The sequence below is a fragment of the Mustela erminea genome, chromosome 13, assembly GCF_009829155.1.
Source record: "Mustela erminea isolate mMusErm1 chromosome 13, mMusErm1.Pri, whole genome shotgun sequence".
NCBI classification, from domain to species: Eukaryota; Metazoa; Chordata; class Mammalia; order Carnivora; family Mustelidae; genus Mustela; species Mustela erminea.
The window spans coordinates 70317338-70376949 of NC_045626.1; the positions used below are offsets into that span (position 1 = coordinate 70317338).

The following is a 59612-nucleotide window of genomic DNA, read 5'->3' on the forward strand; positions in this document are numbered from 1 at the left end:
CCTTGAAGGTTCCACTTAACTCTCTCTTGGACCACTTGGTTTAGGGAAGCCCGCTGCTATGTAGTAAAGATACCCAAGCAGTGTCTAGAGAAGTCTATGGTCAACAACCAGCACTCACTTGTCAGGTGTGTGAACAGCCTACTTGGAAGTAGATCCCATAGCCCCAGTCAAGCCTTCAGATGACCACAGTGCAAGCTAACACACATACATATTTAACAAATACATATTAGTTTATTTATTTATTTAAATAACCCCTATACCCAAGGTGGGGCCCAAACTCACAAATCCAAGGCCAAGAGGCCATGCTCTTCCAGCTGAGCCAGCCAGCTGCCCCAACAAGCTGACATCTTGTAGGCTGACACTGCACCTTTGTGGGAGATGCTGAGCCAGAACCACCAGCCCAGTTAACTACTCAATTCTGAATTATTTCTGACCCATTTGGAACCATGTGTGATAATAATTGCTTATTATTATCACACATGGGAGGGGGTTTTACAAGGGCATAAATATCAAGATGCTAGATTTTGGGGGTGATTTATTCCACAGTAATTAGAAATGGTCTAATTCCTTATTTGTAGAATTGTTGCCCAACATCTACCTGGTTTGCTGCCCAGAATGCCCAGTCCGTGGGTCAGGGACCCACTCCCATCAACTGCTCAGTTAACCAGCTCTGCATGTCACTGAATGTCACAAAGAGAAACCCTGTGCACCACTCCTTCAAGCAAGGTAAATGGAGTTAGTTAAGCAAGGAAAAGATTCTGGGATGAAGTGGGCATGTGTTATGAAGAGAGGGATGGGCGCCTGGGTGGCTCAGTGGGTTAAGGCCTCTGCCTTCGGCTCGGGTCATGATCTCAGGGTCCTGGGATTGAGCCCCACATCGGGCTCTCTGCTCAGCAGGGAGCCTCCTTCCGTCTCTCTCTCTCTCTCTCTCTCTCTGCCTGCCTCTCGGCCTACTTGTGATCTCTGTCTGTCAAATAAATAAAATCTTAAAAAAAAAAAAAAAAGAGAGAGAGAGAGAAGGATAGGCCCACAATTGGGATGACCAAATCTCCTGGTTTTCCTGGGATGGAGGGGTTTCCTAAATGGAGGTCTTCCAGTGCAAAAACTGGGAAAGTCTAGGGTAAACTGGAATCAGTTGGTCATCCTAGCTGGGGTTGGGGTTGGGGTCTCGAAGCTGTACTTCCAGTCAGCTCCCACACTGTGGTTCATAGGATGTGGGGAAGAAGATCTATCTCCCATCTCTCCTGGTCTGGGGTGGGAGATGCTCCTGGAACCACCTACTGTTCTCTTCTTGCCTCACTTAAGTGGATGGAGATGGGGAAACCCTCTTGGAAATGTCAGACCAGTGTGAGGAGGCTACAGGTCAGTCCTCCTTCTCGCCAGCAGATGTGGCCAGAAACATCTGGAATTTGGTGAAGACTCACCCTAGACCAGGAGGGCCAGCCCCTTCCTGTCCACGGGTTCTGGCTTCCCATGGTTTCATTACCAAATGCCCTCTACCGCTTGGCCAATGTAGTCTGTAGTCTCCCTTGGCATAATTCAGTCATAGGTCACCAAGGCTGCCCCCTCCATCATTTGAGAGCTATTCTTTGTACTCGGTGATAAGTTGGCTCCACATAATCTCTACCCTTTGATTATATATGATTGTGCTAAACATTTCTAACCTGTTTCAGCCTGGCACCCTTTTCACATACTATGCTCACATTGCTCTCTCTGCCCACGTTTCCCCTTGCCCTGCTCCCTTCTCCTGCAAACTCTCTCCACTTATCCTTTCAACCATAGGTTCAAAGTCAGCCTCCTGGGAGGCCCGTTGGGACTCCATTTCTGCCTCTCCAGGTCTACCACACTCAGAGCCTAAGGGAAGGAAAAGTTCTACCACATGACGCAAGTGACATCCCATTTGTTTCACCTCCATCTACCCATCTGGGCTTTTCCTGAGTGACTGGGACTGGGGAGCTTCTGATCACACCAGCTTCCAGAAGGGGAAGTTTATTTCCTTTTGGTCCTTTGGATAAACCCAAAGAGCCAAGGGGCACAGCTATGTCCTAGTTCTTCGTCTTTGTTTTCGTTTTGTTTTTTTAATTCTTTTTTTTTTAAAAGATTTTATTTATTTGACAGAGAGAGAGAGAAAGCACGTGCACAAGCCAGGGGAGCAGCAGGCAGAGGCAGAGGGAGAAGCAGGCTCTCTGCTGAGCAAGATGCGCGATGGGGGCACCATCCCAGGATCCTGGGATCATGACCTGAGTCTATGGCAAACACTTAACCAACTGAGCCACGCAGGTGCCCCTCGTGCTCTTCTTTGGTAACACAGAGAGAAGGCCTCAGACTCACAGCCTTTTGCCCTAGCTATAAGGCAGTGGTCACAGTGCTGTGTCCACAACGTAATTTCGATGGTTCTGCCTTTTTATGACAGGTTTTCCATTTATCATGAGATTATAGTTTCCTTTTTAAATAAATCACAGATATATGTTCTTTTAGAAAGCAGAGGGAAAAAATTACAGTGCAAGCCTCACTTCCTTATAGAAGTCATTACTGACCCTCAAGTGTATATAGGATGATCTCCCTTTTCCTCTTCCCCACCCATTGTTAAGTCCTCACAGCCTCCCATATTTCTCCCTAGTCTGCACTGTAACTGACAAAATACTTTTGTATATATTTTTCACTTATTTAGTAAATATTTAATGTATATCAGGCAGGAGAAGTGAGGGGAGAGCAGCCTAAGGCATCTGTCCTGAAGGGGCTCAAAGTCAGTGATTTTGTCTCCCTTACCAGATCTCGAGTCCCAAAAGGGCTGGGGGCTTGTTTGTCCTGTCCATCTTTAGTGTCTCAGAGCCTAACACAGAGCAAGGCTGACTCAGTATTTGCTGAAGGAGTAACAAAATTAATGCCTGCCCTCCACCCCCCTTGCCGAGTGTATGAGAAGGGGGCCACCGGTCAGCGGTCAGTGGGTGGATATTCTTTCAGGGGTATGTATGCAAGTATCCATGCATGCACCCAGGAACCTGGGCCCCTCGTGGGGTCTGCAAACTCCCTGCTCTTGCTGAGATCTGTGACCTGGGGGATTGTGGACTGAGAAAGGATTAGTTTGGAAGGCAGGCAAAAGAGCCAGGACAAGGCCAGGAGAAGGCATGGGGCCCAAGATGCCCAGGTAGAGATGGTAAAACGGGATGAAGATAGAAAAGGAAATGAAGAAAGTACTAGTGGCCCAGAGCCTAGTCCAACTGTATTCAATTGTTAAGGGTTTGTTCTTCTTCTTCTTTTTTTTTTTTTAGATTTTTTAATCTATTTATGAGAGACAGAGAGAGAGACAGAGAAAGAGGGAGAAGCAGGCTCCCTCCCGAGCAGGGAATCCAATGCAGGACTCGACCCCAGAACCCCGGTATGAGGACCTGGGCCAAAGGCAGGCGCTTAACCATCTGCGCCATCCAGGTGCCCAAGGGTTTGTTCCTTTGATAATGTGCTAAATACTGCCCGTGGATCCTTCCTCCCCAGAAAAACGCACAACTTCAGGGGACCTACTGACTGACCCTCTGTTACTAATCTTGAGTGCCCAATTAAGAACCTGCAGTATCAATGTTCGACGCTTCTATTTTACCGAGGTGAACACTGGGGCCCAGAGTGGATAAAGGCCTTCGTCAAGGTGACAGAGCAAGTCAGTACCAGAGCTGCAGGGACTCTGAGGACAGGAAACTGTCTTCAGCCCAGCCGTTGTGGAGTTGGGGGATGTCCCGCGGCAACGCCCACCTGACTGCTTGCGGATGGAGGCGGGCTAGCTGGGTGGGGCGGGGATTAATCACGCCCCGCCCTACCGCCGGGTTCGGGGGCGGGACCTTTCTCCAACCTGCGCCGCTCCAACATGGCTCCGCGGCTGTGCAGCATCTCTGCGGCGGCGCGGCGGCTGCTGGGGGGCCCGAGGCCGGGCGCCGGGGACTTTGCGGCTGCTGCGCGGTGAGAGCCGGGCGGAGGGTGGGGGAACGGCGCGCGCGCGAGTTGGGTGCAGGGGCGGGGGCCAGGGTCTGGGTTTGGGGGATGGGCAGGCTCGGGCTTGGAATCTATGGGTTAGAGGCGGGGGCAAGATATAGGCCTGGGGAGGAGCTCTCGGCAGGGAATGGGAAGGATGGGTAAGATAAGCGCAGGGTCTTTGTCCTAGTGGGTACTTGGCTCTGGGTACAGAATGAAAGATGGGGTGAATGGGAGGGGCATTTCCTGGGCCCTGGAGAGTAGGAACCGGGCAGAGGGCAGGAGTGGCTCCTTCTTTAGGCCTTTGGGATGATTGTGAAATAGCATCCACTGGGGACTTCTAGGAGAGGCAGCTCCAGCTTCGGGAAGTTCTCGGAGGAAGAGATATGGGGAGCAGTGGGGAACCCCCAAAGGCCATGGTTGCACAGACCCTTTGCTCCCCAATCCTGAACAGTACAAGTGGGGCAAAGGAGGCCTGGAAAGGGATGAGAGTTGCCCAAGGTCACTCCCTCTGGTGTCTCGAGGTGGCACTGGGTCTGGACACAGGTCTCCTAACAGCCAGTGCTCTTTCCACCACAACTGGTGGCCTCCTGGGAGGAGGAGGCTGGCTTGACCATGCCCTCAGCCTGGGCTTTTTTGGGGACTGAGGCAGGGCTTGACATCCCTCACCGGGCCTGGGTGGTCCCTCCCTCCTCTGTCTCCAGGACCCTGTACTTTCCCCATCTCCTCATCACCCTGTAGACACACTTGCCTATCTCCCCGAGTGGCGTGTCACATCACTTTTCTGTTAATCCAGCCCCTAGCACGGGGTTCAAGACAGTATGCTCAAGAACATATTGCTAATGAAGTGAAGACACCTGTCTCCCCACCTGTGGAAAGGAAGCAGGGGGCTCTCCTGTCCAGCAGCCCAGCCAGGCATGAAGCTGCAGAGTTCTGTTAGGCCTTGCCATGGGATCTCAGAGCGTTGTGCAGTGTGGCTTTTGGGCTGTTGGGAAAGAGGAGCCAGATCCACCCCTACTCTGACTGCCCAATAACTGGGGAGAACCTTCCTAGCATGAAAAGAGCCTGGAGTTTGTCTGGCATGGGCAAATTTAACTCAGCCTGTTAGTGTGGTGACCTTGGGCAAGTCATTTGGCCTCTTGAAGTATCAGCTTCCTCATTTGTAAAACAGGAGTGATAAAATGGTATGTATGTCATAGAGCTGTTGAGGGCTAAAAAGCCACATCACATATGTGAGGCTTCTAGCTCCTGGTGAACATGCAACAGATGTTGCCCTTGTTCAGACAATTTCTGCATGAACCCCTTATGACAGCAGGGCTGAAACAGGCTTGGGGAGATCATCTTCTATGAGGCTTTTGTTTTCCAGATGAGAAAATTGAGGCTGGGGACAGGACCTCACTTCCCCAGGGTAAAAGAATCAGTAGGTGGTAGAGCCATTTGTGTGGCAAGTGTCCAGAGGCTGCAAAAGGAGCATGGGATATAGAGGCCACCTGAAACTCCTCACTTAATTCACTTGGATGAAGCGCTGAACCGCCGTAAACCTTGGTTTCCTTTTCTGTAAAGGGGGGATGATAATCCCAGCTGGGAGTTTCTGCGGGATTGCTGTGAAGGCACTTGCGTTGATACTTACAAAATCATTCAAAAACTGCATCTGAGTTACTTATGCCCTGATCTCAGTTTGGGTACCTGGGAACATCCCCTCCTGCTGACCTTTAGCTGGTCCCATATCTCCCTGGAGTCACTAGAGGGTCAAGCAGCAGCCTTTCAGGCTCTGAGGTTTGGGGGCTGCTGGGATGGAGACAGAGTGTGGGCTTTGAAGTCAGATGGATGTGGATTGGAATCCTCTTGGCCATTAATTAACCATCTTTGAATAAGGCATGGAAAACTTCATTCTTCTCAAAAACATACTGTGGGGGGGTGCCTGGGTAGCTCAGTGGGTTAAAGCCTCCACCTTCGGCTCAGGTCATGATCTCGGGGTCCTGGGATCGAGCCCCGCTTGGGGCTCTCTGCTCGGTGGGGAGCCTGCTTCCTCTCTCTCTGCCTGCCTCTCTGCCTACTTGTGATCTCTGTCAAATAAATAAATAAATCTTAAACAAACAAACAAATATACTGTGAGGATTAGTTCTTAGCACATAGTAATTGTTCAATAAATAGAGTTGCTACTCTTCTTTTTTTTTAAGATTATTTATTTATTTATTTATTTGTCAGATTGAGAGAGAGAGAGAGAGACATTGAGAGCACGCACAGGCAGACAGAATGGCAGGCAGAGGCAGAGGAAGAAGCAGGCTCCCTGCCGAGCAAGGAGCCCAATGTGGGACTCGATCCTAGGACGCTGGGATCATGACCTGAGCTGAAGGCAGCTGCTTAACCAACTGAGCCACCCAGGCGTCCCAGAGTTGCTACTCTTGCACCAGTAATCCTGTTGATAGAACTATAGTTATTTTATTTTTATTATTATTAAGTAAGCTCTATGCCCAGCATGGGACTTGAACTCAGGGCCCTGAGATCAAAAGTCCCATGCTCCACTGACTGAGCCAGCGGGGCACTCCAGAACTTCAGTTCTTTCAGTTCTCCTGGTGTGTCTTCTCAATATACACTTCTGCAACAGTAAGCAGAAACATGGTGCCTTCCTGCAGTCAGCCATCTCTAAACAGAAGTGTATTTCAGATTGTGCCTAGAGCTGAGTTTCCTAGCATATAAATCTAGAGAACTTTCTGGAGCAATTTCATGTTGAGGGGGGCAGGGCATCAGACCGTTGATCCCTGTCGAGAGTGCAACTGTGACATCTACTGAAAAGTTCTCATCCGGGACAAACATTTGTTGAGCAATTCCCATGCCAAAAGCACTGTGCTGTGTACCATGGCAGGGGTCTGGGGGAAGACATTAACTAGTGACTTCTGGTGTGCCTGGGGAGATTAGACAGATGAAAACGATAAAAAGGCTGATGGGGAAATGTGAGGGGTGTTTTGTGGAAGGGGCTAAACTGGTCCATGTGGGGCAGCTCCTTCCCATAGATTGGGCAAAGCTGCATGGTGTTTTTCTAGGCCTAATGAGATACCAGAATCTTTGGCATTCCTGACATGACATGGAAAAAAAAAGAGGAAAGAAATTGGGGACTGCTCGAGATCAGTGATTCTTAAACTCAAGCAGGAATCAGAGTCCCTTGGTGGGCTTGTTAAAACCCAGATTGTTAGGCCCGCCCCCAGAGTTTCTGTTGCCATAGGTCTAGGATGGGGCCTGAGAATTCTTCAGGTGACATTAATGCTGTGGGTTTCAGAACCACCAGGATAGTGAATCCTGGCTCTGTGGAAAGCTTGCCAAAGTACACAAGAGCTGGAATTCCAGGTGGAGACATCCAGCCTTCGTTTTGTTTTTTGTTTTTTGTTTTTTATTTTATTTTATTTATTTATTTGACACACAGAGAGAGATCATAAGTAGGCAGAGAGAGAGGGGGAAGCAGGCTCCCCGCCGAGCAGAGAGCCCGATGCAGGGCTCTATCTCAGGACCTCGAGACCATGACCAGAGCCCAAGTTAGAGGCTTAACCCTCTGAGCTACCCAGGTGCCCCCAGCCTTCGTTTTGTACACAATGGGGAGCCACAGAAGACTTTTGAGCCAAGCAGTAATAACGTTACCGAATTGTGCTTTACAAAGACAGGTGGGCAGATTAGGAAAAGTGGGGAAAGAGTAGGAGCTTGGGGATCTGTGAGAAGTTTGGTAGGAACCGTGATACTAGCTGCACTGCCATGTCAGGCCCTTTCTCTAGAGGACCTATCCTAATGCCCCTATTTTACAGAGAAGGAATATGAAGCTCAAAGAGAGGAAGCTGTGCTGAGATTAGAACATGGATTCATCCAGAATTTGTTCTCTTAAGCACTAATTCTGCTCCTGATGGTGGGGTGGGGGCGCGTAAGGGGTCCTGAGCCCTGCATCCACGCTCTGAGCCACCCTTTCTCTACTTACTTACCTTCCAGTTTTTATTGTCTTTAAGCAGCTTTCTGTCTTAGCTTCCCCGCTTCCCCCGCCCCGCCGTCTTCATTTATTTCCCACATGCAGACTGAGCATGCGCCAGCTGTCCAGCACTGTTCCAGGCACTGGGTTACGTGGGGCAGACAAGATCCCTGTCCCTGTGGGGCTGCTTCTAATGGGCAGACGATAAACCAGGCACATAATAAAAGGAAAAAACCAAGGTATAATGTGTTAGAAGGAACTATGGAAAAATAGAGCACAGGGTGAGAGGGGTTGGGGAGTTCAAGGGAAGGAGGATGTTGTGATTTCACCGAGAAAGTGAAATTTGGATTCTTGAGAATGTGAGCCTATGAACACTGCCTTAGAGTTCAGACCCTGACCTGGGATCCTGGACAGGTCCCATCTTGGGTTTTACCTGGAGAAAAGATCTTTAGAGATAGGCTACTCCAGTATGCTCATTTCACACACGGGGAAAGAGGCCTGTAGGCATGACAGATTAGGGAGTGGGGAGAAGAGATGGGAGCCCATCAGAGCTCTGGGATCCCCTGCCATTCCCCCGGAGTGGAGAACATTCTAGCCCCCCCACTCTTTCTCCAGGGGCTGGCCTCCTGGCTGTTTATCTTGGTCAGTACTGATGTTAATAAATTACTCAAAGCCCAGTCCTGGAGCAAAGGTCTTGGCTGACAGTAAGTAGGAGCCACTGTTTTCCCTGCCACCACCCCTTCCAAGGGAAGCATCCCCCCCTACTTTCAAACCAAAGGTCAGATCTCTCTGCTGGTGGCTTTGTTGAAATACCTGGTTCTTCCCCGTATGTGCCTGATGCCCCCCACCCTGGTCAGTGCTCAAACTCAAGTTGGGGGCTGATTTAGGAGGAAAGAACTCTGGGTGGGTTCTTGCCTCAGCTCTGCCCCTGATTTACTATGTGACCTTGGGCAAGTTCCTTAAACCTCCTATTTTCAAGAGAAAATATCAAAAATGGCAATACTAATAGTTATCAACACTGTGTCAACACTACATAGACAGAGCATGTCTGAAAAGCTCATCACGGATCCCTGACAGAGGATGTCCTCAGCTGAAGTACCGAGAGCAAAGCTCCCTTACTCTGGTAGCCAGATTTCGCAGAACCACACTGATGATCAGAAGATAATCATCTTTTTGGTTTTTGTTCGTGAAACAGATACATGCACAGTGACAGAACACCTATGAATTCAGAAGCACTTAAAGTGTTTTTTTTTTTTTTTTTAGCTTTACAAAGAACTATAGTGAATAAATAAAAATTTAACCATCTCCCTTTCCCCTTTCCAAGGTAAGCAATATTAGGTTTGGGACAAATCTTCACTCATTTTTCTCCATGTTCATACAACTGTTTTACTACTTTAAGATACTTTTTTTTATTTCATCAGTCTCAGTGGCTGCTCCATATTTTGAGGAAAAAAATAATACTTTGATTTGCAAGACAATTCTTTTTATTTTAGTCATAGAAAAGGATTGAAAAAGGAGAGGACTTGCGGGCCCTTAAGGTTCCCACTGCCAGGCTCCCTGGCTGGAAATCATCTAGCAGGAGACTGGTCTTCAGGCCTAACTACAAATTCTATCACTGCTGCTAAGCAAGAAGATTTAGAGCCTCTGGCAGTCTAAAAATAAGCCCTGCCCCTGCTGGGACCTTGTGTGGGAAGTATAATTCTAGCTGGCAGGACGTGCAACAGGTCCCCTGCTCTGAACAAAATTTTTTTTCTTTTCTTTTGTTTTCTTTTCTTTCTCTTCTTTCTCTTTCTCTTTCCCTTCCTTCCTCCCCCCCTTCCCTCCCTCCCTCTCTCCCTCTTTCTCTCTTTCTTTCAAAGCACCTTAGCCAGGTTCGCAGGGTAGACATTTGTCAATTAAGTATGGCCTGGATGAATGAATGAATCTTGCCGTGGAATGCCTTTTTACCCCCTCTATCTGCTGTTATCTGCCAAATCAACCCTGGAGATTCGGAGACTGGTCAGATCACCTCCTCTGGAGAGTTTGCCTAGATTGCCAAAGGCTTGCTGACCTAGGCTCTCCCAGATCCCTCTGGCTACAATTATGTTTCAAAGCCTGCTTCTTGCAGTGGACTGTGACTTCCTCAAGGACAAAGTTTATTTTTCTTTGGCTTTCCATTTGTGGAGGCTGGGAAGGGGTCACAGGCCAAGTGAAGTGTGAGCTCTGGAGAGGACAGTGAGTATAGGCTTCTGCCAGAGGGAACAGAAATTACAAATAAAGCACTGAGGAAGAGAGTCTGGTATGTTCGGGGAGGAGCAGATCTGGATAGTAGAGTACACAGGTTGGGCGGAGGGGACAGCAAGGAAGGCTGGTAAGATCAGATGGGCTGTTAGGGATTTTGAAAATCTGGCAAGGTGGGTTTGGGGTTGAGCCTCTTGTCAGAGGGCCGCAAATATGTGCCCCAGGTGGAGAGGATGTGGCAGATAAAGGGAGACTGGAGAGAGGTGGGAGGTAGGGCTGCTTTTTCTGGCCTCCTGAGGCCCTTGCAAAGCTTTAAGAAGCAAATTGGGCAACCATGATCTTGAAAAGGGACCACTCTGCTTGGCTGGCTCCAGTGATGTTTTTGTTTTGTTTTGTTTTTTAAAGTTTTTTTAAAAAAGATTTTTATTTATTTATTTGGCAGACAGATTACAAGTAGGCGGAGGAGATAGGCAGAAAGAGAGGAGGAAGCAGGCTCCCCGTCGAGCAGAGAGCCTGATGTGGGTCTCGATCCCAGGACCCTGGGACCATGACCCAAGCTGAAGGCAAAGGCTTTAACCCACTGAGCCACCCAGGCGCCCCTGTTTTTTAAAGATTTTATTTTATTTATTTGAAGAGAGAAAGACAGCAAGAGAGGGAACATAGCAGGGGGAGGAGGAGAGGAAGAAGCAGACTCCCCACTGAGCAGGGATGGAATCAGGCAGGATCTGAGCCAAAGGTAGCCGCTTAACGACTAAGCCACCCAGGCGCCCTCCAATGATGTTTTACACCCTGGAGCCGCCACTGGATTCCATGGCCCAGTTCCTAGAGATGTAGGTCATCCGGCTATCTGAGGGATGGGGAGCAGGATATCTGAGCAGGTGGAAGAGCCAGGGCTATCCCCACCTCTTTTTGTCCTCTGCCCTGCAGCTTCTATTCCAAGGACAATGAAAGTAGCTGGTTCCGCTCCCTCTTTGTGCACAAGGTGGATCCCCGGAAGGATGCCCACTCCACCCTGCTATCCAAGAAGGAGACCAGCAACCTCTACAAGATCCAGTGTGAGTGGCTGCTGAGGCAGTCCGCCCTCCCAGAACCTCCAGCGGGCATGTGAGGCTTCCGCTGGGACACAGAAGGGCTGGGACGTCCTGAGCTCTCCTGGGAGTCCTGCCCCTTGGGGGACAACCTCCCATCCCACCTCCCCACAGGAACACAAGCCCCTTGCTTCACCTCCCACTCTCTTTCCTCTGTTGCAGTTCACAATGTGAAGCCTGAGTGTCTGGATGCCTACAACAGCCTGACGTGAGCACCCTCCTCCGTGTGCTGGTCCCACCCCCTGCTTGGGCGTGAGCCTCCGTCCCAGCCCCATTCTCCTTGCAGAAATCTAGGAGACATAGATTTCAGAGCCAAAAGTCCTAAGAATGAATTGTCCAGTCTCTGCATCTTAGAGATGGGGAGACTGAGGCCCAGCCCTGAGGGCCTGAGTTGGAACCCTTATCTCAGGGGCCCTGGTGGCTGGTGCGAGCCCTTCCCACCGTCTCTGTCACCCTCCCCCCACTCCAGGGAGGCTGTGCTGCCCAAGCTGCACCTGGATGAGGACTATCCCTGCTCGCTCGTGGGCAACTGGAACACATGGTACGGGGAGCAGGACCAGGCAGGTGAGGTGCCCACCTTCCCAATGCCATTGCCACCCAGCCCAGGTCTCTGGCACCCCTCATGCCTGGCCACCCTCCTCTCCCTCTCCACAGCGCCCTCCAGAGGAATCTTTCTAAATGCAATCCTCATCAGCTCACTCCACTGCTCTTTCTTCTCAAGGGCCTAGGTGCCCTGCCTGTAACTGTTCCCTGTTGGTCCTCAGTATGAGGTTTATCCCTTTTCCACCAACCAGCATTCATGGTCTTGGTAGACTTCCATCCATACAGTATTGTTGCTGTTTCCCTTGGGAAAGAGGTCTTTAAGCTCTAGGGTCAGACCATATTGCAGGTAGGAAAATCAAGGCACAGATGGAATCAGAAGGTAGGTAAGGGACAGGCCAGGGAGGGAAGGAAGAGAAGTCTGGGCTTCCAAACTGCTGGTGAGCCAGCTGCCCTCAGCTCTAGCCTGCCTGACTCACCCTTTGGAGACCTTCCTCCCTCAGCCCCAGCCAGGCTCCCAGGGATGGCAAGATTGTTTCCTTTCTTCTCTTCCCCCTTGGTTATTGGAAGGAATAGTAGTTTATGGGACTGCCATAGCAAAGTTCCAACTGCTGGGTGGCTTAAAACAACAGAAATCAATTCTTTCAAGTTCTGGAGCCCAGGAGTCTGAAATCTAGGTGTTGGCAGGGTTTTGTTCTCTCCAAAGGCTCTAGGAGAGAATCTTTTCTTGCCTTTTCCAGCTTCTGGCAGTTGCTGGAAATGTTTGGCTTTCCTGGGTTTGTCGAGGCATCCCTCCCATCTCTGACTGTTGTCACAGAGCGTTCTCCCTGTGTGCCTCTGTCTTTACATGGTGTCCTGGTGTCTGTGTCCAAATCACTGTCTTCATATGAGGACACCAGTCACTGAATTTCGGGCCCACCCAGTAGGATGGCATCTTAGCATGATCGCATCCATGAAGACTCTGTTTCCTATTCTGAGGTTCTGGGTAGGCATGAACTTCGGGGGAAGGGGCCACCATTTGACCTAGCAGCATAGAGAATTCAAACAACACAAAGAATTTTCAATGAAAAACAGGCCTCCCTCCTTCCCATGAGCCCCCAGGCCTCAGTTGTCTTCCCCAGAGGCATCTCATGTTACAGTCTTTTGGGATTCCATTGAGAGATGGTGCATAGCTTAGCATCACTGAATATGTCCCCTTACCCCTAGACAGATGTGCTAGCGCACTATGCATCCTTTTGTGGTCCTTGTTTTGTTTTGAATTCACTGTTTTAGAATGTTCCATCTTAGCCTATCAGATCTACTGGCCCCAACTCCCTTTTTTTTAAGATTTTATTTATTTGACAGAGAGAGAGATCACAAGTAGGTGGAGAGGCAGGCAGAGAGAGAGGAGGAAGTAGGCTCCCTGCTGAGCAGAGAGCCTGATGCGGGGCTTGATCCTAGGACCCTGAGATCATGACCTGAGCCGAAGGCAGAGGCTTTAACCCACTGAGCCACCCAGGTGCCCCTCTACTCACCGTTTATCCAACCTATCCATCCTAAGCCTCATGGTCAGGTTCATGCGTGCTCTTGTACTTTGGGTACAAGGACACATCTGATTCTCTTGTGCTATTTAAGGAAGGTTGGGTGGAAATGTTATTCCCAATTTTAAGATGAGGACGTCGAGCCTGGAGGGGGTCAAAGGCCACCTGGCAGACCTGGAGCTCAAACTCAGGCCTCCTGGGTTTGTGTCTGGGGTTGTCCCCTGCCCAGCGCCATCCCCCACCAGGGCAAAGGGAACTCAAGAGAGTCCTGGGGCTAAGGAGACCTAGCTGGAGACTGCCCCATTTCATATGCCCTTAGCTGGCCTTGGGGTATGCAGGGAAGAGTCCCGGCAGCCCTCTGACCTGTACCTCCTGTTTTCTCCCCCACGTAACAGTACACCTGTGGCGATTCTCAGGTGGCTACCCAGCCCTCATGGACTGCATGAACAAGCTCAAAAGCAACAAGGTATGTTGGCCTCTGCTCCACAAACCTCTCTGAACACTGGCTCTGGCTCAGCCCTGTGCCGGGGGCTGCCAGCACTACCCCATGGGGACAGCTGCTTGGGAGGGGGTGCTCTTCATGGTCATCATGGCCAGACTGCCGTGCCCACAGGAGTACCTAGAGTTCCGAAAGGAGCGGAGCCAGATGCTGCTGTCCAGGAGAAACCAGATGCTCCTTGAGTTCAGCTTCTGGAACGAGCCACAGCCCAGAGCAGGCCCCAACATCTATGAGCTGAGGACATACAAGCTCAAGGTGCCTCCCCCCACTGGATCCCTGCCTGCCTCCCGCTTTCCCTGCTGTGGTACCTTGACCTGGGGAGGGGGGGTCCTGTGCCCAGCACCTAGACTGGGGCTTCTGGCCTCTCCCTCCCTATGCACTCACACTTATGTGCACACATGCACACCCAGGTGTGAGCCAGGGCCCCTGAATGAGGGCAAGTGGCCCCTGGGGCTGGGGAGACAGGACAGTTTGCCATCTCCACCTAGCTTGACATTTGAAATCTGAGATGGGGGCTCATTTCCATTCTTTGCTCTGGTTCTCTTTCAGCCAGGAACCATGATTGAGTGGGGGAACAACTGGTGAGTGGGAGTGCCAGGGGTTGGGGGACCCTGCCTACCTGCCCTGCCCAGTTCCCTGGCATGCCGCCTTTCCCAGGGCCACATGGCAGGGAGCCTGGCATCCTTTGCCCCTCATGGATCCAGAAGAAGGATCCAGCCAGGAGGTGAGGACCTCCTAGAGGATTGTGAGGCCTCCCCTAGTGGCGGAATATCCAGCCCCTGGTTGTACCTTTGTCACCCCCTTCCTTGATCATCTCTGAGAGCTGAGGGTCCTACCTCTGGCTCCTCCTTTCGGGAGGAGTGTGGCTGAGAAATCAGCCGAGGGACACCTCAGAGGGCCTTTTGCACTGGCCCCAGCCTCTGTTTGACACTCTTCTTGCCATCCCTAGGGCTCGGGCCATCAAGTACCGGCAAGAGAACCAGGAGGCAGTGGGCGGCTTCTTCTCGCAAATAGGAGAGCTCTACGTTGTGCATCATCTCTGGGGTAGGCTGAGGACCCTCCAGGGGCCCTCTGCTAGCCCTTTTCCCCACTGTCACTCTGTATAGACAATGCAAATACATTAGTGCCCTTCTGGAGTTTGTGTTCTAGTAGGGAGAGATACCACCTCAGGCATAAACTAGCACAGAAACATAATTTCCAATTACTACAATTACTAAAAAGACAGGGGAAAAATGATAAAGAAATACATGGGAATGGTTTGGATAGACAAAGACAGCCTCTCTGAGGAGGTAAAATGTTAACTAAGCTAAAGGATGAGAAGGAGCCAGCTTGTGAATTGCCAGGGAAGGGCATTCTAAGTAGAGGGGACATGTGCGAAGGCCCTGAGGTGGGGAAAAGGCCTTTGAAGAGTTCAGAGGAGGCCAGTGTGGAGAGAGTTAAGAGCGTGAGGATATAGGGACATACCAGATCAGGATGGGCCTTGCAGGCTGTGGGGATGCGTTGGGATTTATCCTAAGTGCAACAGGAGACTGATGTAGCATTTTAAGCAGCATGACATGACCTGATTTGTCAAGCAGGATTCCTCTGCTTGCCATGTGCTTTGCCAAGAATGCTTTGTAGGGGAGCAAGAGAGGAAGTGGGGCATCAGGAGATGGTTAAACTTTTTCAGGCAGATGAGTTTGGGAGGATGGTGGCCTGGCCTAATGTGGTGGCAGTGAGGATGCTGAAAAGGCCACAGATAGATTCATTAGTCTGGAGGTGGAACCAGTGGGCCTTGTGGATGAGTTGTTTATGTGGGGCGAGGCAGGGAGAAAACTCTAGATTCTTTTTTTTTTTTTTTTTTTTAATTTATTTGACAGAGAGAGAGATCACAAGTAGGCAGAGAGAGGAGAAGGCAGGCTCCCTGCTGAGCAGAGAACCCAATGCGGGGCTTGATCCCAGGAACCTGAACTGAGATCATGACCTGAGCCAAAGGCAGATGCTTAGCCATCGGAGCCACCCAGGTGCCCCAGAACTCCAGATTCTTGCTTGAGCAGCTGTGTGTCTTTTACTGAGACCCTAGGTGGACCAGGTTGAAGGGGTCAAGAGTGTAATTTTGGCCCCCGGAAATGTTGCATTTGAGATGCTGACACATCCAAGTGGAGACGTGAAGTGGGCACTGGATACATGGGTACAGAGCAGAAGAAGAGTTCTGGGCTGGAAATAGAAAGTTGGGAGTTGATAACAAATGTACTGATGGAATGAGATTGTCGAAGCAGACAGTGTTGGCTAACAGTTCGAGACTGGGAAGAGACAGAGGGACAGGGTTTGGGGTAATGATAGGAGGGCCCTGTGCTAGGTATAAGATCAGATCCTCTATTTCCCCGGAATGAGCCAATGCGTTTCCCACAGCCTATAAAGACCTGCAGTCTCGGGAAGAGACTCGAAATGCTGCCTGGAGGAAGAGGGGCTGGGACGAAAATGTCTACTACACAGGTGAGTGCTTCCTCTGACGGGTCAGTCTAGCCCTTGGAGGTCATCTGCCCAGAGCCTAATCTGAGGATAGAATCCCCTCTGCAAGGGGATCAAGCCACACTTGATTACCTCCAGTGACGGGGAACTTACTCTGAAGACAATGAGTGGGTTTCTTTTTTTTTTTTAAAGATTTTATTTATTTATTTGACAGAGAGAGAGAGAGATCACAAGTAGGCAGAGAGGCAGGCAGAGAGAGGGGGAAGCAGGCTCACTGCTGAGCAGAGAGCCAGATGTGGGGCTCGATCCCAGAGCCCTGAGATCATGACCCGAGCCGAAGGCAGAGGCTTAACCCACTGAGCCACCCAGGCGCACCAATGAGTGGGTTTCTATCTGGTGGCACGCTCCACATGATCTAGGCAGTGGGTCTAGGAAGGTGCTCGCAGTGATGAAAACACAGGTAGTCCCCAGGCACTGTGACCTCAAGCATGGTTCTTCACCATACCAAGGCTGTTTCTTCATCTGTAAGATGGTGACAGTGGTAGCGCCTCCCTCAGAGAGCTGAAGGGAAGATTCTAGGAGCTAAGTTAGGAAAAGTGCTTCACCCGGACCGGCACAGAGGAAGTACACAGCGCATTTTTTTGAGAAGTTTTCGTTGTCTTGTGTTTGCCACCTTGCTGGGACCCCTGAGAACTGCTTGGAGTCAGTGGGTGTTGACTGCAGTGGGTGGGTGGCTAGAGGACACAGAATGAACAGGAGCTCCTTGAGGAGCTTACAGTTAAGTGTCTGCACTTACCAGCTGGTGTGGGGGAGAATGCTTCCTGAAGGAGTTAGTGGGAGCCTCACTCTTGAAAGTGTGATGTTGAACGATCGTATCAGGATCTCCTGGAAGCTTATTAGAAATGCCGACTCTCAACTCCCACCCCATTTGCTGAATCAGAATCTGCACTTTAACAAGAGCTGTGGGTAATTTGTATGTGTGGTAATGTTTGAATAGCTCTGAGCAAGAGTAAAGAGTCTGACCTCCTGGGTGACCTTGGGCTGACCTCCTGTGGGCTGCAGCCTCCCCATATGTAAAGTGAATAATTTGAACTAAATCAGTATTTTTCAAATCTTAGCCCCTTGAAGGACACCCTCTTAGCTTTTGTCCTACCGATATACTAGGGCTATAATTATTTTCTTGATATTTTTCTTTAAATCCTCCTACTTTCTTCTCCACCTAGCTTTGTCCTAAGCAATATTATCTGTGAAATCACTTTTTGCTATGATACTTATTCTTTCACATCATAGAAACATAAATAGATAATAATGAATATTAAAAAATGTTGTATCTCAGCGACACCCAAGTCCCCTCTTATCCCACAGTTGGCTGCTCTCCATTCTAGGAGGGCAGAGGGGCTTTCCCCACCTCAGCATCCCAGGCCTACTCCTTCAATGTCCACTTTTGGGATTCGCTTGCTGCTGCACCCTCTGTGACCTCTGCCTCTCTTTCCACAGTCCCACTGGTGCGACACATGGAGTCTCGGATCATGATCCCATTGAAGATCTCGCCTCTCCAGTGATGCTGCCTCTGCCTCCTTCCCCTTCTCCCTCAGGGCAGCCATGGACAGCAGAGCTCCCAGTCCTGCTGTCTTGGTTTTCTCTTGGATTTGGGAGGACTCTGGGGGTTTTTGCTCAGCTCAGACAAGGGGAAGCTAAAGGATGACAGGGTTCTGAGGACTTGCAGCTCTGCCCAGACCCTTCCCACCTTCCCTGTTCACCCCTTCCCCTGTGCTGGAAGCAGTGTTTAGTTTCTCTGAATGAAGAACAGCAACCTTTTATGTCTTCCTACATTCCCCCCTAAGATTCCTCATCTCAAAGCCACCAGTTCCCATTTATCACCATGGAAGCCCTCTGTTTAGCTTTAGTTGTGCAAAAGGTAGGATGTTGAGTGGTTAGGGAGGAGATGGGAAGGGAGGTCAGATCAGGCCTGGCTCTCTGGAATTCCCTGGTCTCCACTGGACCACTCACTTGCTGAGTAGTCTGAGCCAAGGCCCTCCTGTCAGGGAAAAGCCTAAAACTGCCTCAAAAAGAAAAGGGGAAAACTGTCAAGGTAGCACAGCTGGGGTGAGGTCCGACATATTCCACTCAGACTGGGAAAAGGGATGGGACCTGGAAAGGATCTGGGTCACGGAATAGGACATGAACCTAGAAGGTAGAATTCAGAACTTGATTTGAACTGCAGAATTTGGAATCTGGAATCAGGAATACAGAACAGAGGTTATAGAAGACCACCCGGGAAGGGGTTCCTAATACAAGACAGTTGGAATGGCTCATCTCTTTCTCCCTACGTGAGACTGAGAACTTGACTGTTTCAGCCCTTTTGTGTAGAGAGAATCTCCTGCACTTTCTTTTTCATTCCTGCAGGCAAAGTAAAAGGCCAGGGCCTATATTCCCCTCACCCAGCATTCTTTTTCTCTCTTCATATTCTATCAGCCGAACCCCCATTCTACTGTGCCACTGGGTATCTGGAGTGGGATAGTGACTTTGGGAGGCTCCTCGGTGATCCTTACACCTCATGAACCTCTAGGTTGCTTGATTCTGTCTCCCTTTCAGGAAAACTTGTGCTGGAGTCACCGATGGAACCAATTAAATATTTACTATAAACTATGATGTTTTTTCTTCATCTGCAAGGAACTTAGGTGCTAGAGGCAGAGCCAGTTTCCTAGTTCCACCTGGCTAATTTACCTCCCCTGCCCTGTATTGTGTTCCCTGAGCCACAATGACAGAGGGGTACCTCCCCTGCCCTGTATTGTGTTCCCTGAGCCACAATGACAGAGGGCCTCCCCCTAAGGCAGAAGGCATTCGGGACAACAGTGTTTCTACCTCCAGATAAGCAGAATTTACATGAAAAGTCCTGAACTCTGTAGAATTCGTGCCAGGGGTAGAAAACACTTGAGGCTGTCAAATGCTGCATTAGAATTGTGACTCTGCCCTAGGCAAATGGGGAAACCACTGATGCATCCGTGGGAAGAAAAAAAACAAGTGTAAGAGAATTGAATACCTTCCCTGACTTGCTACCCTCAGTAGTGTGGGATGTCTGGATGAATATGACAGTGGTTAAATATACAGATTATAAAGGCAAATCCACAGGGTTTCGAGTCTTGGCACTACTACGCCCTCGTGTTATCTTGGGCATACGACACTCATTCAACTAATAGTAGGCAGAGCGCCTACTAGCTGCTGGACGTTGCTTTAGGAGCTGAGAAAGGAGTAAACAAGGCAAAGAATCGGTCCCTGAAGCCTCAGTTGCCTGGTTTTAGAGGGCAGCGCGAGGATGCTGGCCGCTGATTCCCGCCCTGAAAACCTCAGATCTGCGACAGCCGGACGCAGCTTTCACCACGCGCCAGCGGCGGTCCCGGACCTTTGTGCTTCGCTTCCGGCCTCCGCGCCTCGCTTCCGGCCAGCCGCTCTTTCCTTCCGCTTCTCTATGGTGTGCGAGAAGACGTCTCTCAGCCGCCGGAAGTGGCTGTCTTGCGGCGGCGGGTTCGGGGCTCGCATCGGTGAGGAGGGTGCTGCGCAGCGTGCTGGTCGGAGGAGCGGTGCTGGGCCCTCCGGCACTGAGGTGCAGACCTCCCGGAGGGCGTCTCCGGGCTGGGGACCGACCCGATTCTCCGTGCTCATTCTCCGGGGTCTCCAGCCGCTGAGCGCGGTGCGCTCAGTCTCTGCAGGTGAAAATACTCGCTGCTGCAGCAGCGTCGGGCTCCACAGGGTAGCCTCTAGGTGACGATGTCTATGTCGAAGGTGGTGGTGATGATAGCTCACATTTATTGTGTGCTTGCGTGTGCCAGGCTGTTTTTACTAGGTTTCCGAAGTCAGGATTTCCCACAATCCAGCTTTTCGCGTCCCAACGTTGTGGGTTTTGTACAATTTACCGTTTAAGACTTTGCTAAAGGTTTTTAATCGAGTCACCTTTTACATTTTATTTATTTATTTTTAAAGATTTTATTTATTTATTTGACAGACAGAGATCACAAGCAGGCAGAGAGGCAGGCAGAGAGAGAGGAGGAAGCAGGCTCCCTGCTGAGCAGAGAGCCCGATGTGGGGCTCGATCCCAGGACTCTGAGATCATGACCTGAGCCGAAGGCAGCGGCTTAACCCACTGAGCCACCCAGGCGCCCCACCTTTTACATTTTAAACATGAGTTTCCTTTAGGAGAAAATTTTAAGTCTCTCCCCTAAATGGAGATTTGTTCTATATAGGAGATAATGATAAAAACTAATGTATTTAACATGAAAACATTTTAAATTCTGGCTAGATTTCATTGTCTAAGGCTCTCAGAGTCCTTTTGTTAACAAAGGATCATTGTTGTTCACGGGTGTTAAAGACAAGCTAGGGAAATGAGATATTCTCCTTGAAGCAATCAGAAGTTTCTAAAAATAATTGGTAAGGGATGAACTTTCTCTTAGGTGTTCAACATTATTTCAGATTACCCATGTACCACCTAAAGCCCCAGTCATCTTCATCACCTTCCCCGGTGGAGTGCCTCCTGTGTCAATGACCATGGCAACCCCGGAGGTAGGGACTGTTATTCGCATTGGATCTGTGAGGAAGCCTGCCCAGAGAACAGTGAAGCAACTATGAGTCCCAGGACTCATAGCAGTAAAATAGAGTGGAGACTCCCAACTCTGGGCTTCTCTGACTCACTACTGTGAGACATTGGTTCCTTCAGTAAGCGTTTGTGACTGATTTTGGGGGGTTAGATTGTGCTGCCTACCTCGGGGCTGTGGTGACAACCAGGAGAGGTAGCAGAGGGAGGATGCTTTGTGACCCCAGTCCCATGAAGTGTAGGTTCTATTCTTTTGAGTTTTAGGGCCAACCAGAGAGTTGATGGCATTGCCCAGTGAGATGGCAGCAAGACACACTGGTGTCACAATAATGTAGTAGTCAAGAGCACTGATGTGTCAGATGGACCCAAGCTTAAGCATACCAGCTGTGTGACCTTCAACACCTCGTTCGCCTTGTTTGTTTGTTTGTTTGTTTTTTGAGATTTTATTTATTTATTTGACAGAGATCACAAGTAGGCAGAGAGGCAGGCAGAGAGAGAGAGGAAGGGAAGCAGGCTTCCTGCTGAGCAGAGAGCCCGCTGCGGGGCTCCATCCCAGGACCGTGGGATTGTGACCTGAGCCGGAGGCAGAGGCTTTAACCCACTGAATCACCCAGGCACCCCTACTCGTTCTTCTTTCTGAACCTCAGTGTTCTTATCCATAAAATGGTATTTGTTTTTATCTGAAAAGTTTCATATAAGGATCAAGTAAGAACATACCCTTAAGGTGCTTAGATCAGATCCGGCGTGCAGTGATCAATCAGTAGTACTGGGAATGGGTATATATGCTAGGCAGAGGAGTTTAGTCAGAGATGTGGTTGTGGTACCTTTAAAGAAGGTAGAGCTGGAAAAGATGAGTTCATTTTGGACAGGCTGAGGGATGATTCCCCCCTTTTCTTTGAGATACAGTGTGCCCATGGGACGGCGGGGGCAAGGGGCAGAGGGAGAGAGAATCTTGAATAGGCTCCACACCTAACGCAGAACCCGATGCAGGGCTTGAACTCACAACCCTGAGATCAAGACCTGAGCTGAAATCAGGAGTCAGCCACTTAACCAACTGAGCCACACAGGTGCTTCATTCCCCCTTTTTATTTTTTAAAAGATTCTGTTCATTCATTTGAGAGAGAGGGAGAGATTACAAGCAGTGGGGAGAGGGAGAAGTGGTCTCCTCACTGAGCAGGGAGCCCAACAAGGGACTCGATTCCTAGGACCCTAGGATCCTAACCTGAGGTGAAGGCATCGCCTTAACTGACTGAGCCACCCAGGCATCCCTCCCTCCTTTTACAGAGGATTAAACTGAGGCTTTGGAGGGTTAAGTGACCTTTTTTTTTTGAGCTAACAAGGGCATACGTGGCCAGAACTACTAGTTAAACTTCAGTATTCTGACTCCAGGAAAATCTCCCAATTCCAGCTCTGAAAAATCTTTAAAGTTTCCTCCTTTTAACAGGTCTCTGCTATTTCCTCCTGACGTGATCAAACAACCATGTCATCAGAATCAAGCAAAAAACGGAAGCCCAAAGTGATCCGAAGTGATGGAGCACCCGCTGAAGGGAAGCGTAACCGTTCTGATACAGAGCAGGTGAGGTCAGCCAGGATTGCCACACTGCTAAGAAATTATAGCTTGTGGCCAAAGCACCAGGCTGTGAGTTTGCAGCAGCTGAGTGTCACAGGGACTACCGCCCAGATGGCCTCTGCTTGACCAGGTGCTGGGACTTCCCTTGGTTCTACAGACCTTAATATTTACATCTGATTTAGCTGCAGCATCCCAAGAACCTACCAGCCTGTATTAGACATAAGTAGTGTGTGAACAGAGACCTCATTCTAGTATGGTGTATGTCTCCATTTTTCCTGAAGGTCAGAAGAAGCCAGTATCCGCAGCACACCACTGGTGACTGGAGATGTGGCATCCCTGGTCTGCTGCTGAGTTAGTATCAGAACAGCATCCCCACAGAATCTCTTCTGTGGCCTGAGAGCTCATGTGGTCAGCAGGTTCTTTTACTGTTTCTTTCTCCTTGACTCTGTCAAGCTGATTTATGAATTAATAGTTTTGGTTGGTTGGTTGGTTACTTTATTATTTAATTTTAAGATGTTATTTATTTATTTGAGAGTGAGTGCAGGAGAGAGAGAGCAAGCACAAGTGGAGATGGAGAAGCAGGTTCCCTGATGCGGGGCTCTGTCCCAGGACCTTGGGATCATGACCTAAGCCGAAGGCTGATGCTTAACTGACTCAGCCACCCCAACACCCTACTTTTTTTTTTTTTTTTTTTTTTTTAACTAGAATAGAGAAACGTAAGAATTTGAATTTAAGTGAAAATGATGTTTTCCTCAGATTTAGGAACTCTAGACTAACAAAAATACCTTATCCACTGCAGGCACTGGTTCTTTTTTTATTGAGATATAATTGATATATAACGTATTAATTTAAGGTGTACAACGTTCAATATCTGTATATATTGTGAAATGATCACCACAAAAGTCTAGTTAACATCTATCCCCATGTATAGTTAAAATTTTTATTTCTTCTGATGCGAACTTTTTTTTTTTTAAGATTTTATTTATTTATTTGACAGAGATCACAAGTAGGCAGAGAAGTAGGCAGAGAGAGGGGAGGAAGCAGGCTTCCCGCTGAGAGAGAACCCTATGCTGGGCTTGATCCCAGGACCCGGGATCATGACCTGAGCCAAAGGCAGAGGCCCTAACCCACTGAGCCACCCAGGCGCCCCGAGAACTTTTTTTTTTTTTAATTAAGTAGGCTCCACGCCTAGTGTCAAGCCTGACATGGGGGTTGAACTCACAACCCTGAGATCAAGACCTGAGCTGAAGTCAAGAATTGGACACTTAACTCACTGAGCTACTCAGGCACCTCTGTGATGAGAACTTTTAAGACCTACTTTCTTAGCCACTTGTAAATATACAGTGCGGTATTATTAACTATAGTGGACTCTCTCTTTAAGAAATGCATTCTGTTCACTTTTAAGGCTGAGTGACCAATTTTGATTGGCCCACATCAGGTTGAAGAAAGGAAGAGATCAGACCCATGAGGTAGAAATTGAAAGGTTTAATCCTCCTCCTCTCTCTTCCCCACATTCCCTTCTTAATTTTAATCTCTGCTAAAGCTTTATTTGATCATCTAAACACTCATCAGTAGGAACTTAGATAAATGAATTCTAGTTCATCTATATAGTGGATTATAATGCAGCCATTTTAATGGATATTTAAATTTATTGGGATGAGAAATTGCATGAACAGTATGATCCCATTTTGTTTAAAAATAAAATTTGTGTTTATCCGCAGTATTAAAAATAGTTATTTCAGGCTGGGAGGTGAGATTACAGGCAACTTTTCATTTTGCTTTTGATACTTCTCACTGTGTTCTGAGTCTCTGACACCAAGCACGCATTACTTTATGGTTAGAAATAAGAAAAGAGGAATGAATTCTTTTCCATTTTGGAGAACAAAAACCTTTGATTTGAGGACCAGATTTTTTAGACACCTGATTTGGGGTTTCATTGTTAACTGATTTCAGCCCAGTGGCCCTGGTCCCAGCAGGGCGACTTTTATTCCCCACCTAAGGCCTGTTTCCTTGCCTCCACAGGAAGGTAAATACTACAGTGAGGAGGCTGAAGTGGATCTGCGGGACCCTGGCAGAGACTATGAGCTGTACAAGTACACATGCCAGGAGCTGCAGAGGCTCATGGCTGAGATCCAGGACCTGAAGAGCAGAGGAGGCAAGGATGTGGTAAGGAGTGGGACTGGGATTGGGCAGACAAGAACCTGGTGGGTTTGAATGGGTGGCCTGGTTTTGCACCCATCAAAGCCTTTCCTCATCATGGTCTTCTGTCCTAACCGTGATCAGGGGGTTGAAGTCTGGGGGCTCCAGAGACGTGTCTGTTAACTTACGGGAACATGTCATCACCACCCAACTCAACTACCAGTTACAGTAACAAAAGTACAGGACAACTGATTTTTCTCATAACTGTAATTTGATAATTCATCTAACTGTATTACATGTTGGGCATTTTGCTAGGTTTTAAGAAATGATATGTGTAAATTCCTTTGCTTTTTAAGGATGAATATGTACAGGTATGTCATTTCACAGTAATTTCAGAAATGAAATTATTTAACATTAAATGAATGGAACAGACTTTGGGTCAAAGAAACCAAACAGTGGCTAAAAACAAAACCCATATTTTTCCAAGAATCTCACTTGTTTGTGCTTATACTAGCCAATATTGTTACGATAATTACATCATATTTTAATGTAGCCAAACTTTTCATTTATGGTATTCTGTAATGTTATTCTCAGAGACCGATAGTATGCAGGGTGTTGCTATTGTTAGGATCTCTGTATACAATACATAGGGACAGATTAATTGTTCATCGGCTGTACTTGCTCCGTCTTCAATTCCTGTTACTTCAGTCCAAGCAGAAATTGTTTTTTGGCCCAGATTTCCCTTCTACAGTCATTCTTCCATTTCCCACTTACATTTCTCTTGGTTCTGAGTTCCTTCCAGTATTTGTTTTCGGTCCTGGATGGGGATGGGTCAGAAGTGAGGTGCTGAAGGAAGCTAAGCCAGCACCTGTTGACAGGATCTTTACCAGTTTTCTTTGCCTACAGGCGGTTGAGATAGAAGATCGGAGGATCCAGAGCTGTGTGCATTTCATGACCCTGAAGAAGCTTAATCGATTAGCCCACATCAGGTTGAAGAAAGGAAGAGATCAGACCCATGAGGTAGAAATTGAGAGGTTTAATCCTCCTCCTCTCTTTTCCCCACATTCCCTTCTTAATCCCCTTTACCTCTTCTCCTCTGTCTGACCTGACTTGACCCACTCACCTCTGACCTTGTCCTCCTTTCAGGCCAAGCAGAAAGTAGATGCCTATCACCTGCAGCTGCAGAACCTGTTATATGAGGTGATGCACCTGCAGAAAGAGATCACCAAGTGTCTGGAGTTCAAGTGAGTTTCAGAGAACAGCCTTTGGCAAAATAGTCTGTTAATAACTGCTTTTCTTACATAGCTCAGTGTGAGCTACTCTCCTTAAAAAATCAGATGGGCTTGGAGACTGCAGGATCTGGGACAAGGGTGAGTAGATCACTTTGATTGGGAGAATTGGAGGCAGTGTTTTCAGGCTGCACAAAGAACCTCGGAAGCCTTTCTGACTTTGCATTTGAGCTCTGCACCTGGTCAAAAGCAGTTGTCTTTCTCCAGCAGGGGCCTTTACATTACCAGTCTGATTCCTGGGCACCTTGCATAGGAGCAACTGCCTTCCAGCCAAATCCTTTTAACCTTTGGCCCATTTTTTCCTCTCTAAAGTTCCAGCCGTTCATTTTTGCAACTGGATTTTATTCTTCAGAAGCTGAACTTCTTGCCACTTAGCTGCTTTCAGGTGAACAAACTATAATCTGTCAGTGTCTGTCTTAAAATGTAATGCCTCTTGGCAAATCCAACCTGAGAGATGAGAAGGAAGGAGGAGTAGACAGAGGAAGAGAAGGGAATATATTCTTGCTTGGTCAGACCTACTTGTGCAGATTGAGAAGAGGCAGGTGTTTTGGGGTTTGTTTTTGTTTTTTGCGTAGAGGGGCACCTGGGTGGCTCAGTAGGTTTAGCGGCTGCCTTTGGCTAGATGACGTCATGGTTCCAGGTCCTGGGACTGAGCCCTGAGTTGGGCTCCCTGCTCAGCAGAGAGCCTGCTTTAACCTCTCCCTGCCACTCTGCCTACTTCTGCTCTCTATCTCTTTGTCAAATAAATAAATAAAATCTTTAAAAAAGAGAGAACAAGCACGAGTGGGAGTGAGGAGCAGAGGAAGAGGGAGAAACAGACTCCCTGTTGAGTGGGAAGCCCAATGCAGAACTTGGTTCCAGGGCCTTGAGATCCTGACCTGATCTGAAAGCAGATGCTTAGCCATCTGAGCCACCCAGACCCCCGATGTAGGTTTTATTTATAATAAACTTGGGATAAGAGGGGCATATCAGTCATTGAGTCTGGTGTATTTTTGACAGTTATGCTGATTTGGGGGAGGTACCTTTATCTGCTGTACAAATTCATGTAATAATAGTTAAATATTAATAGAGGTGAGATCTGTGTCAGGCTTGTATCTCAGTTAATAATATTGTGTCATTGTCAGTTTCCTGGTTTTCATAATGTACTGTGTGTAGATGTTATCATTGGAGGAACCCAGGGGAAGGGTACACAGAGGAAATAAATTCTCAGTACTATCTTTGAAACTTCCTGTGTATCTTAAACTGTTTAAAAATAAAAGGGTATTAAATACAAAAGAATGTGATGCACCAGGCTGTAACCATCACTCAGATGAAAGCTGACAAATGCAGAATGCAGTAGAACCCTGGCCTATGGAGAGGCGGGTGACCACCCTTGGCCCCCGTCAGACAGCCTGGATTCACATTCCAGCTCTGCCACTCACTAGCTGTGTGACGTTGAGCAAGCTGCTCAGTTGTAGAAGTCTTCATCTCATTTCAGGTATGGAGATAGAAATCCCCATTTGATAAGAGTTATCATGAGAAATAAGTGAGATGAGGCTGGCATACAGTGGGTGCTTAATACCTGGTAACTGCTGTTACTATCATCTTTTGTCCACAGCCTGTGCACTACTGTGTTAATGCAGGAAAAAGCATTAGGTTTCTTTTCTTGTGAGTCACTGTATATGAAACAGTTGAAGCTTCTAAATCATTATACCCTGCTGGATCTTCCCCATCCCATGTTTAATGCAGTTAATATTTTGAACTTAAATGCAGTCCCTTACTTTTTTTTCCTGTCTCTAATTCTTGGTTTCAACCTGGCGGTCTAGGTCTAGACTGTAGTGTTTTTTGTTTGTTGGTTGGTTGGTTGAAGATTTTATTTATTCATGAGCAAGAGAGAGAGAAACAGGCTCCCCACTGATCAGGGAGCCTGATATGGGACTTGATCACAGGACCCGGGATCATGACCTGAGCTGAAGGCAGATGCTCAACCAATTGAGCCACCCAGGCGCCCTATAGTATTTTTATTCACCCTTCAGTTCTTAACCTCTTTTGCTAAGCTTGGACATCTGTAAGTTTTATAAGCATCCCTTCCAGGTCTTCAGCTAATTCATGGATAAAAACGTTAGACACGATGGATAAGGATCCTATCGTATGTCACCAACTATATTTCTTCAAAATGAAACATTTACTAATGAGCATTTGCTGAGAAGACTGGGTTCTAGGTTCCTGGGTAGTTGTAAAACAGGGTTGAGTAAGCATATGTGGAGGGAACTGTGGGTTCACTTAATCCATGGTTTGGGATCCTGAGAAGAGCAACCTGACATGTAGTTCTTCTCTGCAGGTCGAAGCATGAAGAAATTGATCTGGTCAGTTTAGAGGAGTTTTATAAGGAGGCTCCTCCAGATATTAGCAAGGCTGAAGTCACCATGGGAGACCCTCACCAGCAAACCCTTGCACGTCTGGACTGGGAGCTAGAACAGCGAAAAAGGTTGTGTATCCTTCCTGACCTTGTTAATCTGTGCTGACACAGACCTTTATGGGGACGGTGCTTTGTGATGCATGACCCACAATCATACAGCAGAGTTCTATGGAACCAGTGGACTGGTTTAAGACCAAATTAATTTGCACCTGATAATTCAAACTTGACCAACAATATAATGGGTGGGGCTGGAATTAGTTAAGGCTGTTAATAGAAGATTGGAGTAACTTTTCCTTTAAAATTTTAACATTTGAGATGTAACCTTTTGTACTGTAAATTTAATTTTTTTCTTTTTCTTTTTCTTCTGCCTCTGTGGTACTTTAAAGATTTGCAGACATTATTTTAGAAGATTATATACAGCATTCCTGTGCATAGACAAATTATAATTTACACAATCTTTCCTCTGTTGGATCAGACTTTCAGTTATTTTTTTGCTATCATAAATTATGCTTCAAGGCACACCTTTACATGAAAAATCCTGTATTAATAAAGATCTTTTATTTATTAATTGTAAATAGAACACATATACTGTTAATGATCGAGGTCTTTTTAAGGGGATAGTGTATTTTTCATATCAGATCTTTCATGGTTGTATTCCTTCATTAATAGTGACATTCTTCCCCATATTTGTATGAGAATAATAGGGCTTTTGTTGACACATTTGCTCTGTTTTCCATTGAAGAAGCAGGTGTTTTTACTTCTTTTTCTTTTTCCTGTTATAAAATGTATTTTATGCTTTTGGTCCATGTTATGAATTTAATAAGCACTAAGTGTGGTTCTTACGGAATTAGTGTCAGGTGTTGAGCAGATGGGGCTGGCCCATCACTCCTCTGTCCAGTACATGGCTTGCCTTGGCACAGGCTAAATCATGAGTGTTCTATTCCTGTGGTCCAGAGTCCATCACCACTCTGCCCCACTCAGGCCAGTTTAAGTGCTTCATTTGGGTTCTGTAGTTGCTAGGCCCACATGTTTGTGAAAGTTTTGGCTGTAGACCCTAGAGGCAAGAAAGAGAATAGAAAATGATACAGGGATATTCCCTAGTGGAGCCAGACAGGTATGGATTCAGAGCCCAGCTTTGTACTTGCTTTTAGCTGAATGACCTTGAGCAAGTTGTCTACTTGAGCCTTTGTTTCTTCCTTTGGGGAAAAGAAGAGTCCCTACCTATCTTCCAGGACTTTTATAAGGATTAAATGCAATAATGCTTATAAAGAGTTCTCGAAGTGCCTGACACAGAGTAAGTACTAGGTAAACATTAGTTAATCATGACTAACTGTCATTAGGTGGGTTGTAACAGTCAGTAGGTGTGTTGGGAGATCTCTGAGGAGCTTCGAGTGACAGTGGTCTGTCCTTTCCCAATAGGCTGGCGGAGAAGTACCGAGAGTGCCTGTCCAACAAGGAGAAGATCCTTAAGGAGATTGAGGTCAAAAAGGAGTACCTAAGCAGCCTCCAGCCTCGCCTCAATAGCATCATGCAGGTAGGACTCTCCCCCCATCCTCCCCAACACTGGCCTTTTGCTTTGCCCTCAGCACCCAGTGAGACCTTGCTGACCTGAGGCCTCCAGCAGCCTGTCTCCCTTTGGGTTTTGCCAGGTATGTTACTCTAGTGGGTGTCAGAGCCCAGTGCGAGGATGGTCCTGTTTGGAGTTTCTGCCCAGCTAGTACGGTAAGGTTGTGTCCTGGGTGGAAGAGATGCTGGGTGGGTTCAGGAACATACACACACGTTTGTCTGGAATTTTTTCTTTTCACCCAGAGCTGCTTCCAGGTAAAATACTTTTGCAAACTCTGGGGGGTTTTTTGTTGTTGTTGTTGTTTTAAGATTTTATTTATTTATTTGTCAGAGAGAGAGAGAGGGAGAGAGAGCGAGCACAGGCAGACAGAATGGCAGGCAGAGGCAGAGGAAGAAGCAGGCTCCCTGCCGAGCAAGGAGCCCGTTGTGGGACTTGATTTCAGGACGCTGGGATCATGACCTAAGCCGAAGGCAGCTGCTTAACCAACTGAGCCACCCAGGCGTCCCGCAAACTCTGGGTTTAATTTACCCAGAATGGTTTCCACCAGCCCCACAGCCTCCAGGCCTCTAAGCCTGCTTCTGTGGATGTCTGTTAGACTCCTGACTGCACCTTGGGGGCAGATGTTCAGTAGAGGTACTCTCTCTGAAAAGAACTTTACTCATATTTGAAAGCTGTTAGGTGCCTTTGGGAGGAAAAGTCCCCACTTTAGAATATAATGTAAAATGTCATGTCTTTCTGTATAGGTGACCTGATTTTTATTTGCTCCGTGAGGCCAGATTTGCTCTAAATCCTTATAGGTTGTTTTTTTTTTTGTTTTTTTTTTTTTTAAAGTAAACACTATACCCAATGTGGGGCATGCATTCAAGACACCAAGATTAAGAGTCACAAACTGGCTCTACTGACTGAGCCAGCCAGGCACCCCTCTAAATCCTCATAGTTTTATGTAGCAGAGTAAATGGTTAATAAGGAGGAACTTTGCAAAAGGACCCTAGAGAAATCAGAGATTCCCTTTTCTAGGATTTGGCAAGATCTGCATTTCCTCCCTTCAACTCTCGGCATAGAATTAGAATTGTTAACAAATATTCTGAGTAGCACTTCATAATAGGATGAAAAGAAAATGCAAAGTTTGTACTTAATTTTTCCTGATTGGTTTTTGTTTTTGTTTAAGATTTTGTTTATTGGGTGCCTGGGTGGCTCAGTGGGTTAAGCCGCTGCCTTCGGCTCAGGTCATGATCTCAGGTTCCTGGGATCGAGTCCCACATCGGGCTCTCTGCTCAGCAGGGAGTCGGCTTCCCTCTCTCTCTCTCTGCCTGCCTCTCCATCTACTTGTGATTTCTCTCTGTCAAATAAATAAATAAATAAAATCTTTAAAAAAAAAAAAAAAAAAGATTTTGTTTATTTATTTATTTGAGAGAAAGAGTGGGAGGAGGAGCAGAGGGAAAGGGACTACCAGGCTCTACCTCCATTGCAGAGTCCAGTGCAGGGCTTGATCTCTTGACCCTGAGATCATGACCTGAGCCCAGATCAAGAGTTAGATGCTTTATGGACTGAGCCACGTGGGCACCCCTTAATTTTTCCTGTTAATTAGAGTTTCTCTAAACATGCCTAAATAGGATGCAGTTTAAATAAAAATTTTTTTAAAGGATTTTATTTGTTTGACAGAGAGAGTAGGCAGAGAGAGAGGAGGAAGTAGGCTCCCTGCTGAGCAGAGAGCCGGATGTGGGGCTAGATCCCAGGACTCTGGGATCATGACCTGAGCTGAAGGCAGAGGCTTTAACCCACTGAGCCAACCAGGCACCCCAGGTTAAATAAATTTTTGTATAGTACAGTCTTATAGCTGTGATGGAAATAGAGGACATCATACCACTGATCAAATAATTGGACAGAACAAAGATTTATCATCTAATTAAACAAAACAATGCCTATTGTAGGACATAAAGTACTATTTGATTGTATACCTTTGTTAACAAAGTATCCATATGCATATATATGGTATATACATATATACATATGCATATATATGCATATGTGAGTCCAGTGTATGCTTAGAAGAGTCATTATTTATACCAAACTATTAACAATTACTTTGGAGTTTGGGAACTGGGATGTTTGTTTGTTTTGTTTTTAAAGTACTTTACGCCCAATGTGGGGCATTGACCCTGAGATCAAGAGTCACATGTTCTACCAATTGAGCCAGTAAGGTGCCTCTGGAGAGTTTCTGCTTTATAAACTTGAATACAATCTTTTTAAGTAGATTTCACACAGGTCTTGAACTTAAAACCCTGAGATCAAGACCTGAGCTGAGATCAAGAGTTGAATACTTAACTGACTGAGCCACCCATGTGCCCCAGATACAACTTTTTAAAACAGTGCACGTATATTACATTTAAAAAAATAATTTTGTGTATAGAAAAGCATATCGTTCATAAATGTATAGCTCAGTGAATATTCACAAGTGAACACATCTCTGTAACTGGCACCCAGATTGAGAAAAAGAACATTGATTTTTCAGAAGCAATTTTATTTCCCCTTCCAGTCACTGTCTCCTCTCACCCACACAACCCCCCCCAGTAACCATTATCTTGACTTCTAATGTCATAGGTTAGTTGGGCCCATTTTTGAACTTAAACAAATGGAATCATATAATATATACTCTTTTTTTTAAAGACTTTATTTATTTATTAGAGAGATGGAGAGAGGACACAAGTAGGCAAAGCAGCAGGCAGAGGGAGGGAGAAGCAGGCTCCCTGCTGAGCAGTGAGCCCAATGCCGGGGCTTGATCCCAGGACCCTGAGATCATGACCTGAGCTGAAGGCAGAGGCTTTAACCCACTGAGCCACCCAGGCACCCCATAATGGTATCTTTTAATGAGCATATGTTCTTAATTTTTATATGATCTGATGATCAGTTTTTTCCTTTATGGTTAGTGTGTCCTATTTAAGAAATTGATCTCTGTCCCAGGGTCATGGAGATACTGTCTTATTTTCTTATAGACGCTTTATTGTTTGTCTTTCACATTTAGATCTCTAGGCTTCCTGGAAGGGAATGTTGTACGTAGTGTGAGTTAAGGGTCAGATTCATCTCCCCCCGCCTCGTGTTGGTGTTCAGCAGGGTCATTTATTGAAAAGACCATTCTTTCCACACTCTGCTGTGCCACTTCTGTCTTAAATCAAATGTCCCTGTAGGTTTGTTATGGTCTATTTGTCTATCCAGGCACCAGTACCACACTGGCTTATTTACCATAGCTTTTTTTTTTTTTTAAGATTTTATTTATTTGACAGAGAGCGCAAGTGTGAGAGAGAAAAAGCATGGGTGGTAGAAGAGACAGAGGGAAAGGGAGAAGCAGGCTCCCCACTGACCAGGGAGCCCAATGTGGGGTTCAATCCCAGGACCCCGGGATATGATCTGAGCCAAGGGCAGACACTTAAAAAACTGAACCACCCAGGCACCTTGGCCCTTTGCATTTAACATAATCAGTTTTAGAATCAGCGAGTCAATTTTCACGTGCTGAGATTTAGACTGGTATTGCATTGAATCGGTAGATCGCTTTGGGGAGAATTGATTTCAAGAAAATATTGAGTCTTACAGACCATTAACATGGCGTGTATCCATTCATTTAGACCTTTCATTCTCAGACCTTTGTGTGGAGGCTTACATACCTTTCACTTACTTATTCATAGGTGGTTGATGTTTTCTTGATGCTATTGGAAATGGCTCTTTATCTAAGTTCATTTTCTTACTGTTTGCTGCTTGTTTAAATTGGGGTTTTTTTGTATTGACTTTTTGTCTACCTATTTTAGTTTATCATATATTTTTAGTAAGTAAAAAGCTATTTATTAAATAAAAAGCCACCCCTTCACATGTGGACTGCCTAAGAAGAGAAAACAAAAACCCTTCTTTTATTGCGTGCAGGCTTCCCTCCCCGTGCAAGAGTACCTGTTCATGCCATTCGACCAAGCTCACAAGCAATATGAGACAGCTAGACACCTGCCACCTCCCCTCTATGTCCTCTTTGTCCAGGCCACTGCATATGGGCAGGCCTGTGGTGAGTATGGGGGTTGGGTAAGGAAGAGGGGCTGTGGGAGCAGCAGCCTTGGCCGTTTGAGTCATTTGGAAGCCCTGCCTGCTGAGGAAGGCTCCCTGGTCCTGCTCAGAAGCCCACAGGTGACAGATGCTACTTCCCCGCCACACCACCCAGCATGGCTGCTTTGACCAGCTGGCCTGAGGCTAGACTAACCTGGTGGGCATTTCAGAGTGGATGGCTTTGAATCTTTGATGAGCCTGGCTGGGTAGCTGTTGGGTGCAGTGCCCCGGCAGCTTGTCTGGGCTCCCAGACACTCACTCCATCAAGGCACGCTTGGCAGGGGGATCGGCACCTCTTGCTCTGCTTCAGAGAGAGGACTTGGTGAACACAGGTACCAGGCAGCTTTCCCAGACTTTCACCAAGCCCAAACAAGCTGCATGCCATTATAGTGATTACTAAGTGGGAAGATGTCTCCGCTTTAAGCTTAAGGGCAGCCCTTTACTTCACTAGGATTTTGAAAAGTTTTTGGAGACCCTAACTTTTGCCTTACTGCAGCTTTTACCCAGCACCTAAACTTTTCTTCTTCACCCCATCGCATCAGACAGATATGTATCGCACCAGTGCATGCCTCTCCTCCCAGCCATGGGCACCAACACATTACTGTCTCTCTTCTTGTGTTTTCCTGGTCCTTCTGGTCCGCTCCCTCCCTCTTGTTCTCCTCCTTGTTTCCATCATCAGCTCATATGAAATCCTCCCAGCCCCCTAGACAGGGTGAGTAATTTTCTTTTCTTTTGTGTTTTAACCCATCCTGTTTCCTTTCCCATTTTACTGTAGAATTTCAGGATTAAGTTACCCAAAAGAACAGTTAGGCATTTGCCAGTGGTTTGTGGGGGCAACCACCTTATTTGGGGTGAGGTATGTTAGTTTATGAAGGGCTGTCAGCAGTAGCCAGCCACCTGGGAGGATTATCTCAGTGGCTTGCCAGGTAGAGGAAGTTTGCCATCCCTCCTTAGTACAGTTGGGCAAACCATTTCAGGCTCCTGTGACTATCTGTAATCTGTATACCCTTTTGAATGGAGCCAGAGGGGTGGTGGGCTGTCTCGACCTCCCAGTGAATTGTCAGTCGGGTGCACAGAACAGCCCACTTACATTTGTGCTTGAGACACTGGGCTCAAGTTGAGTAGACCTGGTCTTGAATCCTAGCTTTACGACTTCCACCCATTATATCCTGCAACTCTGAGCCTTAATTTTCTCATCTCATAGCTATAATAATTGTATGGCTTTCATAGGGTTGTTGTGACAGTTAAACGTTAATTTGAAAAAAATAATTTTATAATTATAAGGATGAGCTTATTTGGTCCTCACCACCCAACTGGGCAGCTGCTGTCTGTCAAGACAGAACTTCATTGTTGCAGAAAGTGGGGCTCAGAGCAGTGACGTAACTTCCCAGATGTTTAGAAATTGGGGCAGAGACTCAGATTTGGGACTAGACTGCAGGATCCAAGTTCCTATCCACTGTCCTGCCTCCCAGTTAAATGTGACGGTACCAGCGAGATGCTTGGTGTAGTACAGAATGGAGACTAAGCACTTAGATGAGAGCAGTCATTTCCAGGATGTGGACAGTGGACAGGTTCTGGATGAGAATCCTTAAGACAGTTGTCAGCAAAGTATTCTGTAGCTTTAGGCCCTAGGTTGGTATTGTGCATTGGTATAAGCCTGAAAAGAGAGGAGTTCACTGTAGTCTCAGGTAGTGCTGGTCCAGAAGTTTGCACTTTGGGTTCTTTGTTCTCAGTCAACACTGGAAAAAAGACTCAAGTATCCTCTCAGGTCCCTCTTCATTTGGAGAAAGGGCTTTTGCCCTTCCACCCCCCAGTCAGTAAGGACCTGTGACAAACGCAGAAGAAATGCATTCCCAGAGCTAGCCTTTTTATATAGCTTAGCTCCTTCCCTCAGCAGCTGTCATATGAAGCCTTTTTCTTGCTCACAGATAAGACATTGTCTGTGGCAATAGAAGGCAGTGTGGATGAAGCCAAGGCTCTGTTTAAGCCTCCTGAAGACTCCCAAGGTAATGTAGTCAGATTCTTCCCCATGTTTCCCTTAGCTGGTTCCCGGGACACAGGGTCGCCACTCACAGGCAGTGCTGGGTCTTTGGAAATTAGCTGTACTAGTTTTGAGTATCACGGAGCTTAACTTTAACGTCCTAATGCTCCGAATAGACAAGAAAAAAGCAGTGCTTGTGGATTTCAACCCTGCTGCTCACTAGCTCACTGATCCTGGGAAAGCTCTTTATCATTTCTGAGCCTCAGTTTACGCACCTGTCAAAACAGGATAATAATTACTTGTGTAGGATAAGTGGATTAAGTGAACTCATGTGTGCAAAGTCCTTAAGCATCATTCTAGGCACATAGCAGCCCCTCAAATTGTATGAACTGCCGCTGTTGTTGTTATTTATACTACTGTTACTGCTACCACCACCACTACCAGTGGAGGGGCTTGTGGTCCACAGGATGACAATAACAAGCACTTTCAGAAATAGGAGGAAGGGGGTAGTGGGATTATGAGGCATTCCTCTTTTTTTTTTCTTGGGTCACCGTGTTTTCTGTACCACATAAACAGCAGCAAATCAGTTCATCGGGTATTCTGATGAAACGTATTTACAAGTGACACAGAGTCTTGGTGCCTTTATGCCCCCTCACCTCTAGATGCCTTCTCTTTGTGTTTGCAGATGATGAGAGCGACTCAGACGCTGAGGAGGAGCAGACCACGGTGAGAGCTGTTGCCCCACAGGAGTGTGCCATGCAGCCACGCCTGGGGTCTGCTAGTTGGCAGGTGCTATTATCCCTAGAAGCAGAAGAAAGAGGTTGGAAAGAAAGGGCTCCTGGGGGCCTGGCAGCCAGATAGTTGAAGCAGCAGGTCCCAGGCAGAAGTCCATGGCCTATAGGGAGAAGGAAGGGGGAAATTCGTAGGACTAGTGCTTTTCTGCTTTGATATTTCCTTTATCCAGAAACGCCGGCGACCCACACTGGGAGTTCAGTTGGATGACAAACGCAAGGAGATGCTGAAGAGGCACCCGCTGTCTGTCATGCTGGACCTGAAGTGCAAAGGTCTGGCTTCCCTTGTTCTGGGCAGTCCCATAGCTGCAGGTGCCCAAGGTCCAGCAAGCCAAGTCCTGTTTGACTAAGAAAAGATTTTGGTTTCATATTTCTCTATTTTTCCTCATTGTTTGGCATGAAGTTTGTTTGATTTTTCCCCCCTAAGTCATAACTGTAACAATTCAGTACAAAACTAGACACATAATGGATGCTCAGTAAAATTACACCAGTTTCTGAATTTGTTAAATCAGATACACAGAACAAGTTGCAAGAGTATGCTGGTTTTGAGTAATATGACCAAAGTGCTTAATATAACAAATGTAGGTAGAGGTTTGTATTCTGTAGAGAATGTATGTTTTGAATCTAGTTTTGTTTGGATAAAGAAGCATATGATAAGGCATTCTAGCAGGGTGAGAGTAACCATTACATGTAAGTTTCCCTCTTCACCTGAGACTCCCAGACTGTGGTCCTTGGTCTTACCTCCAGTGACAACCATTGTGATAGATTTCTATGTGTTTTCTAGAACTATTCTATGCATTTGAGAGCTCTTATACTAGTGTTTGTATATCCCCTTCTATTTTTAGTTTTTACACAGGTGGAAACATATTCTACTCACTGGTCTCTTTACTTTTTTTTTTTTTTTTAAACTTGTTATTTTGAGATAATTTTAGACTCAGTAGAGTTGCAGTAGTAGAGTTCTCATGCTCTTCATCCAGCTTGCCCTGATGTCAGCATATTACTTAACTGCCGTGTAACCAATGTTAATTTTACTGGTATAATATTATTAATTAAGCTACAGATTTTATGCAGGTTTCCCTGGTTTTTCCGCTAATGCTCTTTGTTCCAGGATCCAGTGCAGGATCTCACATTGCATTTGGTTTTCTTGCCCCTTCTAGGCAGTGATAGTTCCTCAGTCTTTGCTTATCTTTCATGACCTTTGCAGACAAGGTCTGTTACGTAGAAGGACTCAGTTTGGGTTTATCTGGTCCTTTCTCCTGATCAGACTGAGGTTATGGGTTTGGGGAGGAATACCATAGACATGGTGTTCATTATGACATCATATCAGGATTAAATGTTGTCACTCTGTCTTATTACTGATCATATGAACCTGGATCCGTTTGATCACTTCCTTTCGTATTGTTTTTGTTAGAAGCAGCTAAGTCCAGCCCACACTAAAGAGGTAGGAAATGAAGCTCCCTGTCATGGAGAGAGGAGTTGTAAAGAATTTGTAGACGTTCTTCCTTTTCAATCCAGTATGAAATTAACATTGAGTTTTTGTTCAGTAAAAAAGCTCTTAAAACCCTTGCTGCCTTTCTGTTCCCTAATACTATAAACTCTGCTCTCATGTTCAGATTGTACATGGTCTTCTTTTCCTCCTCTCGCTCCAGATGACAGCGTGCTTCACCTGACTTTCTACTATCTCATGAACCTCAACATCATGACAGTGAAAGCCAAAGTGACGACTGCCACGGAGCTGATCACCCCCATCAGTGCAGGGTATTGGGCGGGCTTGGTGGAGAGTGGCGCATGGGGGTGGTTGTAAGAAGAACCTCAATGTAGGCTGATCTTGGTTCCTCACACTCGGAGGAGGTACACGGCTGTGTTGATTTCTGTTGTCGTGTCCACATGGCCTAGGAGTCCTGGCACATCACTGGTATTTAGGAAGCACTAACTGACTTTAGTTGGTCCTCTAGCTACACAGCAGATGATGAAATGACTACAATGTATGGCAAATTGAGTAGGTGGGGCAGAGCTCCGCTTTTTATGAACAGTGGAAAAGCATGAATGGAGAAGTGGAGTTTGGCACACATTATTAGGTTGACAAATTTAGGCCGCCCTCTCCCTTTACTTTTTCTGTCCCAGGGTGCTGGGATTGTTGCTTGACAGCTTAGCTCGGTCCCAGATTGTTCTTACCTGGAGATGAGAGAAGATTTTGAGGAGGGTGAGAGGAAGCAGAGTAATCAAGGACACAGGTCAGGAATCCCCAGGAAGCCCCTGAGTGCGGCAGTCTTGTTTCACAGCTAGGAGTGGGAAGAAGGGAGGAGGACGTAAGAGATCCTGGGGTTCAAATAGCCTCACTTACAAACGCACTAGCCTGGCCTGGCACTCCAGCATACTGAGTCTTCGTGCTGGCTGTACAGAGACCACTGAGGGAGGAAGCACAGGTCTGGTGCCTGGTGGGCTGGGGCTCTTCCCATGGCTGTCTGGTGGTGCCTTGTCCCTGGGTTCTCTACCCTGCACTTACAGTCCACGCCCCCTTCAGGCTACAGCCCTGGTTCCCTAAGGCACTCTGGATAAAATTGACCCTATTCTCACCAGACCCCAGCAGAGGGAGCCCAGAGCATTTAGTTACACTGCCCAGCTAGAGCTCTCAGTCTGGCAGCTTGAGGCCATGGTGGAGCTCCTTGTCACCAGCATTCTGCCTGCTCGCCTCTCAGACGCCATACTTACTAAGAACAGGGCTGCCGGCTGGCCTCGGTGCACACTTCCAGCTCCTCATAAAGCTCCACATGTGCCACAATGGGGGCAGTGCTGCTGACTGGTTACCAGCTGGGCTCCAAACTCCAGCCTGTCCTGTCTGCCACTTAGAGCTTGTGTGCACCTTGAGCCAAGTGTCCTGGCCTCTGAGTCAGCTTCCTCACTCTGGTTGTTTAACTGTAATATCTCCTTCAAGGGTGTTTGTGAAGGACCAGGTCCAGTGCTCAGCATAGGTGAAGCACTTGATAAATGACAGCTGTGTTTATCATGAATTTGCTTAGCTCTTCACAGTAACTTTACAAGGGGAGGAAACTGAGGCCTGTGTGACTGACAGTGAAAGATGGGCTATGGCCCCAGAAGAGGGAGGAGATAAGAAAGAAAGCACTACCCTGAAACCAGGATTATATCTTTATGGGCCTCCAGGTGTAGTTTTAGCTCATCCCCCAGTTTTCTGGATGGAGAACCTGAGGTCCAAAGAGTATGTGACCAGTTATGGATGCCCCAAGCCTCGCACTCTGGACTTCTAGCCTACAGGCCTTTGCTCAAGTACAGGCTGCTTTGGCCCTTGGGGAAACCAGGCTGGTGTATGGTTCTATTTATTATCTACTAAAACATAAGGATACTTTTTTTTCCCCCAATATAATCACAGTCTCACACTAATTCCTTAGTATCACCCAATATCCAGTCAGAGTTCAAATTACCTTGATTGTCTTGTACATGTTTTTGTTGTTTTTTGTTGTTGTTGTTGTTGTTGGGTTTTTGTTTTTTTTGTTTTTTGTTTTCTGTTTTGTTTTTATATTGAGTTTTGAATCCGAATCTCTATAAAGTCCAAGTGTTGCAGTTGGGTGAGGCTTCTCTCAAGCTTCTTTTCAACTGAATGTCCCTGCCATCTGTTCATTTGTTGAATGGAATGGGTTGTTTATAGGTTTCCCTGGTCTGGATTTTTATGCTTGCATCCCTGCAGCACAGTTTAATGAGTTACTTCCTCCCTGTGTATTTCATGTAAATTAGATTTAGAGGCTTGATCAGATTTTATTTTGATTGTTTTGGCTGGGGAGACAGGGAAGCCAGAAGATATCATAGATGTCGAGTATTTCCATCAGGAGGCATAGGTGGTTCTTTGTTTTTGTGGCATTAGCATCATTGACAACCATTGCCAGAATCTATTTCATTAGGGAATTGATGTTCTTAATACAAACAATTTAACATTTAACCAACCTTGCTGAATGTTCTTTAAGAAATTATTTTCCAGGGGTTCCTGGGTGGCTCAGTGGGTTAAACCTCTGCCTTCGGCTCAGGTCATGATCTCAAGGCCTTGGGATCGAGCCCCACATCAGGCTCTCTGCTCAGCAGGGAGCCTGCTTCCTCCCCCTCTCTCTGCCTGCCTCTCTGCCTACTTGTGATCTCTGTCTGTCAATTAAATAAATTAAAAAAAAAAAGAAAGAAATTATTTTCCAGAATGATTTCCTTTAGGGCATTTGACTAATCAGTTTTTCATTAAGCCATTAAACCATTCTTAATTATTTTGCAATTTTACCAAATTTTTAACCCTTTATTATTATTTTATAACAAAGATTTGAGTAATTGGGTATTTTTTGTTTCAGTGTTGTGGGGGGTTTTTTTGTTTTTTGTTTTATGTTTTGTTTTGGTTTTGTTTTTGTTTTTTGGTCAGAGAGCCCAAAAGCAGGGGGAGCAGCAGGCAGAGGAAGAAACAAGCTCCCTGCTGAGCAAGGAGCCTGATGGGGGACTAGAACCCGGGGCCCTGTGTTCTTGACCTGAGAGCAGATGGTTAACCAACTGAGCCACCCAGGCATCCCGGTGGTTTTGGTTTTTCTTTTTTTTTTTTTTTTTTTTTTTTTTAGTAGACCCCATGCCCCGCATGGAGCCCATTGCAGGGCTTGAAGTCGCTACCCAGAGATCAAGACCTGGTTGAGATCAATAGTCAGATCCCAACTGAATGAGCCGCCCAGGAGCCCCTTGGTGTTGTAGTTTTATGACTATATATAACCTCCCCTTTTATGTCCATTATTTTGTTGTCCTGAACCACATATTACAGAAGTAATTTTGTCAAGAAGATTTGATTCTTCCATCAGGTTTTGTTAATTAGAAATCTTTTTGTGCAGCTTTAGCTGTTTCATTCTATTAGTAGTAGTTGTTAAATATAGGCCAAAAGACTGACAATTTTTTTTTAAAGATATATTTATTTATTGGAGGTGGGGAGGGGGCATAGGGAGACTGAGAGGGAGAATGCCAAGCAGACGCCCTGCTGATTATGGAGCCCAGTGCAGGGCTCAGTCTCATGACCTGAGACCACAACCTGAGCTGAAGCCAAGAGTCAGAGGCTCAACCAACTGAGCCCAGGTGCCCCAACAAAAAAAATTTTTTAAGATACTTATTTTTTTGAGAGGGGAGATCATAGAGGGAGAGTGAGAGAGAGAAGGATGGGACTTGATCCCAAGACCCTGAAGTAATGACCTGAGCCAAAGGCAGGCGCTTATCCCAACTGAGCCACCCAGGTACCCCAACAAATTTCTTTTTAAGATTTTATTTATTTGAGAGAGCGTAAGTAGGGGGAGGGACAGAGGGAGGGGGAGAAGCAGACTCCCCACTGAGCAGGAAGCCTGATGCAGGGCTCAATCCCAGAACCCCAAGATCATAACCTGAGCCAAAGTCAGACACTTAACCAACTGAGCCACCAAGTTGCCCCAAAAGACTGACAATTCTTATTTATTTTCTAGTCAGTTCTACACAAAAGGCAGTGAAGGGGCAGAGATCTAGAGGAGGGCAGAGAGTCCGTAGGAGAGACAGGGAACTGGGAAGAGTCAGAAGCTGCCACTGTCCCATTGCTAAGTTCTTGAAGGTGTGCCGGGGCTCTGAGCAGCAGAATTCGCCCATTCTGCTAATTGAGTTGCTCCTGAGTTGCTCCTATTACGATACCTGGAAAGGTAAAGAAGAAGGAGGATCTCCCCCGCCCCCCACACTGGCTGAGGGAAAGAATGAGCCTTGTCCTTTGCGATTAGATTACTCCATTATCCTCCTCTTCTCCCCTCCCATTCCTTCTCCACTTGTCATGTTTAATTACAGGCTGTGCCCTAACCATTCCAGGTGGGTGGCAATGGCGCTGTCTCTCTGCTTATAGCCCTGGGTCACCTTGTCTCCAGCACATGTGATAATGTCTTTCTCTGGCGACATAAAAGGGGACCTTTTTCTGTAAATAGTATAAAATTTGGCCAAAGTAAGATAGACACACCATCAAAACTGCACACTTGTTCTTTTGGGGTAGAAAGGATTCTCTTCTGCTCTTAAGAAAATTGTGATTAATTTATCTCCAGTGTCACAGGGCTTTGCTGCCTTTGAGGTAAGGCCCTGGTCATCATATTACCTCGAAGGGATAGGGTTTTCAAAAAAACTCGGTGCTTAGAACAACTACTGTCTTTGATCAGATAGTGCAAATCCCGGCTCCAGTACTTACGAGTAGTATGATCTTAGATGAGCCATATTGTTCAAAGCTTTGAGTTTCTCCTCTGTAAAATGAAAATGGTTATACTCCCTCCCTCATAGGGTTGTAGGGGTCTGGTGACCTCAAGTATAAAGGTCCATAGGAAGCATTCTGGAAATGGTAGCATGACCCTCAGTGATAGGTGGCATTACCATCCCCAGATCACCAAGTCTGCCTTGAGGCAAGGCATTGGCCAGCGTTCTCACTGCGGTCTTTTCCCTTTGCCAGTGACTTGCTGTCTCCTGACTCAGTCTTGAGCTGTTTGTATCCAGGAGATCACGGAAAGAAAACTCCAAATCCAGCCAATCAGTATCAGTTTGATAAAGTCGGGTGAGTCAGCAGTGTCTCCTCCTCTCCCAGCCTCTCTGCTTTGGAGTGCCTCTGGCAGCTCACCATTTAGGGCCAGAGGCCTCTCAGTGGGGAGGGGAGACTCTGGGGTGGGGTGGTAGTGTGGTTTTAAGAGAAGGGAATGCAGGGGCAAATGAAGGTCATGGAAGGGTGAGGAGGGGTGGAAGCATCAAACTTGGAAGACATAACATATGATATAATAACATGGTTTATCATTTTAATTCTCTGAGGATTAAAAACTTTAAAAACATTTTAAAAATTGGTAGGCTGGTGAAAAGCTCAGTGGCACTGCCTTATTGAGATTTGCCTATGAGTAAGGGTAGGAAGAGAAAAGCAAACATGGGAGAGGTGAAATTCACAGTAGGGAGGTGATGTAGTTTAGATCCTGGCTGTGAGTGGCTGAGCCAGCAGGACTAGTCCATTTTGAGGGGGTGAGGGGATAGGAAAGGCTGTGTCCTGGGACCACTGCAGAAAGGACTTATAACTTTTATTTATGTATTTATTTATTTATTTGACAGATCACAAGTAGGCAGAGAGAGAGGGGGAAGCAGGCTCCTAGCTGAGCAGAGAGCCTGATGTAAGGCTCTATCCCAGGACCCTGAGATCATGACCTGAGCTGAAGGCAGAGGCTTTAATCCAACTGAGCCACCCAGGTGCCCCTATAACATCTTTTTATGCTGTGTTCTTTTCTGCAGCATCCTGACTTTGAGAGACTACGTACTTGACCTAGGTCACCCCTATTTGTGGGTACAGAAGCTGGGTGGCCTCCACTTCCCCAAAGAGCAGCCCCAGGTGTGTTCACTGATTCTTTCTCCTTGGCTGAAGATCTCTACTTCCTCATATCCTGTGCAGACTCCAGAAAGGCTTCTGATGTCCTCTGGGGGTTTTGAATGATCAGAATGCTATCCCTCCAGGCTATGATCTGTCCTCCCTCCACTCAGGATGCTAAAATGTCTGAGGCCTACAAGTGTTTTTGTACCTTTTGCCTTCTCCCTGAGCATAGCAGCTCTCTTGATTATAACTTTGGTCCTTGCCTTGGGTACAGCAGGGCTCCATGCTCTGCCACCCCTCAGTTTTATGTACAGAGATGCCAAAAATTAGGTGTCAACAGAACCCCAGGGGATGTGGCATATTAGAAGTCTTTCTCAAGAGGTGACCAAGCCTCTCAAGAACCTAGTAGTTTATATTGTTCCTACTGGAACTCAGCATCAGGCCTGTCACAGCAGGCAATTCCTGCAATTTCTGTAAGATAATCTATCTCGGTGTGGGTGGTCCCGGCTGCCATAGGCATGCGAGGCCTAGGAGAGAGGCAGTGCCTGAAGGAAGGGACAGAGCACCCAGGTGTGCTGCTCTCTGTTGTCCACAGCACACGGTGATTGCTGACCACTCGCTGAGCGCCAGCCACATGGAGACCACCATGAAACTGCTGAAGACCAGGGTGCAGTCCCGTCTGGCCCTTCACAAACAGTTTGCATCCCTGGGTAAGTTGGTGTTAGGTCTGTGGCTTAAGAGCCACTTGGACAACACAGAGACAAAGATGACTTATCCTTCATTCAGATTTCTCCAGTTCTGATGACACATCAGAGAGGGCTTGGTTCCTGGCTCTTGCTGAGCAGAGCTGGTGGCAGGGCCACTAGGGAGAGCTACAGGCCCATCCATGCAGAGTTCTGAGCTCCCTTCAGGGCCATCATGATTGTCCTAGCTCACAAAAGAGGCCCAGAGCCGTCTGGGTGGTCCAGGATAGTGGACTGGTCAGGAACAACTTACTTTAGGTTAGCATATGTCAGCCTTTGGTGTCCATTCTACTGATACTTAGTAGAAGCCCAATTCATGCTTTGTAGACTTTACATTTAACTTATTTGAGTACAGCTGTTCAGGAATCCACGCCCTCCCGCTTCCCCTGAGACCTACTGAGCTAACATCTTCCATGGTGAGGCTGAACCCCAGTGTTTTTCATAAGCTCTCAGGTGATTCTGATGAGCCATTGACCACAGTGGTGCCCTGTTGGATGTTTCTCCTCATTCACAAAATACTTGTCAGGGGCTTACCATGCATAAGGCAATTGTGGGATAGTGAGAGTTAAGGTCTTTCTGAACTGAAATAGTAACTCACAGGAAAGTCATTGGGTTTCTGGGACCCATCGAGAGATCATTACCCTGTCAGGGAGCTCTTGCAATCTACGTGGACCCAGGTGTCCCCAGGGCAGCATTGCTTGTGTCAGGCTTGCTCCCCATCAGCATTGCTCCACTTGTTTTGTCCTGAGGTTGGATGATTTTCATCCTGGACAGCATTTACTGTGTTGGCATATTTGCAGATTGAAGTGCCAGCAGGAATTTGCCCTGGAGCAGTTCTCTAGCTCTCCTCCCTTAGAGGAACTGACACAGAACACTTCAGTCGTTTCCTCCATCAAGGTCAGCTATGAAAACAGCCCTCTTAGCTATTTGATCTAATTAACAGTCCCTGCTGCAGAGACACTGTCACTGGTTCTGGCTGCCAGCGGGGGTTTTGTTTTGCTGACAATCATTTGCATTAAAGATAAAGCACCGTGAAAGCTAGTGCTAGGTCTGGCCACAAGCACTTAGCACCCGGGTAAGGTCAAGTGGTGCACCCGCAATTCTAGCACCTGTTGACCAGGGTATCTGTGGAATGCCTCCTGTACCTGCACAGCTGGCAGGGCCATCTGAGCCCTCCAGATACTAGTTACCCTGTGTGACACCTGATTGCTACCTGTGATACCACATATCTTGCTCTCTTTTAGAACATGGCATCGTACCAGTTACTAGTGATTGCCAGTACCTCTTCCCTGCAAAGGTTGTCTCCCGCCTGGTGAAGTGGGTGATGATTGCCCATGAGGATTACATGGTAAGTAGAGGAGGGCCAGATCACCCTTGCCATCCCAAAGACTCCTGTCACTTTTCAGCTCCTGCCTTTTCAGCGGGGGACTTGACTGGAGTATCTAGGAGTTCACTCCGCTGTGGTGACTTCTAGGAGCTGCATTTCACCAAGGACATTGTGGAGGCAGGACTGGCTGAGGACACGAATCTCTACTACATGGCACTCGTGGAAAGGGGCACAGGTAATTTCTTTTCTGATCATGGTACTAGACAAGGGGAGCTAGTAAGAATAAAACATTCCTGGGACACCTGGGTGGCTCAGTCAATTAACTGTCTGCCTTTGGCTCAGGTCATGATCCCAGAGCCCTGGAATCAAGTCTTACATCAGGCTTCTTGTTTAGTGTGAAGCCTGCTTCTCTCCCTCTGCCTGTCTCTGTCCCTCTGACAAAAACTTAAAAAAAAAAAAAAAAAAAAAAAAGGAATAAAGCATTCCTGAGGGCTGCCCAAAGAAAGCAAAAGATCCTAGGATCCTGCCAGGGTGACTTAGCAAATAGTAATGATTGGAAGATCCACCGTTCAGTGAAGACTTGCTCTGTAACACAGCCACATCTTATCTCATTTAATCCTCATGACAGTACTGAGAGTAGTAATAAAGGTAGCCCCCGTTTTCCTTAAGTTTGCATGCCACCACTTTGCTTTTACAAAAAACCTACATGAATACCTGTTTCCATTAACTGAAAGAAAGGAGGATTTTCACTTTTACCAAAAAAGTCATTACTGTGCTAATGTAGGTCTTTTGTAAAAGTAAAGTGGCATTAATGCTCAGGATGTGGAGGATGCCCCTTTATTTATGCCCTTTGGGCTTAGGAAAGGGTTCATAGGAACGTTTTGCTTTTGGATAATAGGAGAAACTTGTATTCCCATTTTATAGGCAGGCACACTGAGGCTCAGTCCCAAGTGCAGTCTGACTTCTGAGCCTGAGCTCTTGGCCCTTTTCTTTACCATTCTCTAAAAGCAGGTACCTGTTCTTCCTCCTCTTCACAGAAGGGCTGACATGTTATTCTCAGGTTGTGAAGTGCAGGGTGGCAGGACCTTCCTCCCTGTCGGCGGTTCCTACACTCACTTTGGAGGCATCGCAAGCTATTATTTCTCACAGCTGTCCTGGCATCTAATTTGCCAAGGCTTGCCGTGGAGCCAACCAGGTGCTGCCTCTGGAGCTGTTTTCTGGCTCCTGCCCTGGCGAGCCTGGCACTGCCCATAGGATCTGACCCCCGTGTTTCTGTGGCTGCAGAGCTGGGGGATTTTCTGTGACTCTAAGCTAGTGGGAGAAACATAAGGAAAGGTTGCACTCTCTGATGTTAGAGTTTCTCTACCCTGTGGTTTCTTATCTTCTTTTTTCCTTTGTATGGTTTTAAAATATTCTGAGGAGGGGCGCCTGGGTGGCTCAGTGGGTTAGAGCCTCTGCTTTCGGCTCAGGTTATGATCCCAGGGTCCTGGGATTGAGTTCCACATCGGGCTCTCTGCTCAGCAGGGAGCCTGCTTCTCCGTCTCTCTCTGCCTGCCTCTCTGCCTACTTGTGATCTCCGTCTGTCAAATAAATAAATGAAATCTTTAAAAAAAAAAAATTCTGAGGAAAATAAATATTTTAGATATAGTTGAGGTCCCCTTACTTTATACTTCTTTCTCTCCCTCAGGATAGGTGACTACTATTTGGAATAGGGATTTGGAATTTGGAATTTAACTATTTTTTTGTACATTTGGAATTTGTACATTTGCTTCTCATTCTTCTCCCTTTAAGAAAATACTTTTACCGGGTGCCTGGGTGGCTCAGTGGGTTGGGCCGCTGCCTTCGGCTCGGGTCATGATCCCAGGGTCCTGGGATCGAGCCCCGCATCGGGCTCTCTGCTCGGCAGGGAGCCTGCTTCCTCCTCTTTCTCTGCCTGCCTCTCTGCCTACTTGTGATCTCTGCCAAATAAATAAATAAAATCTTTAAAAAAAAAAAAAAAAAAAGAAAATACTTTTACCTTGTTCCTAAATAACATAGAATACTGTTTTAAAAGGGTACAAAAAGGCACCTGTGTGGCTAAGTGGGTTAAGCCTCTGCCTTCAGCTCAGGTCATGATCTCAGGGTCCTGGGATGGGTTCTCTGCTCAGCAGGGAGCCTGCTTCTCCCTCTTTGTCTCTGCCTGCCTCTCTGTCTACTTGTGATCTCTCTATCAAATAAATAAAATCTTAAAAAAAAATTTTTTTAAATAAAAGGACACAAAATATGTAGTCCAAGATGTTTAATTTTTTTAAAAGATTTTATTTATTTATTTGACAGAGATCACAAGTAGGCAGAGAGGCAGGCAAAGGGTGGGAGGAAGTGGGCTCCCCTCTGAGCAGAGAGCCCAATGTGGGGCTTAATCCCAAAACCCTGAGATAATGACCTGAGCCAAAGGCAGAGGCTTAACCCACTGAGGTGCCCTGAGTCCAAGAAATTTATAAAGCCCCAAGTGGGAAAAGTCACAGACATCACTCTGTTGGTTGGGCAGATGAAAGCTTGAAAGATAGTAAGTGTTCTAGATCCATCAGAGTGAATATGACAAATAAAATTTTCCTAAGATGCATTGAAGAATTTGAAAATTTAAGAGTGAAATTTAAATGAATAAGTGGGCAGTCAATTCCAAAAAATTTAAATCACTTTACAACAGATCAGTTTGAAAACTGATGAATTAAAAACAAAAAAATTGAATAGAGATAAATCTAGGAATATATGCTGTTAGGACACCAACAGTATGGCAGGAGAGAAAGGACTTACTTTTTATTTTTAATTTTTTCATTTATTTTATTTAAATTCTATTAATTATAGTGTATTATTAGTCTCAGAGGTAGAGTTCAGTGATTCATCAGTCTTATATATACTACTCAGTGCTTATTACATCATGTGCCATCCTTAATGTCCATCACCCAGTTACCCTATCCCCCCACCCACCTTCCCTCCAGCAACCCTCAGTTTATTTCCTATACTTAAGAGTCTCTTACTCTTTGTCTCCCTCTCTGATTTCATTTTATTTTTCCCCATTCCCCATGATCCTGTTTTGTTTCTTAAATTCCAAATATATGTGAAATCACAATTTTCTTTATCTGATTGTCTTATTTCACTTAGCCTAATACCCTCTAGTTCCATTCACATCATTGCAAATGGTAAGATTTCATCTTTCTGATGAGTAATATTCCATTGTATATATATATATACCATGTCTTCTTTTTCCATTCATCTGTCATTTGATATCTGGGCTCTTTTCATAGTTTGGCTATTGCAGACATTGCTGCTAAACACTGGGGTGCAGGTGCCTCTTTGGATCACTGTGTTTTTATCCTTTGGGTAGGACTCACTTTCTAATAAATGTGGTTGCAACTGTCAGGGAAGAATTGTCTTAATTTATATTCTCTTGTTCTCTGTTGTTTGAATTACTGGTGTGTCACAGTTCTTTTTCTTTCCCCCATAAATAATGAAAAAAGAATGGCATACTTCACCCATTGGTAGAAAGGGTAAATGTCCTGTGGAGAAATGCAAAGGCTGTCACCAGAGAAGAAAATGAATACATTAAAAAATATAACTTTTCAGGGGCACCTGGTGGCCCAGTCAGTTAAGCGTCTGCCTTCACTTCAAGTCATGATGTCAGGGTCCTAGGATCAAGCCCCGTGTCGAGCTCCCTGCTCAGCAAGGAGTCTGCTTCTCCCTCTCCCTCTCCCCCTCCTCACTGCTCATGCTTGCCCTCCTTCTTTCTCTCAAAGTCTATAAAAAAGAAATACAACTGTTTCCTATAAGGAGTATGAACATAGCTTTGATATCCGACAGTTCTAGTTAAGCTCAGCACTGCTGCTTTGCAACAGTTTGATCCTAAGGAAGATTCTGTCAGAGCTTCGTTTTCTTTGTAATAATGGTACCCATCTCAGAATCATTGGTAGGATGAAATAAAATGTGTGTAAAGAGTACAACACAGTGCTTGGAATACAGTAAGTTGGCTATTAAAAAGTTTCACATAACAAAATACCTAAAAAGAAAAGGAATAGAGTAGAGAAAATATATTTGGTGTAATAGCTAGTACACAATATTGCTGGAAAGAAAAAACAGATAGCCTTCACATGGGAAAATCCTTAACTTGCTGGCAAAGAAAGAAATGCCAGTTAAAACAAACTTCTGTCAAAGGAGCAAATAAAACTCTTGGGCAGACCCAGTGTGGACCAGATTCTGGGGAGTCCACACACCTCTGCATTCTTGGAGGTACCAGAGTCACAGGACCTCACATTCTGCAACCTGACAGTTCTACTTAGGAGATTCTAAAACAAAAATAAAGGTACCAGAATGTGCTGTGCAACACTCGGATTAATACAAGGCAGAGCTAGCCTCAGGGGCCCAGTGGGGAGGGTCCATGACTGGCATACCCGGTCTCAGAACTGGTTTTTCCTCCTTACTCCCTTCCCAGCCAAACTCCAGGCTGCTGTGGTGCTAAACCCTGGCTACTCCTCCATCCCACCTGTTTTCCAGCTCTGTCTGAACTGGAAAGGGGAGAAAACCAATAGCAACGATGACAACATTCGGGTAAGACCCTGCTGGAGGTGATGGAAAGAGCATGGAGAGCCTCTTTGGGGGAGGGAGGGCGGTGGCAGGATGTCCTGCAACTGAGAGCTTAGCCACTGGTCTAATTCCAGTGGACCGTGAGGCCTGCCAGGATTTGTAGAATTTGCAGGAGGCTTTTTGGTATAGTAGAAGAAAAAGCCTAGCGCCATATTAACCAGTTGCCTAGCTTGGGGTCACCCCATTTTAAAATGGGGATACTATAAATCCTTGCCTTGAAAGGTTGCTGTCTTGGGCTTCGGTGGAAATATGAATAAACTGGGAAGCATGGAAGTGTTGGCATGAGGTGGTGTGTGAGATTATTGTAGCTAGTAAATAATCATTGTACCTGTTGATTTGATTCTGTAGTGTCCTGCTGGCTGTGGATCATGTTTTTAATGCTAATACCTTCTGACTTAGGTCTTGAGATTTCTTCTCCACACACCTCCATCTTCTTGGCTGTGGGAATGTTGGCTAGGGAAAGTTACAGGTCAGAATCAGGAAGACGCTGGTGTCCTGAGCCTGAGGATAAACCCATCGGGTTTGATCTGGTGTGACCGAGGTCCTATAGAGGCCTGGCTACTGTTCCTGTGGAGCTGTCAGACCCAGTTAGTCTGAAGGTAGTGCTGAGTTTCTGGCTTTCCCACTCCTTAGGCTATGGAGAGTGAGGTCAACGTTTGCTACAAGGAGCTGTGCGGCCCCCGACCCAGCCATCAGCTCCTGACCAACCAGCTGCAGCGCCTGTGTGTACTGCTGGATGTCTACCTGGAGACTGACAGCCACGATGACAGTGTGGAGGGGCCCAAGGAGTTTCCCCAGGAGAAGATGTGTCTGCGGCTTTTCAGGTGAGGGGGCGGGTGGGAACATTGGAGCTCTGGAGGTGTCCAGCCTTGCCTCTCTCAGGGACTCAGGGCAGAGATCAGAACCTGGCATGGAGGACGTGCTCGTACTCACGTGTGCTTGTCTCTCTTCACAGTGGAAATAAAAATTCTGTAGCCAGATTTTCTGAGCAGGGCTTGCTCCCTCTTTCCTGAAACCCACTTCCTACAGTTGGTCCAGCTGTTCTTCTCGAGCACCCCTGAAGGTGGGCCACCCACTGAGTGAGCCCCACCAGAACCAAAAGGATTAAGCTAAACTTCCTGTGCTTCTTTTGGAAAACAACATGGTTTGCTTTTTATTGTCCAAATAAGCTTTTAAAACTACATAAAGCCCCACCAGTCCCAGAGTCTGCCATATTCTTCCTGGGATGCTCCCGAGTCTATGAGAATGGCAGTTCTAGGCAGTTGGGCATCATGGAAGGAACCAGTTCTGAAGTAAGACAAATAATAAGTACAGATCATTGCTTTGCTGCTCACCAGCTGTGTGATCTTGTTAGAATCACTTTAGCTCTGGACCTATTTCCTAAAGGCTGACATGGAAGTATATTGTCTGGCTCGTGGTGAATTAGAGATAATTCATATAAGCTATGAGAACGGTTCCTGGCACAGACAGGGCTCACAAAATGCCATTAGGTCCTGATGACTTGGTGTTCAGTGTGTCTGTGCTCATGGCACTTTTAGCTACTTTTCTTTTCACTTTGGTGTGGTCCTTTCTCTCCCTTTTATCCCTTAACACATGTTCTTGTTCTTTTGTTTTGTTATTTCTTTTGTTTATTTATTTATTTGACAGCACAAGCAGAAGGAGAGGGAGAAACAGGCTCCCCACTGAGCAGGGAGCCCAATATGGGGCTCTATCTCAGGACCCTGGGATTACAACCAGAGCCAAAGGCAGATGCTTAATAGACTGAGCCACCCAGGCACCCCACATGTTCTTGTTCTTAAAGATCAGTTTCAAAATTCCAGAGTCCATGCTGTTCGGCTTTTCTTCCCTTTTGAGCAAGCAGCTAGGGAGGAATGGTGTCTGGGAGAGAGGAAGGGCTATAATCTGTTTCTAATTGGGGCATCCCTATATTCCCTGTCAATCTAAATGTCCCTTACCTGCCCCTTACCTCAGATAGCCAGTCCCAGCACCTGGAAGCTGTGCCAGCATCCTTCCGCTTCCATCTGGCACCTCCACCTGGCCTGGTTCTTCATGTTATCTGATAATAACCAGTTCCAGCCCCCAGGTGGCTGCTGAAAGGTGGAGCTGGCGGCTAGATGTTGGTAGCTTCTAGGACTTGCTCTCCCTAGTGAGTCTGTGTGAGAACTCTGTTCTTCCCACCCTCCCTGTCTGCTGTAACACATTTCGAGGGTGGGAGCTCTCACACGGTCAGTGTTTATTTTCTGTTACCTAATGGTTCCCAAAGGATCCATTTCCTGTAGTGCTTTTTGTCACCCAGGCAGAGGTCCTCCATCAGGGCATTCTGGGTTTGCGCTCCTTTGGCTTCTCAGATCCAGTTAACCCCATGACTGGAGAGATGCAAGTTTCTCAGCCTAGAGTCCAGCTAACCACTGGTATCAGGCCAAGAAGCTGGGCTGCAAAGTGCTGGCCTGGCAGCAGGAGGCAGGAGGTCTAGTTCTGCCTGCGGCTGGCTACCTTCAGACTGTGGGTTCTCCATTAGCCATATGCCTAGACTTGCCCAGGTGATTCTGTGCCCTTGTGATGTTGGGAGTATCTGTCATTATGGTTATGAGCAAGGACTTTGGGCCCAAAAAGATGTGGGTTCACATTGCAGTTCCAGCCTATGTGATGAGGGTCTACACTTAGCCGCCTGAGCTTCAGATTCCTCATTGGTTCAAAACAAAACAAAACAGCATCCACTTCAGGTATTATAGGGAAGATGAAATTAAACGAGATATAGTGTGTAAAGTGCCAAATACGATGGCACGCAGAGTAAGCCCTCACTTAAGTAAGTAGTTGCATTGGTATTGGAATAAAAACCTTCTTTCTCTTGTCTCTGTGTACACACACACACACACACACACACTTCAGACTGATATCCAGGGTGTCACCTTTCAAGTTACCACTGAATGTCAACCATAGCCGACAAAAGTGGCCCTTTAGATGGTCATTGTTCACTGTGGAGTTGGGTAGAAGAGGCCCGTTTGTGAAGTTTTGCCTGGGATCCCCAAATCCCTACCATTATAGCTGAAGCACCTTAGCTTCAGAGCGTTGAGGTTTTGGCCATGATTGTCAGCCTGCCTGTGGCCAGTAGGATTTAGTGTTAGTCCTGGTTTTGAAGTTGAGCCCGTTGCTTTCTGACAATTACCTTTGGGCAGACAGTTTACCTCCCCGAGACTGTTTCTTCATCTGTAAAATCTATAAAATGGTAGAAATAGTATCTCAGAGGTAGTAGTATAAAGCACGTGGCTCTTGGCAGACACTTAGTGCTGGTTCTTTTCGTTCTTGTTTACACGGGAATCTCCCTGCAAAAGGAGGATTTTAAGGTTTTTTCTTAATTTTTCTTATTATAAAAATTAAATAGGGGCACCTGGGTGGCTCAGTTGGTTAAGCATCTGTCTTTTGCTCAGGTCATGATCCTGGGCTCCTAGGATTGAGCCCCGCATCGGGCTCCTTGCTCAGCAGGGAGCCTGCTACTCCCTCTGCTTCACCCCCTGCTCCTGTGCGCTCACTCACTCTCTTTCTCCTCTCTTTCTTTCTCAAATAAACAAAATCTTTTAAAAAAGAGAGAGAGAGAAAGAAATATGTTTGTTGTTAAACATAAAAACGTCAATGAGCAGTTTTGTAAAAACACTAAAAAGTGAGGGTCTCCGAAGTGCCTGTTGTTGGTGAGGGCCTTTCCAGGTTTATGTTCATGCCTTTGCAAGCATACATTTTCACCAAAACAGTATGACACCTTACATATTGTTTTACAGTCTGCTTTTCGTTCGTTTTTCACCTCCCAACAGCTGCATAGTTTTCCCTTGTGCAGATGAATTGTAATTTCTTTTGTCAGCCCAAAGGGCATGGTATTAACTGATCTCCCTTCTCCTGTTTCTTTAGGGGCCCCAGCAGGATGAAGCCGTTTAAATATAACCATCCTCAAGGATTCTTCAGCCATCGCTGACCTTCCACTCAGCCTGTTGTTCTCCCCCATGACCAAAGTGCTATGCCTCTACCTTCTGCTTTGGCCCACATGTGGCTCTTGATAGTCTCCAAAGACAGGTTTTTTTATTTCTAGCTTATTAAAGTGTCACTTGACCAAGTGACCTTTGTCTTGTGGCTTCCTGGAGACGACGGGGGTGGATTTGCAGTCTGGAAGGGCAGCTGGGGACCACAGCATAGTGTGAAAGAGTTTTTGTGGACTGGCTTTCTCTAGGTGGCCAAGAAAAGCAGAGTGCAGAATATTCTGAGTCTGTAGAAAGATGCTGCCCTCTTATCCCCACTCATCTTTCTTTTTTTTTTTTTTTTTAAGATTTTATTTTGTTTATTTGTCATAGAGAAGTGAGAGCAAGCACAGGCAGACAGAGTGGAAGGCAGAGGCAGAGGGAGAAGCAGGCTCCCTGCCAAGCAAGGAGCCCGATGTGGGACTCGATCCCAGGACGCTGGGATCATGACCTGAGCCGAAGGCAGCTGCTTAACCAACTGAGCCACCCAGGCGTCCCACTCATCTTTCTTGTTCTTGCTTTGGGAAGGCCTCATTATTTTGGTGTTTATTACCCTAAGTCTCTGCCATTAGGAGGTGGCAGGGAAAGCCCAAGTGAGCACAGCCCAAAAAAACAAAAGTTCTTTCCCTTCCCCTCTCTCCCTCCACTAACTTCAGTACCTTAATTGGGCAGATTCTCTCTGATTGTTGGATTTTATAAACATCTGACTGTGCAGCACAAAGAGAAGACAGGTACAAGGAGTAATTGTAAATATTGCAGCACTGTGTGAAGTCAGTGAGAATGGTGTTGGAGAATCACATGTAGAGCCACCATCTAATGAGGCTCTGGCAGAGTGAGACCAGGAGCCATTTGAAGAGAATCTTCATGGTGAGGACATGATAAGTGCCTCAAAAATAATGGTTCGACTCTCAGGGAATTAGGAGAAGTCCTAGGAAAATCGATAAAACCCTCTAAAATATTTTCAAAATAACCTCCTTTATAATTCTGCAAGAGTCAAAGTGAAGGATGGCATAAAGTGTTCTTGGACAGTTTTGTCAAAAAACTTATTCCCCATCTCCTCAAAAAAAAAGTCAGTTTTCAGTTCATTATTTGTTTAAGAAATAAGATATAAAGCTGGAAAATATTTAAGAATTATTACAGGTGTACCTGGGTGGCTCATTTAGGCATCTGTCTTCAGCTTGGGTCGTTATTGAGATTGAGCCCAATGTCCAGCTTCCTGTTCAGCAGGGAGCCTGCTTCTCCCTTTCCTTGCTCACCCCCCTGCCGCCACTCTCACTATCTCTTTCCCTCTCTCTCCCTTTCTCTCTCAATTAAAATATTTAAAAAAGAGAGAGAATTATTATATACTTGGGGCACCTGGCTGACTTAGTCAGAACAGCAAGCAACTCCTGATCTCAGGGTCATGAATTAGAGCCCCAAATTGGGTGTAGAGATTACCAAAATAATAATAATAATAATAATAAACCTAAAAAAAGAATTACTATAGGGGCATGTGGGTGGTTCATTGGATTAAGCCCCCACCTTTGGCTCAGGTCATGATCTCAGGGTCCTGGGATTGAGTCCCACATCGGGCTCTGCTCAGCGGGGAGCCTGCTTCCTCTTCCCCCCTGCCTGCCTCTCTGCCTACTTGTAATCTCTCTCTCTCTGTCAAATAGATAAATAAAATCTTTAAAAAAAAAAAAAAAAGAATTATTACATACTTCTAAGAATCATCTATAAAGTTTTTTTTTTAAAGATTTTATTTATTTAGGGGCGCCTGGGTGGCTCAGTGGGTTAAGCCTCTGCCTTCAGCTCAGGTCATGATCTCAGGGTCCTGGGATCGAGTCCCGCATCGGGCTCTCTGCTCGGCGGGGAGCCTGCTTCCTCCCCTCTCTCTCTGCCTGCCTCTCTGCCTACTTGTGATCTCTCTCTCTCTGTCAAATAAATAAATAAAATCTTTAAAAAAAAATAAATAATAAATAATAAAAAAAAGATTTTATTCATTTATTTGACAGAGAAAGAGAGATTACAAGTAGGCAGAGAGGCAGGCAGAGAGAGAGGGGAGGAAGCAGGCTCCCCGCCGAGCAGAGAGCCCGATGCGGGACTCGATCCCAGGACCCTGAGATCATGACCTGAGCTGAAGGCAGAGGCTTAACCCACTGAGCCACCCAGGCACCCCCATCTATAAAGTTTTTAACTACAGGCACCCCCATCTATAAAGTTTTTAACTACCAGATGAAAATCTACAAAATCTACTCTTGTAGCCATTTTTAATGTATATAAAGTTTATTTTTTGTGAGTCTTCTTTCTTTTTTTTAAAGATTTTACCTATTTATTTGTCAAAAAGAGAGAAAGAGCCAGTGAGCACAAGCAGGGGGAGCAGCAGACAGAGGGAGAAGCAGGCTTCCCGCTGAGCAGGGAGCCCAATGTGGCACTCGATCCTGAGACCCTGTTATCATGACCCGAGCCAAAGGCAGACGCTTCACCAACCGAGCCACCCAGACGTCCCAATTTTTGTGATAGTCTTGATCAAGTGGCTTTTTTCTCCCACAGTATACTTTGAACTTTGTTCCCCATTATTGGACTTCTGCTGATTTTCCTTGGATAATATGGGCGTCTGGTAGAAGAGTTGTTTCCTCCTGTTCTCTTGGCTGATCACTGAGCATCCCAGTGATAAGGATTTCCTGAGAAAGAACTAGGAGACCCCTGGCACTGCCAGGCCCTTCATTTTATAGATGGAAGCCTGAGCCCTTGAAAAAAGGAAAATGTGACCTCTGTTGGCTGTTTTAATGACTGCCACTACCTCTGCCTGTCCTCAGCCTACATCATTCTTTTGAATTCAGAGGTAGAGACTTTTCTGCCCAGTGATCCTCGAATTTCAATATGTGTGAATCCCCCATCCCAGGAAGAAATTAATAGATTCCCATGCCTCACTGTAATATTCGGTCTCTGTTGAACTAAGATGGGCACAGGAAGTGAAGTATATTTTTAACAAGCTCCCCAGGTGCACGTTGCCCTAGTCTCTTTTTGGAAGTGGTTATACTTTCTTCCCTTCTCTCATTTTTCTTGGTGACTCCTCATAGAACGCAGAGGGCCCAATTCTTTGCAAGCAGCTCCACATCTTCTGTCTTGGGTACCTTGGGCAGCAGTGTGAACCTCCCTCTGTGTGCTTCTTTCTTTCCACATAGTGTGATCTCTTTGTCTTTTTCCTGACCTACTTGCCTGGACTCTGTCCCTGCTAGCATCCCCTTGGTCTGGCCACCTTCAGGCCCTGTGTCTCACTGCCTGTGCTGAATAAGATTGAAATAGGGTCTAAAAATAGTTCCTTTAATGGCCCTGCATTGCAGCCTCCACTGTTCTTGGCTGGAAGACAGCCAAACTGACTCAGCACAACCGACAGCTGGGACAAGGTTGCAAAGATGGCTTGTGAGCAGTGGGGAAAGGCTCTGCTTTCTGGGCAGGGGATGTCAGAGTCTGTCACCCTCCAGAAGAAATTTTCCCTCTTCAAAGGAGCTGGCTGAACAAAGGAATCCTTTGGCTGTAAGGAGAAGTGTTTTCAAACTAGTGAGAAGCCCAGGACAGTCCAGCCCATTTGAGCTACTTAAAAGGCACTTGTGCTTCCAGTAGGCAGATTAGGGAGAAGAGTCTGGCTTGGGAAGACCTTGAAGCTTCCTCAACCAAAATTGGCCTTGGCCTTCCCTGGGGCACATCCCAGAGAGCAGTCCCTTTCTGTCATCCTTCCACACCTGGGACCCAGTCTATGTTTCATATCTTTCTTACCTTTTTATTATTTTTTTAATTGAATTGAAATTTTTTAAAGTAATTTTTATGCCCAACCATGAGGTTTGAACTCCCCACCCCAAGTTTGAGTCACATGCTCTACTGACTAAACCAGCCAGGTCCTTCTAGCTTCTTTTTTATTTTTTTTAATATATATATATTTTTTTGACAGAGATCACAAGTAGGCAGAGAGAGATGGGGAAGCAGGCTCCCCGCTGAGCAGAGAGCCTGATATGGGGCTCGATCCCAGGACCCCGGGATCATGACCTGATCCGAAGGCAAAGGCTTTAACCCACTGAGCCACCCAGGTGCCCCTCTCTTAGCCTTTTTAAAGCTACCATTCATGTTCTTGGTTTCTTAATATATGCTAGTCTCTCCTTTATTTTCTTCTCAACTTGCTCTCTCCTCTTTTCTCTACAAATAAATATAAAAGCCTCTTTTTATTTTAAGGGTGTTCCTGCTGATCAGTGTGGGGAAAATGGCTAAAAGTCCTATCCATGGGAAGGAGCAAAGCTGCCAGACTGCCAAAGGAGCTTTCTCCCTGTCTGTAGCCCCACCTCTGTCCTTTCCATGGTGTTCAGCAGACACTGTTGAGAACAGGTGTGAAGCATCTATTTTGGGTCAGGCCTTGTGCTAGTCACAATTTTCCATTCACTGTCCTATTTAATTACAACAGACTACCAAGAATCCACAGTCCCTTCGTTTTTACAGATGAGAAAACTGAGGCTCAGAGGGTTAAATGACATGTCCATGCCCACCAGCTTTCTTGAGCTGCACACCCAAGATGAGCTCTCAACAGATCTATCTGCCTCCAAGACTTTCGTTTTTCTAAGAACAGCTCTGGGCTCAGCATAGTTTCAGGCTGGCACTCTTGCTGGGCCATTTGTTCATTTCAGCAACACAAGCACACCAAGAGCACTGTGGTGGTCAGGAGTTATAGCTTAGGGGCACTTGGATGGCTCAGTCAGGTAGGTGTCTGCCTTGAACTTAAGTTATGACCTCAGGGTCCTGAGATTGAGCCCTCTTCTCGCTCTCCTTCTGCTATTCACCCTACTCATGCTCTCTCTCAAATAAATAAATAAAATCTTAAAAAAAAAAAAAAAGGTACAACTTAGTGACAGGCTAACCTATCAGGTCCTTGTTCCACACTTGAGCAACTTGGGCAGGTTGCT

The 59612-nt window shown here is 46.4% G+C and overlaps 2 protein-coding genes across 5 annotated transcripts; both read left to right on the plus strand.

The window, feature by feature from the left end:
• The first annotated feature begins 3803 nt into the window (after positions 1–3803).
• Positions 3804–18876, plus strand: NIPSNAP1 (nipsnap homolog 1). Its single transcript, XM_032309851.1, has 10 exons — positions 3804–3948; positions 11057–11184; positions 11380–11425; positions 11687–11781; positions 13673–13743; positions 13891–14031; positions 14326–14357; positions 14726–14820; positions 16168–16251; positions 17725–18876. The coding sequence occupies exons 1-10, from the start codon at positions 3857–3859 to the stop codon at positions 17787–17789; spliced, it is 849 nt and encodes a 282-aa protein (XP_032165742.1). The 5' UTR covers positions 3804–3856; the 3' UTR covers positions 17790–18876.
• An 816-nt stretch (positions 18877–19692) lies between these two features.
• On the plus strand, positions 19693–54783 carry THOC5 (THO complex 5). 4 transcript variants are annotated; one of them, XM_032309847.1, is made up of 21 exons: positions 19693–19937; positions 22260–22391; positions 24408–24551; positions 25431–25544; positions 25671–25768; positions 28134–28280; positions 29631–29745; positions 33691–33823; positions 34541–34573; positions 35790–35867; positions 36528–36568; positions 36807–36906; positions 38283–38391; positions 43100–43201; positions 43915–44011; positions 44586–44700; positions 45978–46081; positions 46208–46295; positions 50526–50641; positions 51311–51501; positions 54578–54783. In XM_032309847.1, exons 2-21 carry the CDS (start codon positions 22296–22298, stop codon positions 54639–54641), a joined length of 2085 nt encoding a protein of 694 aa, XP_032165738.1. In that variant the 5' UTR covers positions 19693–19937; positions 22260–22295; the 3' UTR covers positions 54642–54783. The 4 variants fall into 4 exon arrangements, with proteins under 4 accessions (XP_032165738.1, XP_032165739.1, XP_032165740.1 ...); XM_032309849.1 differs by lacking the exon at positions 19693–19937 and adding an exon at positions 22667–22736 and having other exon boundaries at positions 22299–22391; XM_032309848.1 differs by lacking the exon at positions 34541–34573.
• Positions 54784–59612: the final 4829 nt, after the last annotated feature.

Coding starts and splice junctions, on each gene's coding strand:
- NIPSNAP1 (XM_032309851.1), top strand. CDS start 3,857: ATGGCTCCGCGGCTGTGCAGCATCTCTGCGGCGGCGCGGCGGCTGCTG. Junction 3,949..11,056: donor GACTTTGCGGCTGCTGCGCG/GTGAGAGCCGGG, acceptor TCTGCCCTGCAG/CTTCTATTCCAAGGACAATG. Junction 11,185..11,379: donor CAACCTCTACAAGATCCAGT/GTGAGTGGCTGC, acceptor CCTCTGTTGCAG/TTCACAATGTGAAGCCTGAG.
- THOC5 (XM_032309847.1), top strand. CDS start 22,296: ATGTCATCAGAATCAAGCAAAAAACGGAAGCCCAAAGTGATCCGAAGT. Junction 43,202..43,914: donor TATCAGTTTGATAAAGTCGG/GTGAGTCAGCAG, acceptor TCTTTTCTGCAG/CATCCTGACTTTGAGAGACT. Junction 51,502..54,577: donor ATGTGTCTGCGGCTTTTCAG/GTGAGGGGGCGG, acceptor CTGTTTCTTTAG/GGGCCCCAGCAGGATGAAGC.